General features: G+C 55.1%; 1 protein-coding gene across 1 annotated transcript; it reads right to left on the reverse strand.

Moving 5' to 3' along the window:
- Positions 1-27385: 27385 nt before the first annotated feature.
- On the reverse strand, positions 27386-57519 carry VIPR2 (vasoactive intestinal peptide receptor 2; the record flags this gene model as incomplete). Its single annotated transcript, XM_079785364.1, has 13 exons — positions 57423-57519; positions 55222-55321; positions 46874-46990; positions 46013-46110; positions 39025-39122; positions 32447-32588; positions 31844-31994; positions 31192-31252; positions 30776-30845; positions 30241-30332; positions 28964-29093; positions 28845-28886; positions 27386-27559 (listed from the first exon to the last, which is right to left on the reverse strand). Exons 1-13 carry the CDS (start codon positions 57483-57485, stop codon positions 27386-27388), a joined length of 1338 nt encoding a protein of 445 aa, XP_079641490.1. The 5' UTR covers positions 57486-57519.
- Positions 57520-70754: the final 13235 nt, after the last annotated feature.

The raw sequence follows: 70754 nt of genomic DNA on the forward strand, positions 1-70754 counted from the left end.
CTGTGGGTGCCTCCTCCGTGGGCACCTCCCCTGTGGGCACCTCCTCTGTGGGCGCCTCCTCTGTGGGCACCTCCTCTGTGGGCGCCTCCTCTGTGGGCACCTCCTCTGTGGGCACCTCCTCCGTGGGTGCCTCCTCTGTGGGCACCTCCCCTGTGGGCACCTCCTCCGTGGGCACCTCCTCCATGGGCACCTCCCCTGTGGGCACCTCCTCTGTGGGTGCCTCCTCTGTGGGCACCTCCCCATGGGCACCTCCTCCGTGGGCACCTCCTCCGTGGGCACCTCGCCAGTGGGCACCTCCTCTGTGGGCGCCTCCTCCGTGGGCACCTCCTCCGTGGGCACCTCCTCCGTGGGCACCTCCTCCATGGGCATCTCCTCCGTGGACACCTCCTCTGTGGGCACCTCAGTCCCCGGGACCTGCTCTGTGGTCTCCGACCAAACCACAGAACACTGATAATTGGCCTGAGTATCTGACCCTCTTACTGCGTTTCCCAGGAGACACTGCAGAGGTTGACGCAGATTCACGTGGAAACCATGGTGAGTGTTTTGTCAAGAGCTTCCTTCCGGAGCCGTCATCCCAGTTGTAAGAGAAAGCAGGAGCCTGGGGAAGGGCGGCGAAGGGAACTCCCTGAGCCCCGAGAGGGAGCACTTGCGAACGGCCCCCTGAGCTTGCAGCCCAGGTTTGGCCTGGCACAGGGGTCAGGCCTGGCCCCATCGGTGCTGAGAAGTGAGCCTGGGGTGCAGAGCAGGAGTGGGGGGTGTTTCGGGCCTTGAAGGAAGGAGCTGCTCAGTGTTTGCACAACTCAGTGCCTTCCTGGTGTGCCTGAGCACCTCTGGCTCCCCAGCCAGTCTAGACCTGAAGGGAGAGCCGTCTGTTCCGGTGACGCACACTAGGTGCTGTGGGTGACCATTACTAGGTGCTCTGGGTGACGCACACTAGGTGCTCCGGGTGACGCACACTAGGTGCTGTGGGTGACCATTACTAGGTGCTCTGGGTGACGCACACTAGGTGCTCCGGGTGACGCACACTAGGTGCTCTGGGTGAGCACACTAGGTGCTGTGGGTGACGCACACTAGGTGCTGTGGGTGACGCACACTAGGTGCTCCGGGTGACGCACACTAGGTGCTCCGGGTGACACACACTAGGTGCTCTGGGTGACCCTCACTAGATGTTCCGGGTGACGCACACTAGGAGCTGTGGGTGACCCTCACTAGATGCTCCGGGTGATGCACACTAGGTGCTGTGGGTGACGCACACTAGGTGCTCCGGGTGACGCACACTAGGTGCTCTGGGTGACGCACACTAGGTGCTCCGGGTGACGCACACTAGGTGCTGTGGGTGACGCACAGTAGGTGCTCCGGGTGACGCACACTAGGTGCTGTGGGTGACCCTCACTAGATGCTCCGGGTGACGCACACTAGGTGCTGTGGGTGACGCACACTAGGTGCTCTGGGTGACGCACACTAGGTGCTCCGGGTGACGCACACTAGGTGCTCCGGGTGACCCACACTAGGTGCTGTGGGTGACCCTCACTAGATGCTCCGGGTGACGCACACTAGGTGCTGTGGGTGACCCTCACTAGATGCTCCGGGTGACGCACACTAGGTGCTCCGGGTGACGCACACTAGGTGCTCTGGGTGACGCACACTAGGTGCTCCGGGTGACGCACACTAGGTGCTGTGGGTGACCCTCACTAGATGCTCCGGGTGACATACACTAGGTGCTCTGGGTGACGCACACTAGGTGCTGTGGGTGACCCTCACTAGATGCTCCGGGTGACGCACACTAGGTGCTCTGGGTGACGCACACTAGGTGCTGTGGGTGACGCACACAAGGTGCTGTGGGTGACGCACACTAGGTGCTCCGGGTGACCCTCACCAGGTGCTCCGGGTGATGCACACTAGGTGCTCTGGGTGACGCACACTAGGTGCTGTGGGTGACCCTCACTAGATGCTCCGGGTGACGCACACTAGGTGCTCCGGGTGACGCACACTAGGTGCTGTGGGTGACCCTCACTAGATGCTCCGGGTGACGCACACTAGGTGCTGTGGGTGACGCACACAAGGTGCTGTGGGTGACGCACACTAGGTGCTCCGGGTGACCCTCACCAGGTGCTCCGGGTGATGCACACTAGGTGCTCTGGGTGACGCACACTAGGTGCTGTGGGTGACCCTCACTAGATGCTCCGGGTGACACACACTAGGTGCTCCGGGTGACGCACACTAGGTGCTGTGGGTGACCCTCACTAGGTGCTCCGGGTGACGCACACTAGGTGCTGTGGGTGACGCACACTAGGTGCTGTGGGTGACGCACACTAGGTGCTCCGGGTGACGCACACTAGGTGCTGTGGGTGACGCACACTAGGTGCTCTGGGTGACCCTCACTAGGTGCTGTGGGTGACGCACACTAGGTGCTCCGGGTGACGCACACTAGGTGCTCCGGGTGACCCTCAGTAGGTGCTGTGGGTGACCCTCACTAGATGCTCCGGGTGACGCACACTAGGTGCTGTGGGTGACCCTCACTAGATGCTCCGGGTGACGCACACTAGGTGCTGTGGGTGACCCTCACTAGATGCTCCGGGTGACACACACTAGGTGCTCTGGGTGACGCACACTAGGTGCTCCGGGTGACCCTCAGTAGGTGCTGTGGGTGACCCTCACTAGGTGCTCCGGGTGACGCACACTAGGTGCTCCGGGTGACCCTCAGTAGGTGCTGTGGGTGACCCTCACTAGATGCTCCGGGTGACGCACACTAGGTGCTGTGGGTGACCCTCACTAGATGCTCCGGGTGATGCACACTAGGTGCTGTGGGTGACCCTCACTAGATGCTCCGGGTGACACACACTAGGTGCTCTGGGTGACGCACACTAGGTGCTCCGGGTGACGCACACTAGGTGCTGTGGGTGACCCTCACTAGATGCTCCGGGTGACGCACACTAGGTGCTGTGGGTGACCCTCACCAGATGCTCCGGGTGACGCACACTAGGTGCTCCGGGTGACGCACACTAGGTGCTGTGGGTGACCCTCACTAGATGCTCCGGGTGACACACACTAGGTGCTCTGGGTGACGCACACTAGGTGCTCCGGGTGACGCACACTAGGTGCTGTGGGTGACCCTCACTAGATGCTCCGGGTGACGCACACTAGGTGCTCCGGGTGACGCACACTAGGTGCTCCGGGTGACGCACACTAGGTGCTGTGGGTGACCCTCACTAGATGCTCCGGGTGACGCACACTAGGTGCTCCGGGTGACGCACACTAGGTGCTCTGGGTGACGCACACTAGGTGCTGTGGGTGACGCACACAAGGTGCTGTGTGTGACGCACACTAGGTGCTCTGGGTGACCCTCACCAGGTGCTCCGGGTGACGCACACCAGGTGCTCCGGGTGACGCACACTAGGTGCTCCGGGTGACGCACACTAGGTGCTCTGGGTGACGCACACTAGGTGCTCCGGGTGACGCACACTTGGTGCTGTGGGTGACCCTCACTAGATGCTCCGGGTGATGCACACTAGGTGCTGTGGGTGACCCTCACTAGATGCTCCGGGTGACACACACTAGGTGCTCTGGGTGACGCACACTAGGTGCTCCGGGTGACGCACACTAGATGCTGTGGGTGACCCTCACTAGATGCTCCGGGTGACGCACACTAGGTGCTGTGGGTGACCCTCACCAGATGCTCCGGGTGACGCACACTAGGTGCTCCGGGTGACGCACACTAGGTGCTCCGGGTGACGCACACTAGGTGCTCCGGGTGACGCACACTAGGTGCTGTGGGTGACCCTCACTAGATGCTCCGGGTGACACACACTAGGTGCTCTGGGTGACGCACACTAGGTGCTCCGGGTGACGCACACTAGGTGCTGTGGGTGACCCTCACTAGATGCTCCGGGTGACGCACACTAGGTGCTCCGGGTGACGCACACTAGGTGCTCCGGGTGACGCACACTAGGTGCTGTGGGTGACCCTCACTAGATGCTCCGAGTGACGCACACTAGGTGCTCCGGGTGACGCACACTAGGTGCTCTGGGTGACGCACACTAGGTGCTGTGGGTGACGCACACTAGGTGCTGTGGGTGACCCTCACTAGATGCTCCGGGTGACGCATACTAGGTGCTCCGGGTGACGCACACTAGGTGCTCTGGGTGACCCTCACCAGGTGCTCCGGGTGACGCACACTAGATGCTGTGGGTGACGCACACAAGGTGCTGTGGGTGACCCTCACTAGGTGCTCCGGGTGACGCACACTAGGTGCTGTGGGTGACCCTCACTAGATGCTCCGGGTGACGCACACTAGGTGCTGTGGGTGACGCACACTAGGTGCTCTGGGTGACCCTCACTAGGTGCTCCAGGTGGCCACCTGGCTCCAGGCTTCCTACCAGGAAGGGTTCTGGGAGTGGGGCAGAGCTGAGTCTGGGGAGCCCGTTTGCTGACACCCATGTGGCACCCCCACCCATTCATGGTGGTGGCAGAGGCCCTGCAGAGCGTGGTGCGCACAATCCTCTGGGGAAGGACATCAGAGGTTGGGTTAACTTGTTGTCTTCCCAGGAGACATGGGGCGGGCTGTGGGACCCTGGTTGACAGGCCCCTCAGCGTGGGACCGCCGAGCGCTGGCCCTCCACAACTGCCGGTCGTGGGCTGCATGCTGACTGGCCCCAAAGCCCCACAGCAAAGAGTGGTGGCTTCTTTGTTTACGTTAAAGAAAACCCAGGAGGAATCCCAGGGCCCAGGCGAAGGAGAGCATCCCTCCGAGAGGGAAGAGGCGGACACTAAGTAGACACGAGCTCTTCAGGGACAGAGGTCCTTTGTCTGTCTGTCTGTCTCTTTGTCAACACATCCTGGGGCCCACAGGGCCTGGATGCTGGGAGAAAACTCAGGGGGCATGTCCTTAAGGACCCACGTTTGACGTGGCAAAAACAAACAGTGGACATGGCATGCACAGAATGCCCCCATCATGCACCTGGGTGGCACAGCCTCACTCCCAAACCATCCCACTGCCCTCCAGGCAGGACCGAGAGGATGGAAGGGAGGGAGGGCGTCCTCGGAGGCCGATGTCCCCTGAGGGACATCACTCAGTGTCCTCACTCGGTGTCCCCGGGCCAGCCCAGGCCACACACCTGCCCCTGTAGGGGCCGGGGCGTCGGGGCTGAAGTGGGTGCAAAGGGGGCCGGAAACACCCCATATTTGGGAGACAAAGAGGGTAAAAAGGTATAAATACAGGAAACTTCCTGTGTGACGGGGCCAGAATTTGAGAGACATTTTTCTCTGGGCCCATGCATAATAATAATAATAATAATAATAATAATAATAATAATAAATGTAACTCCATCTCTCTAAGCATTGCTTGGTTCTTCTCCGGTTTTCTGTAACATTAATGGTTCCCTGAAACATCGAGAAATAACCATGCTTTGCCTTTTGGCCTCCGGTGAGTGGGTCAGATTTGGGGCCTGGGGGAGCCGGATAGGCCTCCAGAAGGCGCCACTCTGCTGATTTAGCAGAATTGAACCCCGGGACTCCGGGCGCTCCCGGACCTCAGCCCAGGACCCGGCTGGCATCTGGAGAGAGTGGATGGACACTTCTCGACCTGTCGACAGAATCGGTAAGGTAGGGGCCTCAGTCAGTCAGGCCCACCCAAGTGAGTGGAAGGGGGAGTTTGATCACCTCCCCGGAAGTCAAGGACTTCCTCAGGCAAGTTAATCAGGAATCAGGTGGACTGTTTAAACTCTGGGTAAATATCTGGTAGAAGTAAAAAACTCGGACTGTCTGGTGTATAAATGTGGGACTCTGGAGATGAGTGAATTCAGATTCAATTAAGGAATTATTAGTTCACTCTGCTGTTTGTTTGTGTGGGACTAGCCAATTTGTTACCGAGAGGGGGGACTGGACGCAGTCTTAACTCCCCCGGTAGGTTCTCACCAAGACGTTGGTTGAGAATTCTGTTCTGGGGCATGGGTGCCGGGAGTGCCCCCACGCCCATCTGGGGAGCTCCCGTCTTATCTGCTCAGCTCCAGTCTGGGCTAGTCTACTGAGAGAGTGTGAGTACAGATGTTTGTCTGTCTTGGCATAATTATCTGCTCATTAACTGGTCTGTGTGAAGCAAAAGCTACTTTGTGCCTCCTGGCTGTACACATGAGCGTATTTGTTATCTCTTTCTACTGTTTAATTTGTTTAAAGATAGGGAGGACCCGCTGTGACGAAATGCAAGTCTCCAGCAGCTTCGAGATTTATTTTTTTGGATAAATTTTTATTTTTATTATTTTTTTCCTTTTTCTAAGTTTTTTAAAATTTATTTATTTAATTATTTTTTTATTGTTTAAAGGATTACATATAGTAGTACATATATCTCTTTTTTTTCCCATTGACCTTCCCCCAGCCTCCCCTACCCCCTGTCACATGCCCTTATCCCACCCCCCACCCCGTCTTGTGTCCATTGGTGTGCTTATATGCATGCATACAAGTCCTTTGGTTGATCTCTTTTCTTCCCCATCCTCCCCAACACTCCCCAGCCTTCCCACTGTAATTTGACAGTCTGTTTGGTGCTTTACTGCCTCTGTATCTATCTTTTTGTTCATCAGGTTGTAATGTTCTTTATTATCCATGAATGAGTGAGATCATGTGGTATTTTTCTTTCATTGCCTGGCTTATTTCACTTAACATAATGCTCTCCAGGTCCATCCATGCTGCGGCAAATGGTAAAAGTTCCTTCTTTTTATAGCAGCATAGTATTCCATTGTGTAGATGTACCATAGTTTTCTAATCCACTCATCTGCTGATGGGCATTTAGGCTGTTTCCAAATCTTAGCTATGGTGAATTGTGCTGCTATGAACATAGGGGTGCATATATCCTTTCTGATTGGTGTTTCTAGTTTCTTGGGATATATTCCTAGAAGGGGATCACTGGGTCAAATGGGAGTTCCATTTTTAGTTTTTTGAGGAAACTCCATACTGTTCTCCACAGTGGCTGCACCAGTCTGCATTCCCACCAGCTGTGCACGAGGGTTCCTTTTTCTCCGAATCCTCGCCAGCACTTGTCATTTGTAGATTTGTTGATGATTGCCATTCTGACAGGTGTGAGATGGTACTGCATTGTCGTTTTGATTTGCATCTCTCAGATAATTAGTGACTTTGAGCAGGTTTTCATATGTCTCTTGGCCTTCCTTCTGTCTTCTTTCGAAAAGATTCTATTTAGGTCCGTTGCCCCCTTTTTTTTTATTGGATCATTATCTTCCTTTTATTTAGTTGTATGAGTTCCCTGTAGATATTGGAGATTAAACCTTTATCAGTGATAACATTTGCAAATATGTTCTCCCATACAGTGGGCTCTTGTTGTTTTGTTGATGGTTTCTTTTGCTGTGCAGAAGCTTTTTATTTTGATGTAGTCCCATTTGTTTATTTTCTCTTTAGCTTCCATTGCCCTAGAAGTGGTATCAGTGAAGAAATTGCTTCGGCATATGTCTGAGATTTCTCTGCCTATGGATTCCTCTAGTATTTTTATGGTTTCCCTTCTTATGTTTAAGTCTGTTACCCATTTTGAGTTTATTTTTATGTATGTTGTAAGTTGGTGGTCTAGTTTCATTTTTTGCATGTATCTGTCCAGTTTTCCCAACACCATTTATTGAAGAGACTGTCTTGACTCCATTGTATGTTCATGCCTCCTTTGTCATATATTAATTGAGCATAGTGGTTTGGGTTGATATCTGGGTTCTCTATTCTATTCCATTGATCTATATGACTGTTCTTGTGCCAGTACCAGGCTCTTTAGAGAAGAGTGGCTTTGTAATACAGCTTGAAATCTGGTATTTAGATCCTACCTACTTTGTTCTTCTTTCTCAGGATTGCTGTGGCTATTTGGGGTCTTTTTTTTATTTTATTATTCCAGATGAATTTTTGGAGAGTTCTTTCTAGGTCTGTGAAATATGCCGTTGGTATTTTAATGGGGAGTGCATTGAATCTTTGGGTAGTATGGACATTTCAATAATGTTGATTCTACCAATCCATGAACATGGTATGTTCTTCCATCTGTTTACGTCTTCCTCTATTTCTTTTTTCAGTGTCCTGTAGTTTTCCGCATATAGGTCTTTTACCTCCTTAGTTAAGTTTATTCCTAGGTATCTTAATTTTTTTGGTGCGATGGTAAATGGGATTGCTTTTTTAGTCTGTTTTTCTGTAAGTTCACTATTGGTATATAGAAATGCCATAGATTTCTTGGCATTAATTTTGTATCCTGCTACATTGCCGAATTCATTTATTAAGTCTAATAGTTTTTTGATGGAGTTTTTAGGGTTTTTTTATGTACAATATCATGTCATCTGCAAATAAGGACAGCTTTACTTCTTCTTTTCCAATTCGGATGCCTTTTATTTCTTCTTCTTGTCTGATCGCAATGGCTAGTACTTCCAGTACTATGTCGAACAGGAATGGTGAGAGTGGGCATCCCTGTCTTGTTCCCGTTCTTAGGGGGGAAATGGTTTCAGTGTTTGTCCATTGACTATGATGTTGGCTGTGGGTTTGTCATATATGGCTTTTATTATGTTGAGGTATGATCCTTCTATTCCCACCTTGCTGAGAGTTTTTAATCAAGAAAGGGTGTTGGATTTTGTCAAATGCTTTTTCTGCAGCACTTGATATAACTATGTGTTTTTTATCTCTCAATTTGTTTATGTGATGTATCACGTTTATTGATTTGCAGATATTGTACCACCCTTGCATCCCTGGGATAAATCCTACTTGGTCATGGTGTATGATATTTCCGATATACTGCTGGATCGATTTGCTAGAATTTTGTTGAGGATTTTGGCATCTATGTTCATGAGGGATATTGGTCTGTAATTCTCTTTCATTGTGTTGTCTTTATCTGGTTTTGGTATTAGAGTGATGCTGGCTTCATAGAAGGAGCCTGGAAGTGTTCCTTCCTCTTGAATTGTTTGCAATAGTCTGAGGAGGATAGGTTTTAGTTCTTCCTTGAATGTTTGGTAAAACTCTCCTGGGAAGCCATCTGGCCCCGGGCTTTTGTTTGCTGGAAGCTTTTTGATGACTGCTTCAATTTCTTCCATAGTTATTGGCCTATTGAGCTGTTTAGATTCTTCCTGATTGAGTTTTGGGAGGTTGTATTTTTCTAGGAATATGTCCATTTCCTGCAGGTTGTTGGAATAGAGTTGTTCATAGTATTTTTAAACAATCCTTTGTATTTCGGTGGGGTCTGTTGTTATTTCTCCTCTTTCATTTCTGATTTTGTTTATTTGGGTTCTCTCTCTTTGCTTCTTGGTGAGCCTGGCTAGAGGTTCATCAATCTTCTTTATCCTTTCAAAGAACCAGCTCTTGGTTTTGTTGATCTTTTGTATTGTTTCTTTGGTCTCTATGTTGTTTATATCCGCTCTGATCTTTATTATTTCCTTCCTTCTGCTTACACCGGGCTTTTCTTGTTGCTCTCTTTCTAACTCTTTGAGTTGTAGGGGTAGGTAATTTATTACCATTGTTTCTTGTTTTTTGCAGTAGGCTTGTAGAGCTATGAACTTCCCTCTCAAGACTGCTTTCACTGTGTCCCATAGATTTTGGATTGTTGTGTTTTCATTGTCATTTGTTGACATGATGTTTTTTATTTCTTCTTTGATCTCTCTGGTAACCCAGTCATTGTTTAATAGCATGCTATTTAGTCTCCATGTGTTTGATTTCTTTGGATTGTTTTTATTGTAGTTGATTTCCAGTTTTATGCCACTGTCATCTGAGAAGATGCTTAATATGATTTCCATCTTCTTGAATTTGAAGAGAATTTGCCTATGACACAATATATGGTCTATCTTTGAAAACAACCCATGTGCACTTGAGAAGAATGTGTATTCTGTGGCTTTGGGGTGAAATGTTCTGAAGATGTCAATTAATTCCATCTGATCTAGTGAGTCATTTAGGATTGAAGTTTCTTTGCTGATTTTTTGTTGAGAGGATTTGTCCAGTAGTGATAGTGGGGTATTAAAGTCTCCTATTATAATTGTATTGCTGTCAATCTCTCCCTTGATATCCTCCAGGAGTTTTTTTTATGTATTTGGGTGCTCCTGTATTGGGTGCGTATATGTTTACCAGAGTTATTTCTTCTTCTTGGATTGCTCCCTTTAATATTATGAAATGGCCTTCCTTATCTCTTGTTATGTCCTTCACTTTGAGATCTAATTTGTCAGATATAAGTATTGCTACCCCAGCTTTTTTAAAAATTTCCATTCGCCTGAAAAACCTTTGTCCATCCCTTCACCCTCAGTCTCTGTGTGTCTTTTTTTCTGAGTTGGGTTTCTTGTAGACAGCAGATATATGGGTCATGTTTTCTTATCCAATCCATTACTCTATGTCTTTTGATTATGGCATTTAATCCATTTACATTTAAAGTTATTATTGATAGGTACTTGTTTGTCGCCATTTTTATTGTTTACCCCTGTGTTCTGTTTTTTTGTTTGTTTGTTTGTTTGTCTTTTTACAGCAGACCCTTTAGCATTTCTTGCATTGCTGGTTTGGTGGTAATAAACTCCCTTAGTCCTTTTTTCTCTGTGAAGCTCCGGATTTCACCTTCAATTTTGATTGATAGCCTTGCTGGGTACAGTATTCTTGGATTCAGACCCTTCCTTTGCATGACTTTGTATATTTCATTCCATTCCCTTCTGGCCTGATGAGTTTCTGTTGAGAAATCAGTTGCTAGTCTGATGGGGGTTCCTTTGTATGTAACTTCCTGTCTCTCTCTGGCCTCTTTAAGATTCTTACTTTGTCGTTGGTAAGTCGTTTGCCAATTTAATTATAATGTGCTTTGGTGTTGGTCTTTTGGGGTTCATTTTGCTTGGGACTCTGTGAGCTTCTTGGATTTGTGTGGGTTTTTTCTTCCCTATATCAGGGAAGTTTTCTGTCATTATTTCTCCAAATAGGTTTTCTATTCCTTGCTCAGTTTTCTCTCCTTCTGGAACCCCTATTATGTGGATGTTGTTTTGTTTCGTGTTGTCCCAAAGTTCTCTTAGGCTCTCCTTCTGCTTTTTAATTTTTTTTCTAGAAGCTGCTCTATTTGGGTATTTTTTCCTACCCTGTCTTCTATCTCACTGATGCGGTCCTCTGCTTCTCCTATTCTACTCTTGATGCTTTCTATTGAATTCTTTACAGCCACGATGTCATTTTTCATTTCTTCTTGGTTCTTCTTCATTTCCTCTTGGTTCTTACACATATTGTCGAATTTGTCTTCCATTCTTTTCAGCCACATTATGACCATTCCTCTGAATTTTTTCTCTTACAGGTTGCTTGCCTCCATTTCATTTACTTCCTTTTCTGGTGATGCCTGCTTTTCTTTCATATGCAGGCTGTTTATTTGTCTCCCCATGGTCTCTCTCCTCTGGATGTCTGGTTATGTAGCTCTCTCTCTCCTTCGTTGACTTAAAGGCACAAAATACAGCACAACAAGGTACAATGCACAAGGCACTGAACACAAATGTATTTGCAATATTAATAACCTCAAATAAAGGTGACCACCAGAGAAAGGCGAATTAGAGGACAGGAGAGAAAGAAGAAGAGAAAAAAAATAAAAAAAATAGAAGTGCAAAAATGAAATTGGGAAAAGAGAAAAAAAAAGTAAGATAGAAAAGAGAGATAATAAGAAAGAAGAGGCAGGAAAACTATATATATGGGAAGAAAATCCAATAGAACAGCCACTAATCCCAACAAATGCCAGCAACAAGTACCTGGAGGTGAATGCAAACTATAAACAAGAACTAATATCAAGCAAGGCAAGGGAAAACAGAAGCAAAAATCAAACAAAAACAAAACAAAAAACAAAAAGGAAAAGCAAAACAATCTCACAAGTAAGCATAAAAATATCGATATAATCAACAATCAAGCAAACAACAACAAAAGGACAGAGAGAAAAAAATTATTTTGGATAGTGAAGAAAGAGAAGAGAGAGGTGTGTATGGACTTGGAGCAGGGGATTGGAAATTAGATATATAAGTAGGGTGAAATTTTAACGGGAGGTAAAAAGAAGGAATAAGGAAAATCTAAAGCAGGAAAAGGGTAAGAGAAACAGGACAACAAAAGGGGAAAAGTTAGGAAAAGAGTGTTGGCATAAAGGTAGAGTTGAGATAGAGTAGAATGATGCTAAAGGAAAGATGAAAATAGAATGTAGAGCACTAATCCCAAAGTAAAATCAAGAGAAAATAAAATGACACTTAAAAAAAAAAGTAAAATAGTAGTAGTAATAATACTGATTGAAAATAAAAATGCAATAATTAAAAAGGTAAAATCAAGTGAGGAAAAAAGAAAAAAAATTAGTTTCTTAAGTAAAAGATGAAAAAAATAAAAATAAAAATGTTTAGTAATGAAGGTCATTCACTTCCTCTATTGTTCTGTTTGGCACGCCTGTTTCTTAGGACAATATTGAAGTTCCCTGCGTTCCACTGCTCCTCAGTGTTGTAAGCCAGTCCTGATTTTTAAGCAGGCAGTTTATTTGTGTTTACACAAGAGTCAATTTGTGATTCAACCCCTGGGTGGCAGTGTTTCTGGATTGACCTCCGGGTCTATAGGTCCTCTCTAGCTAGTGTTTATATTTTGTTTTCCCTGTGGCACTCAGTACCGGTTTGTGGGAGTGGGTTGCCCCAGAGCTGGTTCTCTGATGGTTATTCCCCGCTCTGATCCCCAGGTTCCAGAAAAACAACTTTCCCCTGCAGTCTCTTAGAGCGACCCCAATTGGGTGATCCTATGTCTGGGCTTAGTAATCAGAAGCAAGGATTTAAAGAGGAAAAAGAAAAAAGAAAAAAAGAGCCAGCGTAAGTGTGCGAACTCGGGGGCTGCGCGCACGTCTGTGCAGTCTTTTTCCCCCTTGGGTCTAAGCAGCCGGCACACTTTTAAAATTTTTAGGCTGTCCTTTTACGTCAGATCAAAATGGGTTGCTTTTTAGAGACCCCTTCTGTTAGCAGCTCTGCGGACCCCCTTCCACATGCACGGATCGTGCCAGCCCCAACAGCCAGGGGTTATTCTAGGCGCAGACTTCCCCGGTCCTCCAGCCCCCGCAGTGCGCACACATTTCTCTCCTGCCGGGACCAGAGACCTCACCTCATCCCAGGCGAAATCTGACCGCTCCGTGGTGGAGGGCAGAGCTCCTCTGAAGCCGCGTGTTTGCGCCACTCGGGACCGGTGCTCTGGGGTCCGCAGCTGTTCGGTGGGTGCCGCAGTTGTAGACTTTCAGGCTTCCGATAACATCCACTTTCCCCTTCAAGATGGCGCGGGCTCCGCGTCCGAGCCGGTCGCTCCGGGAGGGGACCCAGCAGCAGTGGGGGCTGCCCGGTCAGGGAGCCCCATCCAGCCCCATCCCCACCGTCTCCTGTAGCACAGCTGTCCCTCAACTCACCAACAAACACTCCCCGTGCCACCACACGCTCCCTTTGTTTGCTCACTCACACACTATCTTGCAGTCTCCTTCCTCCTCCACACTGGAATCTTTTTAACCCCACCTATTACATCCAAAAAGGATGGAACTCCCTCACCTCTACTTGGCAAACAGCTAAAACCATTTTATTTCTCTTAGCCATTATCTACCTCCTCTCCCTCTTCATTAGACTCTTATGCTGCAGAAATAATAAAGAAATTAAATTTTGGCCCCCTCGGATCCCCCTCCCTATATGTCCCTCAGGGACCACCGGGTGGAATGTTATGTTATGGTCATAAGGAAACCCCTCTAATGTGTGAAATGATTATTGTGTGAAATGTTTGCTGTTTGAGACCCCAATACTCTGTAACTTCCAAATTGGTGAACGCCCCACTATCTTGATGTGAACGCCCTGCTCCTAGCATAAGGCACACCGTCTGGCCCACACTGACAGACAAACGTTGTTACTACCGGCTGTACAAGCACCGGACCTTCTTCAGTCCACGTCGCCTGCCTGGTAGAGGAGGACTCCACGTCGCTCCGTGAGACAAGCCCCTGACTGCTCTGCTGTGTGAGCTTGAACCACTGCGGCTGCCTGTCTGTCTCCGTCTTCGTCGTCCGTCCTTCAGTGTGCATCGCCGGGTGGCCTTTGCCGGAGCCCAGGACCCACTAGGAACAGGTGAATAACCCTGTGTGTGCACACTCATTCTGTCTGTGTCCTGTGTTCCGGTTCGGCTCCACCGTCTAGACATTGAAGCACCAGGGGATGGGCCGTTACTGCTGACTCCTGGTCACCGGCGTTTGTCCCACTGAGTCTGGGCAGATAATCAATTAATTGGGGCCTAATTGGGACACGTTGTCAGGATAGTTCAGGAAAGGAAATATTTGTTAGAATTTTGCCAAAAGAACTAGGCGCCATTTTCATCCACCCGACGGGCAGGACGCAGGACTCCGACGTGGGAAGCGCTCTGAGGAACAAGCCTCCCCGCCCACGGTTGGGGAGAAATCATTTCTCCTGCCTCCCCGTGGGCAGCTCCTGCCCAGGCTGCCACTCGCCTCCGGAAACGCCCCTTTGCTTGCTCTAAAGCCGGGTGAGGGCCAGACCTGAAAGGAGCCGGACGGGTGAGATGTCACGGGCTCCGAGGCCGCTGAAACGCCAGTGGGACGGCAGGCGCAGGAAGAGCCAGAAAGAGGGGCAGACCCACCTGCGCAGGAGCCACAGGGCCCACAGCCCTCATGGCCACGAAACCAGCCCACGTTCGCTCAGTGTCTCTGACGGACAGGCCACGCTGGCTCAGGACCTCAGTTTCCTTCATGAAGAATCTTCCTCGTAAACTCTCCATTTCCGATTTCTTCCCCGAAGAAGGTGTGTGGGTGGGACGTCACAGCCGCCCGCTGCCTGGGGCTGTGGCTCCGAGGAAGACGACGTGTTGGGGGCGGGAGGGGGAGCCTGCAGAGCGGGGTGTCAGATGTAGACCTTCCCTTGGAGTGTCCGCTCGGAGGGACGGTGAGCCAGCGGCCTCACATGAGGTCATCACGGCAGGGCCACGGCGCCAGCTCTGGTGGCCAAGCTTCCCACCCAAACGAGGGCCCCATGGCCTCCAAGAAACGCCTTTTCCTGTTGTTCCCTTGTTGCAAAGCTCGCTGTGCTTACCAACTCACCTCACTGTTACGCACCGATGAGCCACCTTCATGAAAGCGGTCCGGCTTTTTTCTGTCCCACTTGGGAGTCTGCAAAGTGTGAGATTTTGGCCAGTTTCCTGTGGGAGGGGCAGCCCGGTGTCCAGGGGACCGGGAAGGCAGGTGCCAAACTTGAACATCCTGTGGAGACAGAGAGGAGTTGGAACCTCCCTTCCTCTCTGCCGCCCGTGGGCGCACAGAGGACGTATTTCATCACTAACTGGCGGCAGAGCGACTTGCACGTTTGCATGTTTCCTGGGCGCTTTGACAGGGGGTTCTCTTAGTCTGCTCCTCCGTGAGCCTGACTCCCCTTGACTCAGCCCTGCTCGTGGGGGTGAGTCCCCAGAAGGCGCGTGTGACCTCCAGGCAGCGGGGGAGTCATGGCTTATCTGAGCCTTCCCGTGATCTCTCAGAGGCCCACCCCCCCCTTTTTAAAAATATATTCTTATTGATTTCAGAGAGGAAGGGTGAGGGACAAGAGAGAGAAACATGAGTGAAGAGAGAGAATCATCGATCGGCTGCCTCCTGCACGCCCCCTACTGGGGATCGAGCCCATAACCCAGGCATGTGCCCTGACCGGGAATCAAACCCTGACCCCCTGGTTCATAGGTCAACACTCAACCGCTGAGCCCCGCCGGCCGGCGGAGGGCCACAGCACCCTGCAGGGTGAGCAGAGAAAGCAGCCGGGACAGCTGTCTGCACGCAGGGCTCTGCTCCAAGCTGCTCGTTCCTCCCTCAGGCCCGCAGCCGCTGGCACATCTCGGGGTGGTTTTGGTTTTATTTGAAATGATGTTTTAGTTCCAAGTTGCTGAGTAGAGAATTGCCTTTTTGGTTAAATTACAGATGGCTTCTTAGAAAATTGGGGACATCATTCGTCCCCCGCGGTCATGCTGGTGAGACCCCTGCAGAGGGCTGCCCGAGCGAGCAGGCAGGAGCTGAGGAAGGACACAGATCAGAGCCCCTGGTGGCCCCACACATCCCGGAGGGAAGCCCAGGTGCTTCTCGCTCTGATGAGAAGACTCCTGCCCCTCCAGGTTGGGTGCCCAAAGCCTGAGGAGCTGGGGGCCATTTGTTAGAAGTCGCAACCCTGGGCCCCGACGGCGCGGGTGCCAGGGGAGAGACAGGCAGGTGGTCACTGTCGCTCTCGCCAGGAGTGTGTGCTGGGCTGAGCCACTCCCGGGGACTGGATGGGGTGTCCCCGGCAGCCCAGAAATGTGGCGAAGAGCGACGTCCACATTTAACATGTCACCGTTGTGAAATGGGCCGTCTTACCAAAGCCTTTGCTCCCTGCAACGGGCGTCCCGACCTCAAAGCAAAGCCTTTGTCCCAGTACCTGCGTCTCTGCGAGATGCACCCTCTCCGCCTCGGGACACGCTGTGGTCCAGCTCCCCGCTGAAGCGCATGCTGGGCGCTCCCAGGCGGGCTGCCTGCCCTCTCTGAGCCTTGGTTTCTTCGTCCGTGAAATGGGGTTAATGACACACCTTCTGTCCAGGCTGTGGGGTGACTGGAGGAGGGCGGCATTAATGCGTTTCCTGTGTGTGGCCACCTCAGCGAGTGTGACCCGCTGCACTGACGCTTGTTCCTGTGGGACGCTGGGTGCCGGCTCCCGTGGGCACCAGCCTGCGCCCCTCGGGCATCGCTGTGCAGGGCCGGCTGCATCTGCCCCATCAGCTGCTCGCCATCCGGACGGGGGCCTGCGGTTTGCCAGGCTTCCAAGAGGGACGGCCCAGGGGACTTGCGGGACCGGCCGCTCGGGCAGCTGCTTTGTCCACAAATTCAGTGAGTCCCCGGGGGCTCCGGAATTCAGAGAAAACAAATGCATTCGGGGCCACGCCCTGTTTCTCTGCGCAGCTCACGGTTTCCCCTGCAAGATTCGGCATTTCTTTATTTTTTTCTATTTTTTAAATGTTCTGTTTTATTGTTGCTAGTATTACAGATACTCCCACTCCCCCCGCCCCTCTCCTTCCAGCCCCTCCCCACCTCCAGGTCTTCACCCAGCCCATGTCCATGGACTATGCTTATAAGTATACTAGAGGCCTGAAGCACGGGTTCGTGCACCCGTGGGTCCCGCGGCATGGCCTGCAGGCGGCCGGGGAGGAGCCCGAGCCGGGCCTGGTGCTGCGCAGCTCCTGCTCGTCCCGGCCCCCTGCGCCTGCCGCAGGCTCGCACCCAGTCAGTCCCAATCGGGAGAGGCTCGAGCCGCCCCAGGGGCGCTCGCCAGCAGTGAGCCCTGTGTCTGGCGCCTGTCGGTCAGCTGAGCGGCGCTCCTGCTGTGGGAGCGCACTGACCACCAGGGGGCAGCTCCTGCGTTGAGCGTCTGCCACCTGGTGGTCAGCGCACATCATAGTGACCGGTCATTTGGTCACCTAGGCTTTTATATATATAGACTAGAGGCCTGGTGCACGATTCATGCTGGGGGGGGGGGGGTCGGTATCCCTCAACCTGGCCTGTACCCTCTCGCAATCCGGGACCCGTCGGGGGATATCCGACTGCAGGTTTAAGCCTGATCCTCACAGGCCAGACCAGGCAGCTCCTGTGTTGAGCATCTGCCCCCCTGGTGGTCAGTGTGCGTCATAGCGACCGGTCGTTCGGTCAGCCGGTCGTTGGGTCGTGTGTCGCTTAGGCCTTTATATGTATGGACAGTTCTTTCGTTTATCTCTTCTCCCCCACCCCACACCGAGGCGTGGAGGCGGAGGCTGTCCCAGCCTCTCTGCTTTTGGTTCGGGCATTTCTTTACACGGCCACAGCCCGTGCTCTCTCTGTGAGAGCCCAGCACAAGGCGCCTCCTCTGTGTGACTGCGGGGTCGGGCCCCACAGTACACGGGCCCCACTTTAGGAGCCAGCTGGGCTCTGCTCACCAGCCCAGCCCTGGTTCCTGGCCACCTCCCCCCCCCCGGCCTCTCTCTGACCAGGGGACATGCAGAGACCATTGTGGACAATGAGGCAGTGGGTGGACGGAGCCAGAAGACGCACCAGGAAGGGAGCCTGGGCGGCGGTGCAGCCCAGCCACGTGGTCCTGAGAGCCGCTCGCCGCTGGTGGACCGGGCGCCACCTGGGCCCGCACCGACAGGCCTGGGCGGCGGTCTGGCCAGCTGATGTCAGCGACCTCAGACACGGAGGGCCTTTCCGTGGGCCTCCACGTGCTTCCTGCTGTGCTTCTCGCGCCCGGTCCCCGGGGGCTGCGCTCAGGGCGAGCGGGGTCAGAGACCGGCTCCGGCCCGTGTGCGGCAGAACCCGGGCTTTCCCGGGGAACACTCCCCTGGGAAGGCGAAATTGCAAGTAACTGCACTGTTTGCTTCAAACACCTGAAAACCCATTTATCTGAACAATAGTTTGCTCAGCTGACCGTTAAAGTAAACACACCTCTCAGATAAGAGCGGGTCGGGAGACCAGGGCCTCGGGAGGTCTCGCCGGCTACGGTCACCCGCCTGACCCCCACCAAATACCCGCTGAAGCCAGACCCCCCCAGCAGCCGAGGTCGCCCTCGCTCCCGAGACACCCTTCCTGGCCTTCCTCCAGGCGGCCCTGCGCAGAAGCCGGCAGCCGCTGCCGGGCGGGTGTGCGCAGGGAGCGGTCCAGCCTGCGGCTCGTCCTCTGGCCTCCGGCCCCGTCCTCAGTGGTGGGAGGACGTGGGGACCCGGGACCCGCCCAGCAGAGCAGTGGCCACGCCGAGTGCTGGTCCCGACGGTCTCGGCCTGGCTGCGCCGGGTGCTGAGGGGCCGCAGGGGGTCAGCAGGTGAAACCGTGGGGCCAGCAGCTCCCCCTGGTCCTCTCAGAAATACACGGTGCGTGTACGGGGGCGCCAGACATTGTTGTAAGAGGGAACCCCCACCCCGCCCCGTGTCCACCCTCCTCATTCCGAGTCCACCCTGGAAGTACCTCTCATTGCATGTGCCTGCAGTCTGCCGATATATCAACACAGAAGTGTTTTCATGCTATTTATTTTAGGTGTGACTTTAAAAAATCGGACCTAGTTGGATTTTGTCTTATATGCAATCTGAAATTTATTCCTCAACAGGGAAACTGACCTGTCAGTGATTTAAAGCTGCCGCTCTAAGGGTTCCTTCCCCGTGAACCCAGGCTGCAGGCGGCTCCCGGTGTGGACTGACTGTCTTCTCCTGCCTGTGGCTCTCCTGTGTCTACATGCGACATTTACTGCGATCACACCTGGCAGGGTGGCTTCTTAGTGCTAAGGCGTCCGTACGTCTGTGCTTCCCGTGACAGGGTCCGCGGTGAAGGGCTCCCCGCCCGCGGCCGAGGCGCGGTTCTCACGGGCTCCCGGCCCCGCTCCCGGCCCAGCGCGTGTGGACTAGCTGCTGTTTAAATGGTCACGGTTGTTATTTTATAGAATCTAATGTAATTCAACATTGAGGCCTTTTTCACGTTTACATTTAATGTAACAGCACAGTTTAATCATTCAGGTCTTCTCTATTTGAGCTGAGCTGGTGCTGGCAGGGTTTTCCAATGCCATTACTTTCTGGAAATTTCCATTCCCTGCATTTGTCAAGCGGCTGCATGTATCTTCATTTAAAAAATAAACTGGAGTCTCAGGGCATCTGAGTTTATATTTTCTGAATATGTATATCGTCTCTGCCTTTACACAGGAAAAAGAATTTGGCTGGGTATAAATCTGGATATAGTTTAGCAGAGAAATTTGAGGATAGCTTGATTCTTGGCCTTTAAATGTAATTTGTTTTAATGCTTTTAGAAGTATTTTAATTTAAAAAAAGTCAAGATATAATTTAGAGGAAAGACTTAAAGTTTAATGACTACGGCCAGGTATACTTCCCACAAAATTTTTATCTGAATTGTCACAAAATCCAGTGGCTGGCAACCTGAATGAAATGAAGGAGATTCAACTGTGAGAAAATACGTAGGTCACTATTGCCAAAATTACTGCTCGTCCACGCTCCTTCGGAACAAAAGTTCTCCTCTCCCTAAGCCAGGGCATGAAGTATCACATGCATGGAATGTGAGGAAAGAACGAAGGCAACCACATACTTTATTTATTCCTGAAGTTACCAAGAGCTGGCCCTTCCCCCCCCCCCCCACCCTCACCGCTCCCTTCAGGCCAGAGCGCAGCCTTGGTCTACGTGGGGGTGCGTGGAGGGGCAGATCCCACAGGCTCGGGGCGGACCGTGAATGAAGCCAGTGCTGGGATTAGCTCCTGGTGGATCACTTCATGAGAGGCCAATCCTGTTGATCAAAATGATATGCTATCCTTTCCACTTACACCACACGGAGGGCCCGGCCTCTGTGCACGTCTGGTGTCTGCGCTGAGTGCTTGCTGTTCCTCTCACTGTCACAGCCCCGTGGGCACAGCCCCCTGGGCACAGCCCCCCCCCCGGGCACAGCCCCCCCTGGGCACAGCCCCCTGGGCACAGCCACTTCTGGACACAGCCCCCTGGGCATAGCCCCCCAGGCACAGCCCCCGGGCACAGCCCCCCAGGCACAGCCCCCCTGGGCACAGCTCCCCGGGCACAGCCACTTCTGGACACAGCCCCCTGGGCATAGCCCCCCAGGCACAGCCCCCCAGGCACAGCCCCCGGACACAGCCCCCCGGGCACAGCCCCCCAGGCACAGCCCCCCGGGCACAGCCCCCCTGGGCACAGCTCCCCGGGCACAGCCACTTCTGGACACAGCCCCCTGGGCACAGCCCCCTGGGCACAGTCCCTGGGCACAGACCCCCGGGGCACAGCCTCCCTGGGCACAGCCTCCCCGGGCACAGCCACTTCTGGACACAGCCCCCTGGGCACAGCCCCCTGGGCACAGTCCCTGGGCACAGACCCCCGGGGCACAGCCTCCCTGGGCACAGCCCCCCGGGCACAGCCTCCCCGGGCACAGCCCCCCCAGGCACAGCCCCCCCGGGCAAGCCTCCCTGGACACAGCCCCCTGGGCACAGCCCCCGGGCACAGACCCCCTGGGCATAGCCCCCCCGGGCACAGCCCCCTGGGCACAGCCCCCCCCCCCGGGCACAGCCTCCCCGGGCACAGCCTCCCTGAGCACAGCCCCCTGGGCACAGCCTCCCCGGGCACAGGCCCCCCCCGGGCACAGCCCCCTGGGCACAGCCCCCTGGGCACAGCCCCCCAGGCACAGCCACTTCTGGACATAGCCTCCCGGGGCACAGCCCCCTGGGCACACCCCCCCCCCCCCCCCCCCCGCGCACAGCCTCCCTGAGCACAGCCCCCTGGGCACAGCGCCCCCCCCCCCCGGCACAGCCTCCCCGGGCACAGCCTCCCTGAGCACAGCCCCCTGGGCACAGCCCCCCTGGGCACAGCCCCCCTGGGCACAGCCTCCCTGGGCACAGCCCCCCTGGGCACAGCCCCCCCCCCCCCCCGGGCACAGCTACACCAGGCAGGGTGCTGTGGTCTTGAGGAGCTGAGATTTGCAGCAACACCCTGCAGCTCACGTGAGTTTTCATTTCCGGAATGCTCACTGTGTTCTTTGATGAAAAGACCAGGCTGGGCCTCACCCTCCTGGCCTCTGGCGGCACAGGAGCGTGCCCGGCACCGTGCTCTCCCACACGCGGGCTCTGGGTTTTGTCCACTTCTCTGCTCCCAGAGCCCAAGGACCTTGCCTCTTCCATGGAAGGCACTTGCATTTTAATTTTCATTCTTTAAAATATATCTTTGTTGATTTCAGAGAGGAAGGTAAAGGGAGAGAGATAGGAACATCAATGATGAGAGAATCGCTGATCAGTTGCCTCCTACATGCCTCCTACTGGGACCTGGGCATGTGCCCTGACCGCAATTACACGGTAACCTCCTGGTTCAACTGCTGAGCACATGGGTCTGGCACTGACATCTTAGTTGAAAGAGAGCGAGCATCATGGGAAGGAATAATTCCCCTCCCCAGGGAGAATCCCTTTAACTGTTTGTGTATTGGTTTTTGGTATTTGTAATGCATTTTGTATGAACCAAGGGGTCTAGATACAATGTGAGTGCTTTTAAAAACTTAATCTCCTAAATATTATCTTTTATCATAAAAGTTCACAAATGTCCTTGGTCAAGCTGCACCCCGGGAGGTGGGCGTGCCGGGTGGAGGTGAGTCGGGGCTCAGGCCGCGCTGCCTCCTGGGACAGAGCAGCGGCTCCGCGCGTCCGCCCAGGCCCAGCACTTGCCGTCGTGGCTGTGCTCCCTGAGCTGCTCTCTGAAATTCTGGACCAGCTTCACACTGTCACTGGGGTGGCCACTGCCTGCCTGGGACACGAACCAGAACCCCGGTCACGTACTGGGTTTTACAAAGTGCTGGGTGCGTGCTGGCGGCGTGGCTTTCCGTTAAGTTGCTCCTTCCCGGGAGCCGGGCGTTTCCTCGCTGACGGGGCCTCGGGAACAGGAACTCCGTCCTTAGAGCCGCCGGTATTCCCGCCTTTGCTCAGTCCGTGGCCTCAGCGTTGGGAGGCCGTTCCCATTCAGGACGGAAGCTTCTCCTCTGTCCGCAGGCCGCCCCTCCGAATGCCTTTGGTTTGGAGTCTTAGTGTATTTTAACTCTAATCCCTCCGCGATTTATATTTATCTACGATGTGAAGTGGTAGCAGATGCTCATTCTTTTTTCTTTTTTGGTTTTAAGGATGCATTTTTATCATGTTCCCTCCCCACTCCAAGGGGCCTCCAGGCCCTGCTGGCCATGCAGCACCGTTAGCCCCGGAGGGCGGGGCCTCGCGGGCTCGGGAGGCGCCTGGCTTCAGGCAGCACTGCCCTCCGCACAGCGGCCCGGGATGCTGGCGGGGCCTGGAGCTGGTCTGTGGCCATGAGCCTGAGGGAAGAGACGTCTGGCCTGGGCCGCGGACCCCAGCCAGGCCCGCACCTCACCCTCCTGTGGCTGAGGGACCCTGGGGTGGCGTGGGGGCTGGGAAGGTGCTTCCTTTGATGCCAGCGGCGCCGAGAACAGAATCAGCCATGAACGGACCCGTCGGAACAAGAGCAGAGATTCCGAGGGAGAACGCGGGCGCCAGGCTGGTTGCTATGGCAACCACACCTCTGCGGGGAGCCCAGGCCACCTGCTGGACCAATAGGAGCCTCTTCATTTTTAATTAGTTTTTTTCTCTCATGGAATTAAATGCTTTCAAATGTATTTTCAAGAAATAAGCCCAAAGCCTCCTCGCTCGAGCGCGCAGCCCTCAGGCCCGCAGTGTGGCCCGGCCCGTGGGCAGCCAGCCCGCGGCCTCCACGCGTGAGCAATGCCGGCCACGCCTGTCCCGCGGCTGCGGCTGCTCCCCAGGAGGGACGGCTCTGAGCCGACGCCCTGCCGGCTCCCCGGCTCCCCGGCTCCCCGTGCTGGGGCCGCCCCAGGGCCCCAGCCGCCAGGACCTGTGGCCCTCAGCCCGACCTCCGCCTGGAAGCCCTTCCTTCCTGGCTGACCAGGCCTGTCCCCTGCACGGCCAGGTGCCGCCCCAGGTGAGCCGGACACACGGGCGGGCGAGGAGACACACAGCGAGCCCCCTGTGCCCGTCGGTCCAGGACCCACCGCTGGGGAGCCAGGCAGTGTGCCCTGTGACCCGCAGAGCATCATGGGCACACGTCACTCAAGTCCTTCCCTCGTGTTTTCTACTCGCACGAGGCCACCGTCGGCGGGAGACTCGCTGTCCCTGTGCCATCTGCTAACCGTCCATCTCCCGCCGCCCCCCGCCCCGGGCGGCCCCCGTCCCCTCCTCCTGCCGGGCCTCCCCGCAAGCCTGGAGTGACCGGCGGGCTCTGGAGGAGGGGAGGACGGCGGGACAGCGCCCCCTGAGGAGGTGGGCAGCCTGAGCGCCCGGGAGCGCCAGCCACGCCTCCTGTGTGTTCGGACACACGTGCAGAGACGGCGCCAGGCATGTCACGGCCTCTGCAGAGCTGAGAACAGGTGGACCCAGGGTTTCCGCTGCAGGTTGGCTCCCGGGGAACCTGCTCTGAAAACCCGCAGCTGTCCTGGCCGGGCCCAGTGGTTAGCGCGCCGGCCGCACACTCAAGGCTCACAGGTTTCATTTCCCGTCAAGGGCACCACCTGGGCTGCCGGCTGATCGTCTGGGTTGTGGTGTGGGCAATGTGTCTCTCGCTCGCTGTTTCACTTTCTCTCTCTCTTCCTCTCTCCCTCCCTCCACACTTTCTAAAAGTCAATGGAAGCCCAGCCAGTGTGGCTCAGTGGTTGAGCATTGACCTATGAACCAGGAAGTCACGGTTTGATTCCTGGTCAGGGCACCTGTAGAGGTTTCAGGCTCTATCTCCAGTGGGGGGCGTGCAGGAGGCAGCTGATCATGATTCTCTCTCATCATTGATGTTTCTCTCTCCCTCTCCCTTCCTCTCCGAAATCAATAAAAATATACTTCAAAAAAAGTCAATAGAAAAAAATATCCTTGGGTGAGGATTAACCACAACAAAACCCCTGCAGAATTGTGAGCCGCTGTAAGGGGACTCCTGTGTGTTGTGTTTTCTACTAGTATATCTGAGAGGATTGTAATTATGTTATTTGAAAATCACTAACTTTGCATATTTTAGATACATAATTGTAACGATTTAAACCACGAAGCCTGAGTTTTTGTGCTATTTCTCAGATTCAATCAGCACAAGATGTGAGCAACCCTCATCTCAAAGGAGAGATCGGCCTGGTCGGTCTCCACGGCTCTGACCGCGTCACCATCGTTTGTTTCCTTGTTGTTTCTCCGTTCCAGGGGTTGGACGTCAGCTCCGAAAGGATCCCAGCAGTGGTTCGGTGCTCCTGCCGGGCCGCTGTGTGAGCGGCGGCTGTTTCCATGCGCGAGGTGCCCTCCCCCCACTGTCCTTGCTGAACCTTCCGAGAAGATAAAGGAAGCGAGAGTCCTTTTCTTTCCATCTTTCAAAGGACACGTCTATATAAAAGGCGGCCTCAATCCTTTGTACTGTCCACAGCAGGCGTGCCTCCCGGGGCGGCGAGGACGCAGTCGCAGCCTCTCTGCGCCGTGTCCCCGTTTCCCAGGGAGAGAAGTCCATTTGTGAAGTCGCACGCAGGTGGGGCTCAGCTTAGGCCAGAGCTGGAGAGAGGCCTCTGGGGAAGCTGTCCCTCAGGGTTGCAGGTGGCAGCCGTGCGGGCACAGGGCGCGGTGTCAGAGCGAGGAGCCACCCAGCCTGGGGCGGGGCACCCGCCCAGAGCCCAACCTTAGGCCCAGTGCGGGTCCACTTCCCTGGGTTTGCTCTGTGGGAACAGGTGGGCCAACGCAAAGCACCGGTAAACCAGCTCAGAGGCTCAGAGGGGCGCTCCGGGCGGCGGGTGAGTCCCTGAGGAACATTGCGCTTCCTTACAGGCAGCGCGGGACCTCTCCATGAAGAAAAAGGATAAAGAGCGGGGCGGAGGGAGAGGTTTGCAGGGACGCCACGCCTAGGGCCGCCCTGGGCACATGGCGGTCGCTCAGCACTTACCTGCAGAGGGAGGCGGCGGCAGGGCGGACGCAGCGTCTCACTTTCTCGGGAATAACTGAGGCGTGAGACTCTGCGGTGTGTTCCAGAACGTGGAGACAAAGCCACAACCACCTGCCACCCTGATGAGCAGGGGCGCCAGGCTGCCCCCCTCTGCCCGCCACCAGGTGCTTCCTGCTCACTCCGCGCTGATCCGAGGGGCGGAGCGGGCCGCACCCGCCTCCTCTCCTTATCCCCACCTGCTTGGCTCTTAGGAAAAGCACAGCGGCTGGTCTGTCCGCTCACCCTCTCCTCTGGACAATTTAAGTTGGAGCAGCGGGCACTCTTCATTTTGAAATGAAGCAGTTTGGTTGGGCATGGAGTTTATCAGAAATAGATTTTTTTCTGCTTCTGGCAGAAATGAGGTTAGGGGTTATCCAAGGCATGCACACACACGGATGTGCATACAGACATGCCCACACATGGGTGTGCACACCCAGATGTGCACACACGGACACGCACACACAGACGTGCACACATGGACACGCGCACACACATGTTCACCTGCGTCCACTCAGCAGGCTCGGCTTCTGTGGAGGGGTGACTACACGCAGACCCGCCCTAGGACGACGGGGAGCCCGCGGGCCAGTGCCGAGCCGCCGCTCAGCAGGACGCCCTGTCAGGTGCACCAGCACGGGGCGGCGGTGGCTGTTCAACGGCCACGCAGGGCGCATGCCCACCCGACCTCTCCCTCCTCGTCCAAGCGCTGCCTCAGACGGGGGGTAGTCCCTCCTCAGTGTGAGGCCCCAGGGCTCCGAGTGGCTTCCGACACACGGACAGATATGGCGTCAATTTATTGAGCTGTTCACACATTTACATTTTAAAACGATCCACCGGCTGGTCACGCGCTCCTGTCAGCTACCAGTAAAGCACGCTCCCCCTCCCAGGCAAGAGGCCTAGTGCGGCTCTTAGGGCCGCGATGACGCTGAGGGAAACTGTCCGCCCCGCCACCTGTGACACCGGGCGGCTGAGAGGGGCCCGGCTCAGGGGTGTCTGGGTGCAGCCCGGGGCTGGCCCGCATCCCCGCTGGCCTCCCGGCCGCTCCCGCCACCATCCCAGCCGCCGCATGCTCCCAGGTCTGTGATGCACGGGAAGGAGACTCCCCGGCCTCCACGCTAAGGGCCGGGTGGTAAACGGGGTGAGGGCGCAGCAGGCCAGGCGTCGGGCTGGGTGTGGCCGCACAGTCCTCTGCCCTCCGCCTGTGGCCGCTCCCCAGACGCGCCTCCCAGTTCACCAGGTGGGTGGCCGCAGCCAGGGCCGCATGCACGGAGGCGCTCAGGACACTGTCCTTGCAGTAAGAGTCTCCGCTCAGACAGAGAGGGCATCAGGCTCTTTTCCTTAGGAGACTGGGCTTCTCCGTGTGTCTGGTGGCGCCCGATGGCCAGGGGCGGGGGGGTGAGGGCCTGAAGTAACGCCATGGTGTCCCTTTAGTGGCTGAGGCCCTCATAAACAGGACCCCTTGAGGGGCACGCTGCTCCCTGCGGCTGTGGCCTCGAAGCAGGAGAGGGGGCCGCGGGGCCGCCTCGGGGAAGTCCTCGCCGGCTCCTGTGTCCGCAGCCCCGCGCAGCCCCGGGGACCGGGCGGAGCAGGGATGGCCTGGGGGGCCCGGCTCCCGCTGAGGACAGACATCCAGGCTGGGAGCCTTCCGCGGCGGTGGGGCCAGAGCCTCTTGCTCAGGGGTCACTTGGTGCCCCTGTTGTTCTCTTTGGAAATGGGTCCATCCACACAGCCAAGCGTGATGAACAAAGCAGCTACTAGCAAATGCGGAAGCTTAACCACGATGAGATCTCGGTCGCGCTCGGTCGCCGTCGCCGTCGAGTTAGGAGGTGGCCAGTGCCACGTGGGCCAGGCGCTGAGCCGGTGCTGGTTTCCCCGGCGCCCGGGCCCACGTGGCTCCGGCTCACGGCCGGGTTGGCCGGCACTAGATGACCGAGGTCTCCGTCTGCAGGAAGGACGGGGAGTGGGAGCCGCGGTGGGAAGGCAGGGTGCTCTCCGAGCCGTTCCTGGAGATGGACAGGCTGTGCAGCCGGTCGCCCCGTCCCGAGAGCTGGCGCGGGCACAGGCTCTGCCACTTCCTTCTTAGCTCGTTCTGCACCTGGGGGTCAGGGCAAAGCAAGAGGAGCCGGTCAGGGGGTGCTTGGGGTGCGCCCAAGCAGGGGGTGCCCTCTGCAGAGCACACTTCTCCCTCTGCCTCTCCTGGTGCCATCCCTCCGCGCCCCTCAGATGGACACACGGGGCGGGCGCAGGAAGAGGCGGGCACGGAAGGGGATGCCGGCCGGGGTGCCGAGGGGAGTCCTGACTGTGGGAGCCGCTGCTGGGAGCTGGTTTCAGGCACCGTCAGTCCATTGACAGTGGTGGACCCACCGGAGCCCCGACACGCAATCCAGACCTCAGCAAAGGCCCATGGGAGTGTGGGCGGAGCCCCAGTGAGCCTGTGTCAGGGGCGTTGGGAGAAAGAGGACAGGCTGGCGCGGAGGGGAGGGGCGCAGGTGTGAGGATGGAGAGAGCGGTGGCCATGGCTGGGCTCCGGGAGGCGCTGTGCTGGGCCCTCCACACCAGCAGGAGGAAGCTGGAGGCAGGGCTGGGCTGGCCAGGGCCCAGCGCCTGGGGCTGTGTGAGCGCTGCCTGCACCGAGGGGCTCAGTGCCGGGCTCGGCGGCTGCCTGCTCTGCTCTCTGCAGAACTGGTGAGCCCAGAGGGGCCACAGCAGCCGTAAACTGAGGGGGGGGGGGTTCAAGAGCAGGAGTTGGGGGTGGCCTGGCTGAAACTGTCACCCCACTTGCTGCAGCTGGGTGGGGACTCAGGACGTGGGACTTGGCAGAAAGATGGGGAAGCGTGGGTCCTGACAGGAGGAGGGGGGCCACGGGACAGTCTGGGAAGGCGCCCGCAGCTCAGGTGTCATAGGGATCATCGGGAATGATGGACAATCCGGGACAGAGCAGAGGGCGGGCGCTTAGGGAGCAGGTGCCCTTGGTGTGTCCACCCCCTGCCGCTCCGGGCTCACGGCGCTGTCGATGCTCGAGGCTCGGTGTGGAGAGGCCACGGCCAAGCAGGAAGGGCGGAGGGAGGACTCGGCCTTGGCTTCTTGGGCTGGGGGCCACACGCCTGGCGCCGTTGCCGTCGCCGGCAGTGTCCAGGTTGGGGAGACTTTAGGGAACCCCTCACAACCCACGTGTGTGGACTGGCCCCTGAGGAGCTCATGACGCCCACTGTGGTCAGCAAACCTCCCGGCCAACCCCCCCACGCCCCTCCCCGCAGCCGGCCCGCTCCTGATTGGCCTCTCCTACCCCTGTCGAGGGCAGGGTGGCTGCCAGCCCCCCGCGCCCCGCCCCCACCGCGGCCCCTCCCCCAAGCCGGCTTGGCCTCGGGATCAGGACTCACGTCGCTGTTGAGGAAGCAGTAGAGAACCGCCACCACCAGGCCCTGCGGGAGAAAGGTGGTCAGTGCCTCCACGGCGGCGGCTGCAGGACAGATGGGGCGGCCCGCCCGCCCGCACGCACCTGGAAGGATCCCGCGCACAGCTCAAACAGGAGCTGGAATCTGGAGGAGGTGCCCGTGGGCAGCACGGCAAACACCATGTAGTGGATGCCGAACAGCGGGATGAGCAGCAGGGTGGACTTGGCCAGCCTCCTGCAGACAGACGGACGGAGCTGGGCCGGGTGTGACCCTGGCAACGCCCCTTGACCCCTCACTGTCCAACGGGAAAGCCCAGCGCCAGGTGGGCCACAGAGAAGGAGTGCCTCGATTTGTCCACCCGGCACACCCACATGTCTATTCACACCCTGGCAACGCGCCGGCCCTGGAGGACTCTCCAACACTTCGTGACCATTGTCCCACTTCCCGGCCTCCAGCGGTGTGCACCCCTCAGGCTCCGGACCCGGGGCTGGAAGGAGACCAGCGAGGGCCGCCTCGGGCAGCGGTGCCGCAGGGCCCAGCTCTCAGCTGCACTCCCACCCCGGCCTGAGTGGCCCGCACTACACCAGTGAGCACGTCAGGCTCCTTCACACTCTGGTCGGGTTAAAGTATCATCTTCACTGCTAAGTGTGAGGCCCGCACAGACTGTGGTCTGAGGGGGAAGGAAGAGTCTAGATATACCAGCGACCAGAATGCCGTAACCACCAGACCAGTTGCTATGACGCCCACTGTGGCCTGCAAACCTTCCGGCCAACCTCCCGAGGCCCCTCCCCCCAGCCCGCCTGCTCCTGATTGGCCTCTCCTACCCCAATCGAGGGCAGGGTGGCTGGCCAACCCCACCCCACCGCGGCCCCTCCCCCAAGCCAGCTTGGCCTCCTGATAGGCCCCCCCACTCTGATCAGGGGCAGGGCCGGCCAACCACCCATGGCCCCTCCTCCAGGCTGTTGGCCCCCGATTGGCCCCCCCACCCCATTGGGGCCCAGGACCACCAGCCAATCACCTGCGGCCCCTCCCCGCAGCCGGCCTGGCCCTGTTCTACCCAATCTGGGCGGCTGGCCAGACCCCACTCGTGCACGAATTCATGCACTGGGCCTCCACATGGACATAGAACACACATGAAGTGTGAGCACGGAGAAAAGTCAGATGGCAAACAGGCCAGTGGGCAAAACACCTCGGCGCGGCTCTGAGGCCTCCATGCTGAGCCGCCCCACACACGCCCTGTCCGGCCAACCACCGCGGGCCGCCAGACCGAGGCTGCAGTGCTGGGAGCCCATTCTTCTGTCCACACACTGGCATGGCCCCTCCCTCTCGGTGTCCAGGCTGTGAGGCCCTGAGGGCAGCTGGGCCCATGGAAACAACTCACCTATACTGTGGCTGCTCGCTGCCTCTGGCATCTGGGGATGTCAACTTCTGCAGTAAAATCCGTAAGATACTCACAAACAGGATAAAATTGACCTGCACAAAGAGAGACAAACGTCTGTTCTCCATTTCCCGCCCCGGAGGTGGGGCTGGGGCCGGAGCCCGCCCATCCGGAGCTGCCCCACGTCCGGCCGGACACGGTCTGTGGTCTGCAGCACGTATTCGACCCCAGCTGTGGCAAGGCATGCAAATTAGTGTGGAGACACAAACAGGACAAACGGAAACCCAGCTCCTCCCTGACATGTCCTTGGTCAGGCTGGGACCCCCAGAGGCCCCCCATGGGAGGACACAGGAGGCTCTCTGCTCGCCCCGTCTCAGAGGCCTCATGCTGAGGGGTGCTGAGTCCAGGACAGGCGACGGCCCTCCTGTGAGCGGCTCTGGAAGGCCGAGGGGACGGCCGCTTCCATGCAACACAGGACTGGCTGGCCCTGCCCGTGTGGCCACCGAGGGCGGCTGCTGCCTCGTGCGAGGTGACTTACGAGAATTGAGATTAGAATCGGGGTTCGGATCACCCACCAGGGGCCACTGTGCTCATTGGTATCCCAGCAACTGCAGGAAGGAGAGAAGGAAAATGACCTCACCACCGAGTCTGTCCGGGGAACAGCGAGGACACGTGCTGCGGGGACGCCCTCCCTGCAGACATCACCCGTCTGCCCGTCCCTCCTGCTGCCCACAGGCCCGTGCGGAGGCACGACTGTGTGTTAGACTCGGCGTGACCTCAGGGGCTTATTTTTTTCCACGCGACAGTCTGCCTATGGGGAGGTGACACCAAAGGTCACGCCGGAGCCTGAGGGGCAGGTCAAGTCCCACGAGACCCCATGAGTGAGGGTCGAAGGCGGGGTCAGTGAGGAACAGCCGACGGTGGCGCGTGGCGAACCGTGGGGCCCACACTCACCCCGTGTCTTCCAAGCAGAGCCTGGCCACGGCCCACGCCGCTGTGCATCCGGCGGGGATGCCTGCAGAGACACGCCTGTTACCCACAGCCCCCTCATCAGCCCGGCCGCCAGGACCAGGGCTTTCTGAAGGAAATGAGGCAGAAACTCCTAATGAGCCCGGTCGGGTTTATGTGTGTTCCTTGCTACGCACTGGCGGTAACGCGGTACATGTCTGAAAGCTGACCCTGCACGGCCTGACCCATGTGACTGTGCCTGGCGAGTGTGGTGACCGAGCTGTGGACGGAGACGTGCCCACAGGCGGGCGGGGCGTGCCCCTCTCTGTGGGTGTCCCCCGGCGGGACCCCTTCCTGAGCCCGGCTGGGGCAGGCTTGCTAACAGGCGTGCCGCCGGGACTCCTGCCTCCCCTCGGGGCCCTGTCTGGCTCCCACATCGGGGTCGCTCAGCAGTGGGGTGTCCTGACCCGGCCCCGGTTCCCTGGGGAAGCGTTGGCTGCAGGGACCTCACTGTCCTGGCAGAGCTCTTCCTCAGGTGGCCTGAAGGGCACCTCCTGGGGCAGCACAGTGTCTCCCGAGGGGACAGGAGCAGGGACCTGTGGGCTCGTGGGCGGCTGAGGGGGCGCTGGGCACGCAGCCTGTGGCGGGGCGGCCTTACCCCACCCGATCAGGAGGTAGGCCTGGAAGCGGTGGCCGCGGGAGAAGCTGGCCGCCAGCAGGGTGTGCAGGTACAGCCCCTCCACCAGCAGCCAGGAGAAGTTGGCCATGATGCAGTACTGGAAGAGCACCAGGCTCAGCTTGCAGCCCACCTGGAACGTCAGAGCAGGAGAGCGCATCTCGTTCAGAGAAACACCCTCAGGCGGGTGCAGGGCCCCGGGAACGCGCACCCCCCCCCCCCCCCCCCCGCCTTTGTGTAAGGAAGCAGGACACCCAGCAGAGGCGCGGGCAGCAGGTGCATTTCACAGAGAGGCCCTCGCCTCCCGGCCCGGCGCACAGAGCTCGCTGGAGTGACACACTACGTGGCAGGTGTCATGCGGCCCAGCGACAGCAGCCTGGACCCTGAGCTGCGGGCACGTTGGCCCTAGCTCCTCGCCTGCCTTCTGCCTCCTCTACCTCGTCCCGTTCTCGGCCTCCCTTCTCTCTCTGTTCTTTTCCACTGTCCTCTCTTCACAAGAGACCAACAAGTAACGAGAAACCAGCAAATGAATGGTCCCAAGAGCTGTGAGGGCCACCTTCCCTCTGAGGCCCCCGACGGCCTTACCCAGGAGGCCAGCTGGTCGGGGCAGTGCAGGGTGCTGGAGCCGGAGTACAGCACGCTGTCCTTGACCAGCACCGAGATGGCCCTCAGGATGAACGAGAGGAACAGGTTGAGGTGGATGTAGTTCCGGGTGCAGTGCAGCCGCCTGTGGGGACGGAGGGACAGACACTCAAACACTGATTTTGTGAATTTGCTCCTGAGTGAGTCCAGCAAGGTTGCTGAGCAGGATTAGCATGCAGAAATCAACTCCTTCCCCGAAACAATCAGGAGTGGAATCAGCCCTGGCCGGTGTGCTCAGTGGATAGAGCGTCAGCCTGCTGACAGAGGGTCTTGGGTGCGATCTGGTCAAAGGCATGTAACTCAGTTGCAGGCTTCTCCCTGGCCCGGGCCCTGGTCAGGGCTCATGCAGGAGGCAACCAATCAATATTTCTCTCTGTCTTTCCTTCTCTCTGAAAATATCCTCGGGTGAGGATTAAAAAGAAGAAAAAAAAAGAAATGGAATGGAATGGAATCTAACAAAATATATAAAACAGCATAAACAAATACCTAGAAATGACTATCAGAAGAGAGGCAGACTTTACCCCAAATCACAAAACATTATTGAAAGAAATGAAAGAAAACTAAACAAATAGGAGAATGTATTATTATCACGGATTGAATGACTCAAAATTATAAAGGTACTAACTAGTCTGTCCAAACTGATCTATAAATTCAATGCCATCAAAATGAACCCTGCAGAGGGTTTTTTAAATGGCTACTGACGAGCTGATTTTAAAAAATTCACACATAAGTGCAAATGGCCAAACTCTTGCTAATGAAAAAGAAAGCTGACAGGCTCACACCAGCAGAAGTCAAGATTTAGGATAAAGGTGCAGAAATCACAACATCAAAATGGCAGTGACAGGCAGAGAGACGAACGGAACAGCAGAGCGTCGGGTCCTGCTGGTCCTGCGATGCCGTCACAGCCCGTGTCAGGCCAAGGGTACCGGACGCCCGGACACCCTGACAGGCCTCGGGAAAGACAAGCAGGACCGCCCCCACCTCGTCCACACACTAAACTGAATGGCAGATGGACAACAGCCTGACCAGGAAGGGAGAATAGTAAAACCTCTCTGATAACAAAAGAATACGCCAACGCTGTCCTAAACAGGACTCGGGGCACTGACCTAAAAGCCAACAAAGAATGACGTCATTAAAATCAACCACTTTTCTTCCTCAAAAGACCCAGTAAGAGAGTGTAAAGCCGAACCACAGAACTGGAGATGAAATTTCTAACACCTGCCTCTGACAAGACCCTGCTACAGGACTCCTGGCAGTACATTTATAGAAAGAGACACAACGAAGAGAGAATGAGCAAACACTCAAACAGCACTCATAAAAAAGATTTCCAAACATATGCTCTCATTACCCACCAGGAAAATGCAAATTAAAACACGATTTTATGTTCTGACTAGAGGCCCGGTGCACAAATTCGTGCATAGGGGGAGGGGGGTGTCCCTCAGCCCAACCTGCACCCTCTCCAATCTGGGACCCCTTGAGGGACGTCCGACTGCCTGTTTAGGCCCGATCCTACCGGGATCGGGCCTAAACGGGCAGGCAGACATCCCTCTCACAATCCAAGACTGCTGGTTCCCAATTGCTCACCTGCCTGCCTTCCTGATTGCCCCTAACCATTTCTGCCTGCCAGCCTGATCACCCCATAACCACTCCCCTGCCAGCCTGATTGATGCCTAACTGCCCTTCCCTGCAGGCCTGGTCCTCCCCAACTGCCCTCCCCTGCAGGCCTGGTCACCTCCCAACTCCTCTCCCCTGCAGGTCTGGGTCCCTCCCAACTGCCCTTCCCTGCAGTCCTGGTCACCCCCAACTTCCTTCCTCTGCTGGCCTGGTCACCTCTAACTGCCCTCCCCTGTTGGCCTGATCATCCACAACTGCCCTCCCTTGCAGGCCTGATCCCTCCCAACTGCCCTCCTCTGCTAGCCATCTTGTGTCCACATGGGGGCAGTCATCTTTGACCACATGAGGGCAGTCATCTTGTGTGTTGGAGTGATGGTCAATTTGCATATTATTCTTTTATTAGATAGGATAGAAGCCTGGTGCATGGGTGGGGGGTGGCTGGTTTGCCCTGAAGGGTGTCCCGGATCAGGGTGGGGGTTCCCTTGGGGTGTGGGGCAGCCTGGGCGAGGGGCCTGTGGTGGTTTGCAGGCTGGCCATGCCCCCCGGTGACCCAAGTGGAGGCCCTGGGATCTGGGGTTTATTTATCTTCTACAATTGAAACTTTGTAGCCTGGAGTGAAGCCAAGCCTTCTGCTCGCTCTGTGGTGGCAGCCATTTCTGTTGGGGTTTATGTATCTTCTATAATTGAAACTTTGTAGCCTGGAGTGGAGGGCTGGGCAGGCCAGGGTGTGTGGAAAGCTTGGCTTCCTCCATTGCCGGGGGCAACCCTAGCCTCCTGCTCTTTCCAGCTCTGTGGCTGCCACCATTTCTGTTTGGATTTATGTATCTTCTATCATTGACACTTTGTAGCCTTGAGTGGAGGTCTGGGCTGGCAAGGGCAGGCGGAAAGCTTGGCTTCCTCCATTGCCAGGGAAACCCAAGCCTCCCTCCTGCTCTCCGTGGCCACAGCCATCTTGGTTGGGTTTATTTGCATATTTGCTCCTGATTGACTCGTGGGCATGGCTTGTGGGTGTAACGGAGGTATGGTCAATTTGCATATTACTCTTTTATTAGATAGGATTACACACCCACCTGGATGGCTACAGTTTTAAAACTGATAGGGAGAGATGGTGACAGGATGCAGAGTGGATAGAAGTCTCCCCTCAGCTGGTAGGCACGGCTGAGGCCACCACTTTGGGAAATGAGTGGGCAGGATCTAGGAAGACTGAACCTATGCATAGTCTATGAGCAGTACATGCAGCATACACATGAAGTAAGCATTGCTATAAGTGTGTACACATATAAATGCAACACATATCTTAAGAAGTGTGCACATATGTGCAAGAGATAATACATGAGAACACTCATAGCTCCTGTTACAGCTCCACCCAAAAGATGCCATGTAGCCACGCGCAGCTAGAGACAAACAATGGTGTCATCTCACTCGCACTGAGAAAGCAGGGTACCACACACAACAACATGGATGGGTTTCCTGTAAAATGTGAGTGAGAGAACCCACAGACAGAGGAGTGCCCTTTGACAAAAGCATCACAGGCCCCGACTGAGCTGCTCCGGGCGCTGGCCTGGACCGGCCGCCCAGGACGCTCCTGGCGAGCAGTGTCCGCTCACCCTGGGCGCGCTCACCGACAGCCGCCCTGCCGGAAACACCGCACTCCCTGGTGTTTAAAACTCCGCGGAGCCTTAGTCAGGGAGGACGTTAAGTAAAAGTGAGTTTTCTGGGTGTCTCCAGAGCAACCCGGAGGCTGCCCCCCATGGGGGCAACTGCTGTGGGGCCTGGCTCCCCAAGCTAAGTTCCCACAGCGATGCTGCTCTGTCTCCGTGGCTTCGGGGGGGGGGGGGAACACCCGTCTCTCCAAACTGCCTCTTCTTCCTCTTCTCCTTTCCTCCTTCGCCTTCCCATGCTCTCACCTGCTTCTTCCCACCGAGCGTGCACACACACCCCATTTGCTGAGCTCCGCCCTTGTCACTCATCACTCACTAAGCACGTCACCCTGAGTATGGATCTACGGGGGGACGCCGGCGTGCGCAGCGGTGGAGCGTCTACCTAAGAACCAGGAGGTCACAGTTTGATTCCCAGGCAGGCACATGCCAGGCTTCAGGCTCAGTCCCCAGGGGGGCGTGCAGGAGGCAGCCCATCAGGGATTCTCTCTCATCACTGAGGCTTCTCTCTCTCTGTCATCAATAAAAACATATTAAAAACAGCACACACACAAAAGCCAAGTGTGGCTTCCAGACACGCCAGCTGCGCCGGTCCTCCGTGGCGCGGGCAGTGGACTCGGAGACCACGCCCACCACAGCAGGTGGGCGGCTCTGCGCTCAGGGCTCCGCACGGGCACAGGGCCTCCTCCAACGGGTGCCACGGGGCACGGGGCGACTCGGCTGTGGAGATGCCGTGAGGACTGAATTGCAAACACCTGTAAAGGGCGTGGCCTGACGTATTGGCAGTCACTGCTGTCCTCGTGATGCCTGTGGGGTCAGAGCTGTCATGTCAAAGGCCTGGACCACAGGCCATGCTCGGGCGGCAGCTGCCGTGACCCCGCGAGGGCCGGCCTGTGCTTGCACCCACGCCACAAGGCCCTGGGAAGCGGCCCCCTTTCTCTGCATGAAACAAGGAGACGGCAGGATGTGAGGGCTCTGACAGGAAGTAAAGAGTTCTCCTTCTGGGACTTTGGGATCCCCTCACAGCTGTCCAGGGAAGCGGCTCCGATCCGCCTGACAGAGGGAGACAGGGAGGGAACAGGGTTTCTGTGCCCAGACCAGGGAGAGCCGAGGCCATCGTGGCCCTGCCAGCAGCGGAGGCTCCGCGTCAGTGTAACCAAGAAGCCTCACCAGCAGGGGCTGACGATGGCCGTGTGCAGAGGGCTGTGCTTCCTATCATAAAATCACTTACAGCCTCTTAAAGAATCACGTCCGTGTTCCCGATAATTCCCAAACACTGCGAGTCTGGCTAGTAAACACGTCGCACAGGGCCAATCTGAATGCAACCACAGACGACAAAAACATGGGGTTGTTCAGCTCTTGGAAAATAAGGGGAGCCCTAACCGGTTTGGCTCAGTGGATACAGCATCGGCCTGGGGACTGAAGAGTCCCAGGTTCAATTCCGGTCAAGGGCACGTACCTTGGTTGCGGGCACATCCCCAGTGGGGGGTTTATAGGAGGCACCTGATCAATGTTTCTCATTGATGTTTCTAACTCTCTATCCCTCTCCCTTCCTCTCTTTAAAAAATCAATAAAATATATTTTTTTAAAAAAGAAAGAAAATAAGGGGAAACATTTCCTTCTAGTTTGTTACCCTGAGTCAGCTTCCCTTCCTAAATGTTCCCTTTCTTTTTTATGCTGAAAAATTTGAAGATATGCACCCCATGTTCATAGCAGCACCACTTACAATCCCTAAGGTCCGGAAGCAGCCCACGTGCCCGTCAGCAGACCAGTGGATAAAAAGCTGTGGGACAGCTACACACGGAGTACTACTCGGCTGTGAAAAAGAAAGCACTCTTACCCTTTGGGACAGCATGGAGGGACCTGGAGAGCATTGTGCTAAGTCAGAGAAAGACAAGTATCACATGATCTCACTCCTATGTGGAATCTAATGAACAAGATAAACTGATGAACAAAAATGGACCCAGAGACACGGAAGCATGAACAGACTGCTGAACCTCAGAGGGAAGGCGGGGCAGGGTAGGTGGGAAGAAATTAACCAATGAGCTTGTATGCATGTATACATAACCTATGGACACAGACAATGGGGTGCTGAGGGCCTGTGGGGAGCAGGCTGGAAGAGGTCAATGGGGGAAAAGGGGGGATGTATGTAATACTTTCAACAATAAAGATTTTAAAAATGTATACATATATGTAGTAAAACATGGAACATAGTACACAAAGGTTCATGTGGTACCAGCCTTTTTTATAAAAGGAACTAGAATATGATCGATGTTGTTCACATTTCTCGAAGTACGTGTTTTTCCTGAGAACCACCAGCCCCCTGATATAGGTGAGAGGCCTGAAAAACGGCAAGGACCATTTAATTCCATTTGCTGGAGGTCTCAGCTCTATTCGTCACTCGTTTATTTAACTGGCAAGCATAGAGCTGCTAAAGTGTGTTAGGTTCTACAGACGTTCCACCTGTTATATCATGTATTTCATCTCAATATGTGAACTATATCTCAGCAAAAAGTCATCAGATATGTAGAGATCGAAACCCTGTTAAAATAAGCTCAATATCATTCCTTTTACTTCGTGCCAGTGATGCCTGACATGGGTTTAACCCTACACACACTTAGTAGCGTTTTCTGAACAGAAGCACCTGTTGTAGGACCGAAGCCTCGGCCCTCCACCCTCACAAACAACATGTCCATTCGCTGCTAAAGAGGCTGCAGAGGGTTAGGGGCCGCGGGGACTCGCCTCACTACATGGAAAACAGGCCAAATGCAGAGCCTGCCACATGCCCTGTGGGCTCCACTGGGTCCACACCTGACAGATGCACAGAGAGGTTGAGTAATGTGTCCAAGGTCACACAGCTGCTAGGAGACGAACCCAGGCAATCTGGATCCCACCTTTTTATTCTTAAACACATTAGATTGTCTGTCAGTGGAGCACTAATAGCCCAATGGCAAGTGTTGTTTCTGTGTTCTTACAGTATTTGCATAATGGCTGTATTTGGTAAATAATGCTGGAGCTGAATTCTTGCCCACGGTCAGGATTATGTCCTTATAGAAGGAGTGCAGAATAGTTGAACAAAAATGTGAATGCTGGCATCGCATTTCACGGCACCCCGAGGGCGCTGCATAGACTCAGCGCAGAGATTGCTCAAGGCCGTGATTGTCTCTCCTCCTCAGACTGGCTCCGGTGTCATAAACGGGCACCCCCCATCTCATATTCCTTCCAGAATTGCTCATTTGTGCTACTTACCTGAAGAGGCAAAGAATGACGCTTCCTGTTGTAAGGGAAGCCAGAGAGACGCTGTAGCCCAGGGTGTAGGTGGCCTTCACCAGAACATAGAACGTGATCTACAAAGACAGACAAGCCGTCTGAGTGGCGGCCAGCGCGGGGCCGAGGGCAGTCCCAGGCCAAGGATGCTGTTTGCTCAGGATCTGCTCTCGGCTGCCGACGGCCTGGAACCCGAGGCAGGCCCTTTCCGCCACCTCCATCCCAACCTCAAGGTTACATCTCCTCTTCAAACACCGCCTTTCCCTTAAGTTCCCTGTGGGTGACTGTGGAAGGTTCTGTAAAGCAGGTCTATCGGAAGGAACAGCGGGGGTGAGCAGGGCATCCAGGAGACCCCAGGCTGGGACCAGCGGCCGACCCCTGTCCCCACAGGGTCTGGACTCCAGAGTAACACCTGCTGTGCTTTCAATGTTTCTTTCAACAAGAACATGCTCAGCTTCAAGTGGACATTTTAATTTCAGGAATGTGCAAGCGCTCCGATGACCACAGGGTTCTGAAAATGCCCTGGTTCATACCAAAGAAAGAGAGGAAAATCCAGTAGTAAAAAGGGGCGGGGGGGAGGGACATGGCTGAACCCCATATTCTTCCCCAAACCCACCGCCTGACAGCAGTGACCTATTTCAAATCTCCAATTAGAAACCAGGGAGGAAGAAAATGTCCCCACTTCTGTGTTCCGTAGTGTGTGTGTGAGAGTGTGTGAGCGTGTGATTGTGTGAGCATGTGAGTGTGTGTGTGAGTGTGTTTGTGTTAGCATGTGGGTGAGTGTGTGTGTGCACGTGACTATGTGTGCGCATGTGAGTGTGACTGTGGTGTGTGAGCATGTGAAGGTGAGTGTGTGACTGTGAATGTGAGTGCAATTGTGTGTGTGAGCGAGTGAGTATATGTGGGTGAATGTGCATGATTGTGTGTATGTGTATGTGTGAGTTTGTGAGTATGACTGTGTGTGTGAGTATGTAACTGTGTGTGAGTGTGACTGTGTGGGTGAGTCTGTGCGTGTGTGTGTGACCGTGGGTGTGAGTGTGTAACTGTGTGGGTGCGTGTATGTGAGTGTGACTGTGTGTAATTGTGTGTGAGTGTGTAACTGTGTGAGTGTGACTGTGTGGGTGTGACTGTGTGTGTGTAACTGTGTGGGTAGGTGTGAGTTTGGCTGTGTGTATGAGTGTGTGAGTGTGGGTGAGTGTATGTGTGAGTGTGTGTGGGTGAGTGTGACTGTGTGTGTGAGTGTATGTGGGTGAATGTGCATGTGATTGAGTGTATGTATGTGTGTGTGAGTTTGTGAGTGTGACTGTGTGTGTGAATGTGTAATTGTGTGTGTGACTGTGTGTGTGAGTGTGTAACTGTGGGTGAATGTATGTGAGTGTGACTGTAACTGTGTGTGTGTGAGTGTATAACTGTGTGTGTGTAACTGTGTGTGACTGTGTGTGAGTGTGTATGAGTGTGATTGTGTGAGTGTGACTGGGTGAGTGTGCGGGTGAGTGTGTGTGTACCTGTGGGTGAGTGTGTGTGAGTGTGACTGTGTGTGAGTGTGACTGTGTGTGTGAGCATGTGTGCGAGCGTGTGGGTGCGTGTGAACATATGTGTGCTCTCCTCTCCCTCTCTCTTCCCGGGATTGGCCCCGCGGAGAGGAGGGGCTGCGGGCCCCGGGGCCTCCCTCCCGGTGACAGGTGGGGCGCTGCGTGCTTCCCAGCTGCGTCTCAGGAGAAAAGCAGACGACAGGTGAGGGTTTGGAAAATGTCCTTACATTCTAATTTAGGTTTTCGTCATTTTCCCTTTTACTTTCTGACTGAGGGGTTGTGACTAGCAGTTGCTTTCCAGCACTTTATCTGTGATACGAGTTCAGGGAAATAAAGTCTTTCAATCCTTTCAAAAGCGTAGACAACCAAGTGCGGACGGACGTGGCTCCCGCCAACAGCCCCGCCGCACAGGCCCCGCGCTCTGTCCGCTGCATCTTGGCGGAGCTCGCTCTGCCTCCCTCGGCCCCGCGTGTTCAAACGGCGCCCCAGTTCTGCAAACGCTGGGAAGCAGGGAGGCCGGTGCGAGCCGTGGCCCAAGGGAGGGGACCCTCGGGCCTTCCGGTGCGCCTTCCCGGTGCCTGACGGGGCCACCCTGAGGCCGGGATCCGGTCCCTTGGCCAAGAGAAAAGCCTCGGACCCAGGAAGCCAACGAGCGTGGGCCGGCCTCGGCCTCGGCTGCTCACGGGGCTCCGCCGGGGACAGCGCGCCCTTCGGGCTCGGGCTCCTCCCGCGCACCGGGCGGCCCTGCTCTCCGCAGACCGGACGGCGGCTCCCAGGACGCGGCCTCGGAGCTCCGGGCTCTGTCGCCCCAGCAGTGACCGCAGGGCGCCCCGGCCTCGCACGCCCAGCTCTGTGCTTTCCTCCGCCCGCAGACCTGCAGCACCAATTCCGGCCCAAATCCGCCGCCAGATCCGAACACGCCGGAGCAGGAGGCGCCGGTTCCGCCGGCGACACGCGCTGGGGAGTGCGACGGCTGCGGGCTCTCGACCAGGGGTCTTGGGTTCGACGCCCCATAACCTGTGACTTCATTTGCCGCCCTGAGCAAACATTTGCTTTGATGCCTAATTTTGTGTTTTTAATGTGTTCTTCCCAGAGCCACGCCTCACTTTAAGCTCCGGCCGCGGACCCGTGCGGCTCCGGGAGGGCGGGGCGGCCGCCTGCTCAGAGCCGCAGTTGGGCCTTGATTCCATGCATGTCCCCAGGGCCGCCTCCTTCCTCAGCCCCCAGGCCCGGGGGCGCCTGCGATAGTCCCCTCACACTGCCGGCCCCACGCTGAGCCCGCCCCGTCCCATCGGCCCCCCGAACCTGGGTCCTGCCCGGAGCGCCCTCCCCGGGGCTCAGAGCGCAGCGCCAGGCTCCCCAGCGGGGCTGCCTGGAGGACTGTCAGCCCTCCTCCCCTGAAGGCCCCTTTGCCTCCGTCCGGTCTGCACCTCCAGGGCCCAGCGGGAGGCCCTGTCCCAGCGGCACAAACTGCCAGAGGCCCGAGCCCAGCCCCGGACGCCGCCCCAAAAGTGTGGGGCTCCCCCAGAGCTGGGCTCCATCGCCTCCAGCCAAGGAGGGGAGCCTGGCACCTCCGGGCGCTCTTGGGCTGAGCCCCAGCCCGGCTCCTTCCTGCGAGGCCCCCCTTCACAGCGGCTGAGCCCCTGGGCCCCCCTGGCTCGGCTGAGCTCTTTCCGCCTCCACCTCCCTCCTGGGCGAGCACCTTCCGCGGGACACCTGCCCGCCCGCCCGGGGCAGCGAGCCTCTCCGCTGCCGGAGACCCCTCCTCCGTGGCATCTTTGTTCCGAAAGCGGATCAGAGTGGCCAGCGGTGGCTCTCGTGAACCTTCGGAGCCGTGCCTCTCGCGTGGTGGTCAGGTCTGCCTGGGCCTGGGTGGCTGTTTGCCGTGCGCCAGGCTGTGCGGCCGCGTGAACGCTGGCTCCGTGCAGCCCGCCCTCCGCGGATGCCGCCTCCATCCATCCGAGCTGCCTGCCTGGCCTTGTCCTGTCGGCCCCACGTCCCTGCTCCCGGGCCACCCGGTCGCTGATGAGCCACGCGTGAGGACGATGCTCACGTGGCCCTCCACACCGCGGCCGGCCATCCTCTGCCTTCAACGTGAAGCGAAGCAGAGACACCGCCGTGAGCCACGCTGCGTTAGCTGGCAGCCGCGAGCAGCCGCCGCGGTCCGAGGACACCCCAGTCAGCCCTGTCCTGCCTCCCGCGGGCAGGCGGCTGGGCATGGGCGCGTCCCGAAGGGCCGTGTGGGGACACAGAGCACAGGGTGAGGGTGGGGTGCTCCGGGCCAGGGAGGGGGCCTTGTGGAGGGGACCGTCGCGGTGAGCGGGAGTCACTGCAGTGTCTGGAAGCGAGGGGAGGGAGCGGACGTATTTTTAGGATTATGGCATAACATGGAAGAAATGTGTCCGCCTGATGCATGGGTCGGCTGAAATGCCAGACAGCTCTCGGCTAAATTTAGCAGAAGTGTTCTTCAGTCAAGAGCCTGGCAGCTCGTGTACACGGAGGCCTCCGGAGCGCCGCTGGCACGTCATGGTGCCCGCGCGGCCTGCTGTCCCGGGGCCTCAGGGGAAGCTGTTTGGTTTTCCTTGAACTTAACTGATTTAGAAACCAACAAAGACTGCACCCGGAACACCCAGGGCAGAGCTTGGCGGTGTGAGCAGGAACCCTAATTAAAATCCTGGGTCTGGGAAGAAGTGAGGGGTGAGGAGAGGGGGACTGAGACCCGGGGCACTGGGCAGGCCCCCCTCGCCCTGGACCGGCCAGTCCCAGGGCGAACACACCTCACAGATTTCACATTGGAAATAATTCCCTAAACAGCCACATATTTAAAGTATTCGCAGAAGCTGCATCAGGAAGAAAAATCATCGTTTGGGTTTTGTGCCGTCGTTTTCTCCACTTTCAGACGTGAAACTTGTGACTTTCTAATCCGTTAGGGACGTGCGCTTATGAATGTGCGGAATCTACGAAATGCGTAAGAAGAAACCACTCTTCAAACTGCATGCAAATGCATCAGCTGGACGCTCTGGCTTCACCAGGCAGGCCTCAGGACCCCTGTTGTTGTACAGACCGTCTTGCTGGGGCACCCCCACTGTGGGTTCTGGGGGAGACCGAGACGTAAGGGCCGCTCACTCTGGAGGGGCCGGCATTGCCGAAGGAAGCCACCGTACACGCCGGTGCTGGTGCGAGGAGGTCGGCAGACGGGCAGGAGGAGCAGACGCCACAGTAACCGCAGGAAGGCTACTGTGCTCCCCTCCTGGCCCCCGGACCTGTGCCCTGGGCTCCCCTCCTGGCCTCCTGACCTGTGCCCTGGGCTCCCCTCCTGGCCTCCTGACCTGTGCCCTGGGCTCCCCTCCTGGCCCCTGGACCTGTGCCATGGGCTCCCCTCCTGACCTCCTGACCTGTGCCCTGGGCTCCCCTCCTGGCCCCGGACCTGTGCCCTGGGCTCCCCTCCTGACCTCCTGACCTGTGCCCTGGGCTCCCCTCCTGACCTCCCTGACCTGTGCCCTGGGCTCCCCTCCTGGCCTCCTGACCTGTGCCCTGGGCTCCCCTCCTGACCTGTGCCCTGGGCTCCCCTCCTGGTCCCCGGACCTGTGCCCTGGGCTCCCCTCCTGGCCCCTGGACCTGTGCCCTGGGCTCCCCTCCTGGCCCCGGACCTGTGCCCTGGGCTCCCCTCCTGACCTGTGCCCTGGGCTCCCCTCCTGGCCCCGGACCTGTGCCCTGGGTCCCCTCCTGACCTGTGCCCTGGGCTCCCCTCCTGGCCTCCTGACCTGTGCCCTGGGCTCCCCTCCTGGCCTCCTGACCTGTGCCCTGGGCTCCCCTCCTGGCCTGTGCCCTGGGCTCCCCTCCTGGCCCCGGACCTGTGCCCTGGGCTCCCCTCCTGACCTCCTGACCTGTGCCCTGGGCTCCCCTCCTGACCTCCCTGACCTGTGCCCTGGGCTCCCCTCCTGGCCTCCTGACCTGTGCCCTGGGCTCCCCTCCTGACCTCCTGACCTGTGCCCTGGGCTCCCCTCCTGGCCTCCTGACCTGTGCCCTGGGCTCCCCTCCTGACCTGTGCCCTGGGCTCCCCTCCTGGCCCCGGACCTGTGCCCTGGGCTCCCCTCCTGACCTGTGCCCTGGGCTCCCCTCCTGACCTGTGCCCTGGGCTCCCCTCCTGACCTGTGCCCTGGGCTCCCCTCCTGGCTCCCTGACCTGTGCCCTGGGCTCCCTCCTGACCTCCCTGACCTGTGCCCTGGGCTCCCCTCCTGGCCCCGGACCTGTGCCCTGGGCTCCCCTCCTGGCCCCGGACCTGTGCCCTGGGCTCCCCTCCTGGCCCCGGACCTGTGCCCTGGGCTCCCCTCCTGGCCCCGGACCTGTGCCCTGGGCTCCCCTCCTGGCCTCCTGACCTGTGCCCTGGGCTCCCCTCCTGACCTCCCTGACCTGTGCCCTGGGCTCCCCTCCTGGCCTCCTGACCTGTGCCCTGGGCTCCCCTCCTGGCCTCCTGACCTGTGCCCTGGGCTCCCCTCCTGACCTCCCTGACCTGTGCCCTGGGCTCCCCTCCTGGCCTCCTGACCTGTGCCCTGGGCTCCCCTCCTGGCCTCCTGACCTGTGCCCTGGGCTCCCCTCCTGGCCCCGGACCTGTGCCCTGGATCCCCTCCTGACCTCCTGACCTGTGCCCTGGGCTCCCCTCCTGACCTCCTGACCTGTGCCCTGGGCTCCCCTCCTGACCTCCCTGACCTGTGCCCTGGGCTCCCCTCCTGGCCTCCTGACCTGTGCCCTGGGCTCCCCTCCTGACCTCCCTGACCTGTGCCCTGGGCTCCCCTCCTGGCCCCGGACCTGTGCCCTGGGCTCCCCTCCTGACCTCCCTGACCTGTGCCCTGGGCTCCCCTCCTGACCTCCCTGACCTGTGCCCTGGGCTCCCCTCCTGGCTCCCGGACCTGTGCCCTGGGCTCCCCTCCTGACCTCCCTGACCTGTGCCCTGGGCTTCCCTCCTGGCCTCCTGACCTGTGCCCTGGGCTGCCCTCCTGGCCCCCGGACCTGTGCCCTGGGCTGCCCTCCTGGCCCCCGGACCTGTGCCCTGGGCTCCCCTCCTGGCCCCCGGACCTGTGCAGCCCCATGGTGCCTGCAGAGGGGACGTGCCAGGATGCAGCCGCCAAGCGGACGGCAGGCTCTGCCTCTCAGGCTACAGAGATGCTGCGGTGGGTCTGTCTCCGTGCTGCTCAGGCCTCAGCCGACGGCGGCTCCAGCGCCCACACCAGGAAGGTCAGCCGGGACGGAGACGCCCAGAGGCAGGGAGGACGCTCCTGGGGCTGGTTCAGGCAGGAGCCTCCCAGCACGGCTGCCAGCGGAGAGACCTGCCTCTCCTGCCCCCACCACCCACCGCGGGCGACCTGGCGACCGGCCCAGGACAGGCAGCGCTGCTGGGCGCGGAGGGGCCCCTCAGAGACCGGGGCCTCGGGCCTCACCTGGCTCCTGTCCTCGGGGTCACGGTAGCCGCACGCGTCCATGAAGTCCGGAAAGGTCTGCGACCACCCGTCGCTCGTGCAGTTCTTGCTGATGTTCCCTGGAAGGTAGAGTGCCGGCATCCGAACGGAACATCGTTCTTTCCTGCACGCCCCCCCCCCCCCCCCCCACGTACAGGCGTCAGCCCGTCTGTTCTCCGAGTCTACCCTGAACACCCGCCCAGGACGAGAGCAGGGTCCCACAGCCTCCCGCCTCCAGGCTTAAATCTGGGCCCTTCAGACGAGGCCGAACCAGCCCCTCCGGGGAGCAGCCAGAGGCCCTGCAGCCAGGGAGCCTGGGAGGCGCCTTCCCAGGTTCTGGAAACTCAGAGGGAAGCAGGCGCTGGAGTCTCAGAGCCCGTTCAGGGCAGAGGCCGCAGCCGCCTCAGCCTCACACCTGACACCTCCCTCCCTCCCTCTCTCTTTCCCACCCTCCCTCCCTTCCTCCCTCCCTTCCTCCCTCCCTCCTTCCCTTCCTCCCTCCCTCCCTCCCGCCCTCCCTCCCTCCTTCCCGCCCTCCCTCCCGGAGGTCAGGGCCATGTGTACTGCGGGCCCCTGCCTGCCCCACGCCCGCTCCGGTGCTCTGGTCTGCGGGTCTGGCGCACACGGGGTCCTGCCTGTCAGCCTCTCCCTAAGGCTGCTCTGAGGGGGACCCAACCGGAAGCGCGCGTCCTTCTGTGCCTGAACCCCGGGCCGGGCCGCAGGCGCAGGGCTCCCCAACTCGCGCAGTGAAGGAAGGATGCCCGCTCTGGCCGCCTCGAAGGAGAAGCGGACCCCCAGGCGCCCTCAGAAACGCACGGACGGATGGACGGACGGACGGAGTACCTGGTTTGCTGTGAAGGCTGCTGAACACCTTGAACACCGGGGGGCAGGGCACCGTGACGGTCTCGCCGATGTCCGCGGGGCGCCAGCACGTGAGGTTGTCCCAGGCTCCGCTGCAGGCTGCGGGCGGGGAGGGCAGGGGCACAGGTGCCCCAGAGGGGCGGCGGGTCAGCAGGGTGGGTGTGTGTAAATGCTCGGCAAACAGACAGCCGGTTCATTAGATGCTTACCTTGCAAATTACTTTTCTGTGAAATAAACATGCACCAATGGGTTACTGAGAACAGCCGTAGCGTGTGCTCCTCAGCTGCGCCACCCCGGGTCTGTGGTAGGGAACCCTGAGCCAGCTGCACAGCCCTGAGCGTCACCGGCTCAGTAAGTGTTCCCGCTGACGTGATCCAATGGGCAACTCTGTGTCTCAGGTCCCCTGGGCCCGCTTCTGTCACCAAGATGTCAGGCCGCTTTTGAGAGCAAATGTCCCCAGTACCCCTCCACTCAAAGCTGAGCCACAAGCAGAGTTTGGGGGCGGGGGCAGAGGTGCCACGAGCCTCGTCACTACAGCGCCCCTCCCGGCCCCGCCTGAAACAGCAGGGCTGAGGAGGAGCTCCCTCCTGTGCAGGCCTTGTGCCGGGCCGGCCCGCTGCGGGCACTTACTAGCAAACACCCGCCCCCCAGCACTTCCGTCCGTACCACGGCCCGGCCCCTGACCAAAGCCAGGGGTGCAGTCCCAGGAGGAGCCCAGTGCTGAGCTGTGACAAAGCACAGGCAGCACTGCAGACCCGCTCCCCACGGGGAGGCCACTGGGGAAGTGGGCGTGGCTCGCCCCGGGGCAGGGCGCCTGGTCCCAGTTCGGGGGGACCTGCCTTTGGATCGTAATGACGTCCTATGACATGTAATGTGCCGTGTACACATCCAAGTTTTTACAAAAACGGGTCATTGTCTGTACCAGCCTCTCCCTCGCTCCTGCTTCGCAATGTCCCAGTTTTTCATGCTGTGCACCCTCATGTGTAAAGGCTTCCTGATGTTCCGTGGTGCGGATGCAGCACAACCACCCCCGTTTCTGTGACACAGGCAGACAGTGGGGGAGCTCCTTGGAAGTGTAGTCATTCGGGACTTAACAGGAGCCCCAGAGCGTGGGCTCCGTCCTGTCCTTGTCCCGCGGCGAGGGAAGGCCCCTCGCCATGAATGCTGGCTGACGGTGTGTGACGGGGAGTCATGAAGTAAACCCAGGCCTGACTTGCCAAGAGAAAAGCGTGAACTAGAATCGAACAGTGATGGCAGCGCCCGGCTCCCGCCGACGGCGAAGGGAAAAGAGAGCTTTACAGTCAGCATTCCGGGGAGAAACAGCTCCCGGACCATCGGTGATGTGGCGGGAGCGACATGAGGACTCCTCCCTAAGGAGTCACTTCCAAATCGCAGAGCGGTGGCCCGAGAGTCCCCTGAGGGAGGCCTGTCTGGCCACGGAGGCCAAGAGCGAAGGGCCCGGAAGGAACGAGGCGGCTCTGGAAGGCGCGTGAGGCTGGGCTGCGGGGCCCCGCGCAGCGGTGCAAGGCCTCCGGCCGCCCCTCTGCCTCCTGGTCTCAGTCGCCTCAGTCCTTTAACCGGAACCAGATAAAACCGGCAGCAAAGTGAGCAGATGTTCCCACACGCTTTCTGCCATGGGGCGGGTCTGGACCGCGGGGGTCCTGTCCCTTCGTGGATGGAATTAGAGGGGTCTCCTCTCCGCTCACCAGGGGCCGAACAAGGAGATGCCCAAGGTCCTCCGACCTGACACTCTTTAGAAAGATGAATGACCTCCAGGTTGGGTCAGCGCCTCTGGCCTGCTTCCTGTCCCAGAACCCAGCCCGTCACCAACCTAAGGCCTCAGAACCAAGTGGAGGGACTTGCCAATGGGATTGCAAGTTCCTTTTTAAAAGCGGCTTCATCCTTCCCCGTGAGCCTGGCCATTGCTGGGACCTGACCCCCCGCCAAGCAGACTCCCCGAGGAGGTGCTGTCTGCTGCCCTGTCCCGTCAGGGAGGCACCCAGAGCAGTAAACCGTCCTGTCCTCCGGCCCGGGGCTGGGAAGACGGGCAGGATGCAGCCCTCACAGCAGATGCTCCAGGTTAGTGGGCACCGAGCGTCCAAAGACCACAGACAGGGTGCCCTGCCCTCTGACCTCTCCCTGCGCCCTGCGCAGCCATCTCCCTCAGGGCCTTGGGCTCTATAGCCCAAGCATGTCACACTCGTGGCCCATAGGCCTCATGCAGCCCACAATGCATATTTTTGCTGCAAAGCAGTAAATGTTTTAATACAAATTTCATAACTTAATTTTTACAATATCTCGTTATACATAATCTATCTATAATAATAAAAGCGTAACATGCTAATTAGACTGGACAACCTTCCGAATGAAGCCAGGGCTGAGAGGGAAGCCTGGGCCCCGGGTGCCAGAGGGAAGCCAGTGCCGGCAGCCAGGGGAAGGAAGGCCTCCTCTTGCATGAATTTCATGCACCGGGCCTCTAGTCTATATATATAAACAGGTAACATGTAAATTAGCTGGGCATCACAACCGGCTCAGGAGGAGGCTGCATCATGACCGCTCAGAAGGAGCTACGTGCAGATGGGCGGGAGGGGACTGCATGCCGCCTCCAGCCCCAGTGGACACATAGCAGGGGTGGGGGCATGCTCCGAGTGGCCACGTGGTGTTGTTCGGAGCACGCCCCTGGTGGGTGGCAGCAGCAGCCGGAGCGAAGCGGCCCAGGTCCTGGGTGCCGGAGGGAAGCCGGTGCCGGCAGCCAGGGGAAGGAAGGCCTATTCTTGCACGAATTTCATGCACCAGGCCTCTAGTAATATATAAAAAGCTAATATGCTAAGTGTCTGACCGTCTGGTCGCTATGACGTGCAATGACCACCAGGGGGCAGATGCTCCATGCAGGAGCTGCTGTGACACACGCAGAGAAGTGGTGCCACAGACCTAGTGCCCACAAAGCAACACTCACTTCCCCCAAGTGGGACACAGGCCCCACCACCACCCCAGAGCAACAGCCCACCAAATCACAGCCAACGCTGCCCAGACCCCATGGCGCAAAATGCAGCCCACAGCCCGGAAACGGTGGCTGTGGGCGCTGGGTAATGATGTCACATAGCAATGCCCGGCTTCCTCTCCCCAGCGACTAGCCTCCTTGGAGTTTCTTTATTCCAGGAACACAGGTGCAAACATTTTACACTGTAACCAAATGTCTGTGAAGCGCTTTCCCGTGCCTCATCTCATTGATCCTCACAGAAGTCCTGGAGTAGGTAGACAGGAGACTCAGTAGAATCCTATTTTCTTTCATTAGCCGGAAAATGGAGATTTAGAAAGCTTAGAAACTTGACCTGACTGAAAAGAAGAAAGAAATGGTGGACCTTGAAAATGACTTCAAGTTTTCTCACTGCGCAGAATATAGTCAAACACTGCTGCAGTTAAATATTTCACCCTTTGTTCTCCCTGCGTGATCTACAATAATAATCTGCTTCATGTTAATACTTACTGCTGTGTTGCTGACAATTACCTGGAAGAGAAGTCGGGGTGCTTCACTGGGCTGGAGAAAGTGTAGCTACAGTAGAAAGCAGGAATTAAGCAAGTTTATTCTATATCTATAAAAGGCTAAGTTGATTCGCGCATGAGTGATACATATAAAGCTCTCACTGGCGCCAATTGCACACGTGTTTCCATCTGTCATTGTCAGTCGTGAATTTGGTTGACACTTCTATTATAGAGAAAGGGCGAATAGCAATATTAAAGTATTTCTTCTGATTAATTTATATTGCAAATAACAATATTAAAGTATTTATTCTGATTAATTTGTGCACCAGGCCACTAGTTATTAACAACAAACTACAGCCCTAACCGGTTTGGCTCAGTGGATAGAGTGTCGGCCAGTGGACTCAAAGGTCCCAGGTTCGATTCCGGTCAAGGTTATGTACCTTGGTTGTGGGCACATCCCCAGTGGGGGTGAGGGGGGGGAGTGTGCAGGAGGCAGCTGATCGATGTTTCTCTCTCATCGATGTTTCTATCGCTCTCCCTTCCTCTCTGTTAAAAATCAACCAACTATATTAAAAAAAAACCTACAATGTTCGCTAATGACTGATTACTATAATCATGTTGCATTTATTTCCCTTACGCGCAGGCACACCATTTCTCTCCACTAATACTGGCAGTGAATACTTTAGCAGCTGATCTATTGCCACATCATTAGTCTTGTACTGACTTGTTTGGTTTGCACAACAGGAAATAGTTTACTTTTGGAGAACAAGAAAAATAGTTTTATTTGCATTATGCTTATTAATTTGTGCAGTTATTTAGTGTCTGGTAAGTTAATGTTCAAGAAAAAATATTAATTTTTATGAAAATATTCTATTATTTTATGTTAACCATTACTCATTTATTTCAGCCCTTTGTATTCAGCATGTCTCTATCGAAATAAACCTACGTTTCTGTGAAAATTGAAGCTTCTGTTTTTATGTGGCCCACATAAACTTAATCCTTGTTTATCTGGCCCGTGTTAGCCTTTGAGTTTGACACGCTTGCTATAGACCCATCCCGTGTCCTCCTGTGGTTCCCGCCTCAGACCCAGCTCTGCTCTGGGCCTGCGCAGGGCAGTGCACACACTGGCTTGCTTGACTCTCTGCTTAGACCCCTCAACACATGACCATTCCTGGACCCCCAGGCGGCCAGATCCCAGGAGAGGTCGGGCCCGTTCCCCTGGGCGCTACAAAGAGCGGCCGGCGTGACCACCTCAGGACTCGAATCTGCAGGCGCAAGGCTTTATTGTGGGGTGACGCTCGGGCGGATTGCATAAGTGGGGAGCACGTTCGGGACTGGAACTGACATTTAAGCTGCTCCCTGAGCCAAGGGTTTCATAGAAATGGAGGAACCCAGTTTGAACCTGTCTGTTTGAAAAACACCCTGAATGCAAGGAACCCCTAACGTCAAAACGTGCTGAGGAGCTGTGCCCAGCAGACACGCCGCCTGTGGTGGGGGCCCGGCCAGGCCTGCGGACAGCAGCCCCCGCCTGCAGGGCCTCACCCATGCCTCTCCCACCACGGCAGCCGGGCGCAACTGCCTGTTCGGGAGACTGAGCAGGTGCGAGCTGCTTCCGGACGCGCTGTGTCACCTTCCTACGTCACCGCTTCCTGATAACACCGTGGAGAGACCCAATACCATCCCTCCAACGGACATGCGACTTGGGGCTCGGTGGTGCCACAGGAACTCTGGTGGGCGGCGCTGGGGACCCTTCGCGGAGGCCTGGTGGGGGCGGGCGGGCCCCCTGTGCTCCCGGATCATCTCCCGTACATTTGTCAGGACATCCGTCCAGCAGTGCTATGACGGGCGTGACGCACGCCGCTCCCGGCTGCCTCCTGGTCTCCCGGGCCTCCATTCTGGTCAGCACTATCAGTCCCTGGCACCGGATTACCGCCCAGAGCCGTCGCCTAGGAAAACGTCCAAGGACTGGCCGGTCACAGAGAAGACGGAGGAGCAGTGCGGACAGGGGAGGCGGAGCCCACGCAGGCTGGCCCTGCGCCAGGGAGGCGGCCCGCAGAGCTGGTTAAGTCTCGCTTGCACACGTTTAAGGGCCTGGAATACTTTACGTAAAGTTTGCATTTCTAATGTTTTCTGAAAGCGGAAGCTGGGCGCAGTTTGGTGCCTGCGTTTCCTCAGAGTAATGAACGCAGGCTGAGGAGCACCCGTCCGACCTGCACCCCATCCTTCCCCTCGCCCCCCCCCCCCGTGGCTCCCCCGCCCACCCGCACAGAGCCACCGCACCTCCTCTCCTGGGCCAGCAGCCCTCGCCTGGCCCTGCGCCCACAGCCCCCACTCCTGAGCCGCTGGCCACAGCCCCGGGCTCACGGCTGTGCCTCCCCACAGAGAACAGCCTAGCGGCATGCCACGCCCTCTACACGTGCCAACCGGAAACCAAGGCAGCCGGAACTCAAGGGTCTCTTGCATGACATAGAGATGGTGGGTCAGAACATCCCATCGCGGGCGGCAGGGACTCCACGCCCTGAACCGGCCGTGTCTCCCCGCAGCACCTGCCGGGTCACTGGCACGGACTTTTGCCCCCAGTCCGTCACCCTGACCCCCTGAGAGGGGTCCTCGGGGACTGTCCGGGCATCGCTCTGCCGCCCACGGGGACACGCGCTGCTGCTGACCAGACGTGCCTGCTGAAGGCGGGGATGAGAGAAGCAGGAAGGAACACGGAGGCTCTCCCAGCAGCCCCGACGCCCAGCTCCGAGGGCTCCGAGGGCTCGGCTGTGCCCAGAATTCCCCAACCATGAAGCTGACTCCCGCGGGGCTGCGATGTCAGGCGACACCCCCTCCCGCCCGCTCCGGAGTGTCTGTGTCCAGCTGGACGGCCGCCCCGAGGGAAGCACCTGCCCGAGGAGAGGGCAGAGCCTGCGAAGGGCTTTCTCTGACGGCTGCGCCGGGCCGTCCGTGCTGCGTGTGGGCGGTTCCCAGCCCTCTGTCCACAGCTCAGCTGCTGTCGGGGCGCCCCACCCCCCGAGGCTTCACAAAGGGCCTGGCTCACCTACCGGAAGGAGGGTTCCGAGGGACCCTCAACTGCCACCGGCACTGGGGTGTGTGGAGAGGAGGTGGGGTCCCTGGCCACGAGCTAGATGATTCTAACTGCCCTCCTCGGCCTCCTCTCCGTCTCTCCTCTTCCTACATCTCCTGCATTCCCGAGGGAGCGCACCCAGTGGCCATGGTGACTGCTTTGTCACGAGGCCCCGGTTGGCGGGACGGTCAGCCTGTGGCCTTGCCCAGGACAGAAGGCCCTGTCTGCGGTGAGCTGAGCCACTCCATCAGCCTTTCTCTGGACACAGTTACTGAGACCCGCGAGGTGTGGCCGCCGCACCGCGTGATGCGGACACCGCTCCTGAGGCGGGAGGAGCCGGCAGCGAGGCCAGCGCCAGGGCGCGCGGCAGGTCCAAACGTGAACAAAAGAAAATGTAAAAATTCTCCTTAACATTTTCTATTCATTAGCAGTTTAAATGATAACAATTCAGATATATTTGGACACATAAAATGTTTGTTAAACTAACCTCACGTGTTTCTTCTTACTTGTTTTAATGTGGCTCCTAGAAAGTCCAACGCTGCCCAACTGCTCCTCTCCTGTTCCTACTGGGCAGCGCCATCAGCACGGAGCCCGGTCTGCATGGAGCCGGGCGTGCACGGAGCCGGGTGTGCACGGAGCCGGGTGTGCACGGAGCCGGGCGTGCACGGAGCCCGGTGTGCACAGAGCCCGGGTGTGCACGGAGCCGGGTGTGCACGGAGCCTGGTGTGCAAGGAGCCGGGTGTGCACGGAACTGGGTGTGCACGGAGCCCGGTGTGCAAAGAGCTGGGTGTGCACGGAGCTCGGTGTGCACAGAGCCCGGGTGTGCACGGAGCCGGGTGTGCACGGAGCCCGGTGTGCAAGGAGCCGGGTGTGCACGGAACTGGGTGTGCACGGAGCCGGGTGTACACGGAGCCCGGTGTGCAAAGAGCTGGGTGTGCACGGAGCCCGGGTGTGCACGGAGCCGGGTGTGCACGGAGCCCGGTGTGCACGGAGCCCGGGTGTGCACGGAGCCGGGTGTGCACGGAGCCCGGTGTGCAAGGAGCCGGGTGTGCACAGAACTGGGTGTGCACGGAGCCGGGTGTGCACGGAGCCCGGTGTGCAAGGAGCCGGGTGTGCACGGAACCGGGTGTGCACGGAGCCCTTGCTGCAACGGCCTGTGCTGCTCTCAGCGCACCGGCTGTTTTAACACATCGCCTTACTTTGACTTTAATTTTTCCTTGAAGAGGATAAACTAATGACACAGACCAGAGAGAAGGAAAGCTGAGGGAGGAAGGGCTTGCTATTGTTTGTAACCTGTGTGCCACGCCAGACCTCCTGAGGCTACACAGTGAGCCTGAGCCCCAGCAGCTCTGTCTGACCGGAAGGCACTGACACTAGGCCTGTCTTCAGGGGAACAAACATCTCATTTTCCCGCTTGAGTTCTGATAAGTTTCCATTGTTCTTACCTGGACCAAAGCTATCTGTGATGTCACTAAGAATTTAAAATACAAGGAATCAGATAAACACTCCTGGAAAACGGAGTTGCTTTTGCCAAGCAGAGAACATCCATGAAATCATTTTAGTAGCAGCTGCTGTTGTCTCAAACATGGAGACAGTGTCTGTGAAGGACCTTCCCCTCCATGTGAGTTTTACCGGAAGTTTACTAAAAAGCGTGAAAACAGATCTTTTTTTCTTTTTGAAGATACAGGTGACCTGAAACACCTGTTTGCAGAGTGGGGGTGAGCTGTTTGCCTGCAGGGTGCCCATCGCGGCACCTCACTCACCAAGCCCGCCTTACCTTTGTGCGTCCCTGGCTGAGCCATGAGAAGGTCTGCACATTTGGCTTCCTCCTCCTGCATTTCCAGGTGAACTTGGCATTCGGGGTGAACGCTGCTCACCTGGTCAAGGTTTAAAAAAACAGAAATGAGTAAAAATTCTACCCTAAGCAGACACTCAAGCAAATGTTCAACAAAACCCCCAAATTGAAGAGTTTTAAGCTGCTTCCAAACTAACACTCATTTGAAAGCGATCACCTTCATGTTTCTGGCAGGGTTATCTTAAAAAGCTACACGGTTTCCTTTGTGAAGGAATCATAAAAGAGATATAAAACCCACCGGCATGTCTTCTGAGCAGGAAAGCAAACTTACAGAGTACATGGCGTGTTGTTAGTGTACAACTTGGCGGCAATAGAGCTCTTTAACCCAATAACTTTCAATATTCGAGTCCCCCATGTCATAGCCCTGATTTATGACAGTGAATCCGTGTTCACTGGTGAGACCACCCGAGGACGCTGCCCAGAAGCCAGCAGCCTTGGATAAGGGCCGCCTCCCACCCACGCAAGAGCCCCTTGGGATAACCTTATCCGCCGAGGCTGCAGGTCACGTTAGGAACCCCACCTCAGGATTTGGGGTGAAGGAGCTTTTCAAAAAGCTGAGCGGGGAGGTGGGAATGTGGGACAGTCACACACTGCCGCTAAACAGGACCTTCAGGGAGCTGTTCACGGCGCCAGAGACACAGCCACAGGCCGCTGCCTGAGACGCACCCGCGCTGTTTGTGCAGAGGCCAGCAGCGCCCTTTATCATCTCCCCACACCCCCAGTGCTCAAGTGTAGGCTGGGGCCGGGCACCCCTCCCACGTCCGAACAAAATTCTGCTTTTACTAAAGAAAGTCATGCACGTGGGCACGTTCTAGCCACTTGTTCCATTATCCCACTGCTGATAATACCATGGAAAGGAGTCAGTTAAGCGTCTCGCCAGAAATGATGTTTCCCAAGAGAAGCGGACAGGAAACTGAATGCTGATGCTTTCAGTACGTCCATCCTCATCTTTTAAAAAAGACCCGGAGCTTGTTTCCCCAGGATCACCACTGGGCAGCCACCAGCCGGACAAAGGCCTGGCCTCCCGTCGGCCGCGCTCTTCCTATGTGAACAGTGGTGGGTTTAAATTTCAGGACTAGAGACATTCTATTGACTTAAAAAAGAAAAACAAATTTTTGTTAAGGCATTAAAATACATAATGCCTGACATTCTTGGAATACGCACAGCGATCACTTATTCTGGGGCATCTTAGAAGTTAAAGCAACATTAGCCATAATTCTGGGTACTTTTAACCAACTAGCTCCCCCTTTTTATTGAATTTATTGGGGTGCCAGTTAACAACATTATATGGTTTCGGGCGCACAGTTCTACAGCGCTGTGCTGGGCTGCGCTCCCCACCCAGCAGGACCTTTTCCAAAGCGCTGACCTGGACAGGGGTCCTCTGTGCAGGGCCCAGCCTCTCTTTTACCCGCCCCCCCCCACAGTGTTGGCTGGGGCTGGGCACCCCTCCCATGTCTAAACAAAATTCTGCTTTTACTGTTGGCCCAGCTCCAGCCAACACTGTGAGTATTGGGGGGGGGGGTGCCCTTATAGCACAGTGGGTGTAGGTTCACCCCTAAACCCGAAATGCCTGGCAATGCCAGCTTCCCCTGCGGCCTTGACCTCGCAGCCCTAAGAAGGTGCGCGAATCCCTGGAGACCACCCGGCGGCGACACGCGTTTTAAAAGGTCTTCAAAGAAAAGGAGGAATTCCTGAGAAGCAATCCAATGCACAGATTTAACATTTCAGTCCAGTGTGTCATTTCCTGCTCTTATATAACAATACACAAAGCCAAAGCAGAATGTTTCCAGCAAGAAAGTTTCCTGGGCCCATCGCGTCTCGCTGAGACCAAAACAGCAGAACCAGCAGCAGGTACCGCAGGAGGCGTCGTTAGACAAACTCCGGTCCGTTCCCTCTGAAACGCGCGCCGGCGCGGCGGCAGCCCCGTCCCCCGCACGGCCCCAGGGGGTCCCGGTCCGCTGGTCCAGGAGGGCGGCAGGGAGGAGGCGAACGCCGCTTCCGGCCCGGCCCCTGTCCCGCTCCTCGCGGCGCCGAGGGTCCTGCTGCCCGGACCCGGGAGGGCGCGGCGAAGGGGTGAGTGGGGTGGGTTCCGGGAGCGGGCGGTGGTCGGGGCGGGCACTCACCGGGGCGAGCAGCCAGCCGCAGCAGGTCAGCAGCGCGGGCGGCAGCAGCGCCGGCGCCCTCATCTCGGCTCCGCGGCGTCGACATGGGGCGCGCAGCTCGGGGCTCCCTGGACCGCACACCAGGCGAGCGCAGCGCCCCGCAGCTGCCGCCCGCGGCCTGAGCGCCTGGTCCCCGCCCCTCCGCGCCCCGCCCCGCGGCCCCCGCCTCCCCCCCGCGCTCCCCCCTTCCTCCCCGGTCCGCAGCTGGGAGCAGGTGAGGAATGCGCAAAGGTGGCCAAGGGCGCGCATTGCCGCCAAGTCCAAGTGGAGAGGTCGGGAGAGAGGGGCTGGGAGTGAGACCCCCCACCCCCACCCCCAACTTGGGACGGGGAGCCAGCCGGGCCGGAACCGCGAAGGGTGTGTGCCTATTGCACACGGCTCATTAAATTGCCCAGAGCCGCCCCAGAAAGCCGCGGGAAACCCAGTTAGGAGGGGTGGGCCGCCTGCGAAGCCCGTGGGGCTTTCAGTTGGGGCAACTGAAGATTAAGAAAATTGGTTGTGTTTTGGGGGTGGGGTGCTGAGCATGATAGCAGGGAAGGCCTCTCTCCCCCAGACCTGGGCGCAGAGGCGGGGTGGGCCAGGCGGACCTGCCTCCGGGCTCCGGCACAGGCGCACACCAGAGGGTCCCTGTAGCTTTGTCACTAGGTCATTTGTTACCCAGCAAATGACAATCACATAATTTTGTTGTGGTTTTAGTTATTTGGGAACAATTTCAAACTCACACGTCAGCTGGAGCAAGATGAGCGCAAGGGGTCCCTTCGCCTTTGTCCCGGCGGGCTGTTGTGCTCCCCTCATCGCTTAGCACTTCCCCCGAATGCCACCCATCTCTGTCTGTCATCTGTCTACCTGTCTGTCTGTCCATCGAAGTGTCACCTACCTGTCTGTCTGGTGGGAACAGCATTCAGAGCCAAGGTCTGGACTCCAGGTATGCAGCCTGGGGCTCAACGGGACAAACATTTCTTCTACACGCAGTTCCTCCCTGGACAAGCAGTGCCTCTGAGCTGGTTGTCCGTCTGTCCATGCGATCCCCATCCTCCGCCCCCGGGGGCTGAGAGGTCAGGGGGATTGACGGCCTGAGGTCAGGCCCTTCCTGTGGCGTGTGGAGTCCGTGGTCCAGCAGACAGGGCGCCGCCGCCGCCGCCGGGAGAAACGTGTGAAATAACGAGATACAGGCGGGGGTGGAGGAGCAGGGGAGTGAGTGCCTGGAGGGACCACTCACGGAGACCGGGGCTGGCCTGCAGGCGTCCTCGGAGGGAACCCTGGGCAGGAGGGACAGTGGCAGGGCAGTGCTGAGCGCGCTGGGACATGGAGAGTGTGGCCGGGCCTGAGAATGAACGGGAGGTCACCTTGGCCTCGTGGAGGGCACGCCCAGCGCGCGGCGGTTCGCAGGCAGCGCCCGGGTCAGTCCCAGCACAGGCTCTCCAGAGCCTGCCTGCCCACCTTGCCGAGAAGCCCCTGCTGCTGGGATGGGCGGGCTCACATTGGTCATTGAAGGTGACGGTCTCTTTGGGGTGCATGCCCATTCTTCAGGGTTAGGGTTAGGGTTAGGGGCGCCTGTGTCCTCAGGGCTGGGTGCTGGTGGGGCCCTGTCCTCCCTCAGGGCCCCACCAGCTCCCCTCACTCCTCTGACCACAGCTGCACTCAGCCCTGTGGCGTGCGTGAGGCGGGGGGGGGGGGGGGGGTCCCGCAGCACCCTCTCCTGGCACGCCCCCTGGCTGAGCTCAGGGAGGAGCGCATCTCTTGGGGGAAGTAGCCGCTGTCCTGTGCGGCCCTGGACTCTCTGAGGCCCCGCTGGCCCTCTGCCTGACTGGAGGAATAGCTCTGAGACCACATCTGCTTGGATGGAGGGGACGTGCCCACACCCGGGAGGCCATGTAAAACTGGTGCCCGTGAAGGACTCGCCCCCTGCGGGCGCTCTCCTGCGGGTGGCGGTGACAGGCGGATGCAGGGCTCCAAGACAAGCTCTGCTCCCTCCCCACCACGGACAGCCTGGGTGTCGGAGGGCAGTCAGCGCTGGGTCCTTTGCCCACTCACAGCTGTGGCGGGGGAGGGGTGTCAGCAGGTGGTCAAGGGAACACACTTGGAAGCCCCCCCTTCCCCCCTCGGACCTCCTGGCTTCTGGAAGCAATCTCAGAGCCTGTCTTCTGTGCTCCCAGTTCCCTCAGGCGCTCGGCACCCCCACTCCCGCGTGCGCTGTGCAGAGCCAATGGCCAGGCCTGCCTGTCGCCTGGACTGCAATGCCCAGGAGCTCCTGCTGGCAGTGTGACCTGCTGCTCAGCGCGTTCCCGAGACACGCGCTGAGTGCCCGCGGAAAGCCTCTCCAACTCTCCTGTCTACAGAGGAGTGCGGCCTGGGTGCCCCTCTGTGCTGCGCGGCCTCAGCGGGTCAGCCACGACGTCAGGGCTCGTCCGCCCGCCAAGTGGCTTCCTGCCTGTCCTATTTTCAACCGCCGCCCCCCTCCCCGTCCCGAGCCCTTCTCTGGGATGGTCTCTCGTCCAGACCTTAAGCTGCCGGCACCAAGGGACAGCAGAGCCCTCGCTCCTTTTAAACCAAAGCCCTTCCCCAGCCCAGTCCTGTGGGGGCCCTGACCCAGGTTAGGGGCTGACATGGGGTGGCTTAGGGCCCCTGCCTGCTCCACCTGCAGGGCCAGGAGAGGGTCAGGAAGCGCCACTTGCTGGCACAGCCGGGCTGCCTTTGTGGGTTCCGCAGGCCCCTCCCCACCCAGTCCTGCTGGGCACCCTCGTGCAGGGGGCGCCTCTCGGGCGCCTGCAGCTCCCCGGGTTCTCTCCTGTGAGAGCATCTTCCCTGTCCAGATGGGCCGCTTGGGAGAAAGACCTTCAAGCCGAGCCGACATCTGTCATGAGAATGACGCCCACGCGGTGCTTGGCCAAGCAGGCGGCCACCGGGAGCTCAGCTCCTCTCCAGGCCCCGCTGCAGGGTCACCCAGGCCCCAGCAGGAGCTGCAGCCTGTCCCGCCTTCCTAGGAGCGCTCAGGCCAAGCCCCCCAAACCCACCCGGCAGGCGGCCCTGGATTTACAGAGCTGCGCCAGCCTGTGGGCCCAATGCCGACATAGCCACCCAGTGCCTCGGATGTTCTGTTGGGTAAGCTCGCCCCGGCCAGAGGCCTTCAGAAACTGCAGACCCCTGTCCCTCAGGGTCCTCAGAGGAAGACGGTGGTCAGATGCGAGGGAAACCGTGGCTTCGTACCTCGTCTTTATTACAGCAGTTATGTGTTCACCGCCAAACTGAGTGGAAAGTAGAGTTCCTGTACCCCGTCCCCCCAGTGGCCCCTTATTCACACTCCGCATGAAGACACGTGGTTAAAGCGGATGAGCCTGTGCTGTCACTAACTCAGGTCCATGGGGTACTGTCTGCAGTTTGTCTTTTCTACTGTCAGAGCTGGAATCGGCACAGTGAAGTACGTAGCCTTTCCCAACTGGCTTCTGCCACTCAGTCATATGCAGTTAAGGTTCCTCCATGTCTTTTCATGGCTCAATAGTTCATTTGTTTTTAGAGCTGAATACTATTCCATTGTCTGCAGCGACCGCCGTTTCTCCATCACCTGCTGAGGGACATCCTGGCTGCTTCTGAGTCTTACCAATTCTGAGTGAAGCTGCTCTGAACATGCATGAGCCGTTTTTGTGTGGACAGAAGCTTTCAGTTCACGTGGGTAAGTAAAAGAGCGCGATAGCTGGGTCACAGGGCAGGAGCGCACCGTTGTGTGTGTTAAAATGCGGCCTTCACTGCGTGGCACGGGCTGCACCCGGCAGTGGGTGGCGGCTCCTGCTGCTCCCTCCTCACCGCAGCTGGTGTTGTCGGTGTTGGATTTCAGCCAGGGTGACAGGTGTGAGCTGGCATCTCCTGGTCTTAATTTGCATTTCCTTGACTACAGATGGTGGGGAACATGTTGTCATTCTTGTTGGCCATCTGTATTTCTTCTTTACTGAGGAATTTCTTCCGATCATTGACCAATTCTTAAAAATTATATTGTTCATTTTCTTGTTATTGAGTTTTAAGAATTCCTCTTTAAGATTTTGGATTCTAATCCTTTATCAAACCCTGAAAATATTTTGGTCCAGTCAGTGGCTAGTCGTCTTATTTTCCAAACAGTGCCTTTCACAGAGCAGACGTTTTTAATTTTAACTCCCTCTTACCCTGTACCCCCCTTTCTTTGATTGTGTTTTTGGTGTCATATCTAAAAAGTCATCACTAAACCCAAGATCCTCTATATCTTCTATCATGTTATCTTCTAGGAGTTTTATATGTCTGTGTATTCACTGAGCTCGATGATCCATTTTGAGTTAATTTGTGGAAAAGGTGGAAGGTCTGTGTCTGGACTCGCTTTTCCTCTTGTTATTTCAGCAACATTTGCTGAACAGACTCTTCTTTCTTCATGAGTTGCTTTTGCTTTGTGGTCAAAATCAACTGCCTGCATTTGTATGGGTCTGTATCTGGGCACTGTATCCTGTCCCACTGATCTGCGTGTCTGTCTCTCAACAACACCACCTTGATTACGCTCTCTTTATACAGAGTCTACAGCTGACTGGCTCTCCTCCAAGACTGTGTTACCTATCCTGGGTCTTTTGCTTTCATATCAAAGTTAGAAACAGTTTGTGTATATCCATGGGATATTGATGGGATTTTGATTGGATTGCCTTGATTCTATAAATTAATTGAGGAAGAACTGACAGCTTGACAATATTGAGTCTTTCTATTCATGAACATCTCTCCATTTATTTAGTTCTTTGATTTCCTTCATTAGAGTTTTGCAGTTTTCCCCATATAGATCTTGTAAATATTTTGTTTTATTTCTATCTAAGTTTTTCTTTTTCTGTTGGTAATGTAAGTGCTATTTTGTGTTTTTAATTTGAAATTCCCATGATGTAATACTAGTATATAAAAAAGCAATTGACTTTTGTGCCTTAACTTTGTATCCTGTGACTTCACTGTAATCACTTGTTAATTTCAGGTGTTTTTTTTAATTGTTGTTGATTATTTGTGAATTTCTGCAGAGACAATGATGTCATTTGTGAACATCATTTCCAATCTGTATATTTTTTCTGTCCTTTTCTTGTCTTATTGCATTGGCGAGGACTTCCAGCATAATGTTGAATTGAAATCACCAGATGGGGCATCTTGCCTTGTTCCTGATCTCAGCAAGAAAGCATCTAGTTTCTCAGCATTAAGTGTATTTGATAACTATGTAATTGTACCACAGTTCTAGAATATTCTGTTACATATTTTTTATTATTATTTTCTTGTTGTATCTCACATTTGGAACTTTCCACTGATATTTCTTTAAGTTCACTGATTCTTTACTCAGCATGTTTAGTCCCTGAAGGCATTCACTTCTGTTAATAGTGTTTAGCTCCCTAGCAGTCTCTGCTTGCATTACCCATGTATTCTTGCATGTTGTCCAGTTTTAGCGTTAGGGTCCTTAGCATATTAATCATAGTTGTTTTATTTCCAGTCTGATAATTCCCACATCTCTGCTATATCTGAGTCTATTTCTGGTGCTTGCATTGCCTGTGATTTTGTCTTTCAGTGTGCCTTGGAATTTTCTGTTGAAAGTTGGATATGATATTTTGGATAAAAGGGACTGAGATAGATAGGCCTTTATTATTAGTTTTTGTGTTTATCTCACAATATTCACTGTGAGAACCTGGTCCACTTCTAGAGGTAAAACAAAAGTAGGGGTGGAGAAAATGGCGGCAGAATAGACAGACATATTCCGAGCCTTGTCCTGGCGCAGAAAGAAAGAACAGCTGAGGGTCACACTGGGAGTGTTTGTTAGCAAGCTCAGGGACGCTAAACTCCAGGAGAAGGTGGGGGAGTGCTAGGCGGGGTTCCCCTGACCGGGCAGCACCCACAGTGGCTGGGTCCCCTCCTGGAGTAATGGGCTCGGAGGGGGAAACCTCGCCATCTTGAAAGGAAAAGTGGATCTTATTGGAAGCCTGAAAACCCACAGCTGCGGCGACCACCGAACAGCTGCGAGCCCCAGAACACCGGTCCCCAATCGGCGCAGACACGCGGATTCAAAGGAGCTCTTCACTCCACCACGGAAAGGTCAGGTTTCGCTGGGGATAAGGTGAGATCTCTGGTCCAGGCGGGAGAGAGAAACGCAAGAGCTTGTGGGAGCTGGAGGACCAGGGAAGTCTGTGCCTAGAAAAATCCGCGGCTGTTGGGGCTGCCGTGATCCGTGAATGTGGAAGGAGGTCCACAGAGCTGCTAACAGAAGGGTTCTCTAAAAAGCAACCCATTTTGATCTGACACAGAGGGTCAGACTAAGAATTTCAAAGGAGTACAGGCTGCTTAATCTTGCGCGCAGACCCACTGTCCGCACACTTGGGCTTTTTCTGATTCTGATTACTAAGCCCAATACATAGGAAAACCCAGGTGGGGATACCCTGAGAGACTGCAGGGGGAAGTTGTTTTTCTGGAACCTGGGGATCTGAACTGGGAGTGACCATCGGAGAGCCATCTCTGAGGTGCACACCTCCACAAACTGGTATTGAGTGCCACAGGGAAAAAAGGCTAGAGAGGCCTGGAAGTCAATCCAGAAACACTGCCACCCAGGGGCTGAATCACAAATTGTCTCTTGTGTAAACACAAATAAATACAAGAAATTAAGACACTGCCTGCTTAAAAATCAGGACTGGCTTACAACACTGAGGAGCAGTGGAATGCAGGGAACTGCAATACTGTCTGAACTGGGAAACAGGCGTGCCAAACAGAACAGTAGAGAAAGTGAATGACCGTCACTACTGCACATTTTATTTTTCTTATTTTTTATTTTATTTTTTTTAATTTTTAAATTTTTTTAATTTTCTTTTTTTGCATCTTTCACTTAAGAAACTAATTTTTTTCTTTTTTCCTCACTTGATTTTCACCTTTTTAATTATTACATTTTTATTTTCAATCAGCATTATTATTACTACTATTTTACCTTTTTTAAAAAAAGTTCATTTGATTTTCTATTTTACTTTGTGATTAGTGTTCTACATTCTATTTGCATCTTTGCTTTAGCATTGTTTTACCCTATCTCAATGCTACCTTTATGCCATCACTCTCTTTTTAACCTTTCCCCTTTTGGTCTCCTGTTTATCCTATTCTTTCTGTTTACCCTCTGCTAAAATTTCACCCTACTTATATATCTAATTTCCAATCCCCTGCTCCAAGTCCATACACACCTCTCTCTTCGCTATCTTAACTAAAAAAAAAAATTGTTTTTCTCTCTGTCCTTTTGTTGTTGTTTGCTTGAATGTTGATTAGATCGAATTTTTATGCTTTTTGGTGAGATTGTTTTGCTTATTCCTTTTTTTTGTTTGCTTTGTTTTTGTTTGTTTTTTACTTCTGTTTTCCCTTGCCTCGCTTGATATTAGTTGGTGTTGTAGTTTGTATTAATCTCCAGGTACTTGTTGCTGGCATTTGCTGGGATTAGTGGTTGTTCTATTGGAGTTTACTCCCCATATATATAGTTTGTTCCCTTTTTCTCTCTTAGTCTCCTTCTTGTCTCTCTTATTTTTTTCCTTTTCCCAAGTTAATTTTTACACTCCTTTTTTTGTTCTTTATTCCTCTTCCTTTCCTATCCCCTAATTTGTCTTTCTCTGGTGGTCACCTTTATTGGAGGTTATTAATATTGTGAATACACTTCTGTTCAGTGCCTTGTGTGTTGTACCTGGTTGTGTTGTATTTTGTGCCTTTAAATCAATGCAGGAGAGAGAGAACTACATAACCAGACATCCGGAAGAGAGAGTCCATGGGGAGACAAAGAAACAGCCCACATATGAAAGAAAAGCAGGCATCACCAGAAAAGGAAGTAAACAAATTAGAAGCAAGCAACCTATCAGAGAAAGAATTCAGAGAAATGGTCATAAGGTGGCTGAAAAGAATGGAAGACAAATTCGACAATATGAGTAAGAACCAAGAGGAAATGAAGAAGAATCAAGAAGAAATGAAAAATGACATCACTGCTGTAAAGAACTCAATAGGAAGCACCAAGAGTAGACTAGAAGAAGCAGAGGACCGCATCAGTGAGCTAGAAGACAAATGGAAAAAAATACCCAAGTAGAGCAGCTTCTAGAAAAATAAAATTAAAAAGCAGGAAGAGAGCCTAAGGGAACTTTGGGACAACATGAAACAAAACAACATCCACATAATAGGGGTCCGAGAAGGAAAGGAAACTGAGCAAGGAATAGAAAACCTGTTTGAAGAAATAATGACAGAAAACTTCCCTGATATAAGGAAGAAAAACCCCACACAAATCCAAGAAGCTCACAGAGTCCCAAGCAAAATGAACCCCAAAAGACTGACGCCAAGGCACATTATAATTAAATTGGCAAACACCAACGACAAAGTAAGAATCTTAAAAGCGGCCAGAGAGGGACAGAAAGTTACATACAAAGGAACCCCCATCAGACTAGCAACTGATTTCTCAACAGAAACTCATCAGGCCAGAAGGGAATGGAATGAAATATACAAAGTCATGCCAAGGAAGGGTCTGAATCCAAGAATATTGTACCCAGAAAGGCTATCAATCAAAATTGAAGGTGAAATCTGGAGCTTCACAGACAAAAAAGGACTAAGGGAATTTATCACCACCAAACCAGCAATGCAAGAAATGCTAAATGGTCTGCTGTAAAAAAATAATAGGAAGCTAAGAAGGAACACAGGGGTATAGAATAAAAACAGTGACAAATAAGTACCTATCAATAACAACTTTAAATATAAATGGATTGAATGCCCTAATCAAAAGACATAGAGTAACGGATTGGATAAGAAAACAAGACCCATATATCTGCTGTCTACAAGAAACCCACCTTAGAAAAAAAGACGCACACAGACTGAGAGTGAAGGGATGGAAAAAGGTTTTCCAGGCGAATGGAAATGAAAAAAAAGCTGGGGTAGCAATACTTATATCTGACAAATTAGATCTCAAAGTGAAGGACATAACAAGAGATAAGGAAGGCCATTTCATAATACTAAAGGGAGCAATCCAACAAGAAGAAACAACTCTGGTAAACATATACGCACCCAATACAGGAGCACCCAAGTACATAAAAAAACTCCTGGAGGATATCAAGGGAGAGATTGACAGCAATACAATCATAGTAGGAGACTTTAATACCCCACTATCACCACTGGACAAATCCTCTCAACAAAAAATCAGCAAAGAAACTTCAATCCTAAATGACTCACTAGACCAGATGGAATTAATTGACATATTCAGAACATTTCACCCCAAAGCCACAGAATACACATTCTTCTCAAGTGCACATGGGTCATTTTCAAAGATAGACCATATATTGGGACATAGGCAAAGTCTCTTCAAATTCAAGAAGATAGAAATCATATCAAGCATCTTCTCAGATCACAGTGGCATAAAACTGGAAATCAACTACAATAAAAACAATCCAAAGAAATCAAACACATGGAGACTAAACAGCATGCTATTAAACAATGACTGGGTTACCAGAGAGATCAAGAAATAAATAAAAAATATCATGGCAAAAAATGACAATGAAAACACAACAAGCCAAAATCTATGGGACACAGCCAAAGCAGTCTTGAGAGGGAAGTTCATAGCTCTGCAAGCCTACTGCAAAAAAACAAGAAACAATGGTAATAAATTACCTCACCCTACAACTCAAAGAGCTAGAAAGAGAGCAACAAGAAAAGCCCAGTGTAACCAGAAGGAAGGAAATAGCAAAGATCAGAGCGGAGATAAATGACATAGAGACCAAAGAAACAATACAAAAAATCAACAAAACCAAGAGCTGGTTCTTTGAAAGGATAAACAAGATTGATGAACCTCTAGCCAGGCTCACCAAGAAGCAAAGAGAGAGAACCCAAATAAACAAAATCAGAAATGAAAGAGGTGAAATAACAACAGACCCCGCCAAAATACAAAGGATTGTTACAAAATACTATGAACAACTCTATTCCAACAAACTGGACAACCTGGAGGAAATGGACATATTCCTAGAAAAATATAACCTTCCAAAACTCAATCAGGAAGAATCTAAACAGCTCAATAGGCCAGTAACTATGGAAGTAACTGAAGCAGTTATCAAAAAGCTTCTGGCAAACTAAAGCCCGGGGCCAGACAGCTTCACAGGGGAGTTTTACCAAACATTCAAGGAAGAACTAAAACCTATGCTCCTCAGACTATTCCAAACAATTCAAAAGGAAGGAACACTTCCAAGCTCCTTCTATGAAGCCAGCATCACCCTAATACCAAAACTAGATAAAGACAACACAATGAAAGAGAAATAAAGGCCAATATTCCTCATGAACATAGATGCCAAAATTCTCAACAAAATTCTAGCAAATCGGCTCCAGCAGTACATCAGAAAGATCATACACCATGACCAAGTAGGATTTATCCCAGGAATGCAAGGGTGGTACAATATCCGCAAATCAATAAACGTGATACATCACATAAACAAATTGAGAGATAAAAATCACATAGTCATATCAATTGATGCAGAAAAAGCATTTGACAAAATCCAACACCCTTTCTTGATAAAAACTCTCAGCAAGCTGGGAATAGAAGGATCATACCTCAACATAATAAAAGCTATATATGATAAACCCACAGCCAAAACCATACTCAATGGGCAAAAACTAAAACCATTTCCCCTAAGAACAGGAACAAGACAGGGATGCCCACTCTCACCACTCCTGTTTGACATAGTACTGGAAGTATTAGCCATTGCAATTAGACAAGAAGAAGAAATAAAAGGCATCCAAATTGGAAAAGAAGTAAATCTGTCCTTATTTTCAGATGACATGAAAATAAAAACCCCGAAAGACTCCATCAAAAAACCAATAGACTTAATAAATAAATTTGGCAATGTAGCAGGATACAAAATTAACGCCAAGAAATCTATGGCATTTCTATACACCAATAGTGAACTTACAGAAAGAGAGACTAAAAAAGCAATCCCATTTACCATCACACCAAAAATATTAAGATACCTAGGAATAAAGTTAACTAAGGAGGTAAAAGACCTATACACGGAAAAATACAGGACACTGAAAAAAAGAGATAAAGGAAGACATAAACAGATGGAAGAACATACCATGTTCATGGATTGGTAGAATCAACATCATTAAAATGTCCATACTACCCAAAGCAATCTACGGATTCAATGCACTCCCCATTAAAATACCAATGGCATATTTCACAGACCTTGAAAGAACTCTCCAAAAATTCATCTGGAATAAAAAAAGACCCCGAATAGCCACAGCAATCCTGAGAAAGAAGAATAAAGTAGGAGGGATCTCAATACCAGATTTCAAGCTGTATTACAAAGCCACTGTTCTCAAAACAGCATTGTACTGGCACAAGAATAGACATATAGATCAATGGAACAGAATAGAGAATCCAGATATTGACCCAAACCACTATGCTCAATTAATATTTGACAAAGGAGGCATGAACATACAATAGAGTCAAAACAGTCTCTTTAATAAATGGTATTGGGAAAATTGGACAGATACATGCAAAAAAATGAAACTAGATCACCAACTTACACCATACACAAAAATAAACTCAAAGTGGATCAAGGACTTAAACATAAGACAGGAAACCATAAAAATACTAGAGAAATCCACAGGCAGCAAAATCTCAGACATATGACAAAGGAACTTCTTCACTGATACTGCCCCTAAGGCAATGGAAGCTAAAGAGAAAATAAACAAATGGGACTACATCAAAATAAAAAGCTTTTGCACAGCAAAAGAAACCATCAACAAAACAACAAGAAAGCCCACTCTATGGAAGAACATATTTGCCAATGTTATCACTGATAAAGGTTTAATCTCCAACATCTACAGGGAACTCATACAACTTAACAGAAGGAAGATAAACAATCCAATAAAAAAATGAGCAACTGACCTAAATAGACACTTTTTGAAGGAGGACAGAAAGAAGGCTAAGAGACACATGAAAACATGCTCAAAGTCACTAATTATCTGAGAGATGCAAATCAAAATGACAATTCGGTATCATCTCACACCCGTGAGAATGGCTATCATCAACAAATCAATAAACGACAAGTGTTGGCGAGGATGCAGAGAAAAAGGAACTCTTTTGCATTGCTGGTGGGAATGCAGACTGGTGCAGCCACTGTGGAGAACAGTATGGAGTTTCCTCAAAAAACTGAAAATGGAACTCCCATGTGACCCAGTAATCCCACTCCTAGGAATATATCCTAAGAAACCAGAAACACCAATCAGAAAGGATATATGCACCCCTATGTTCATAGCAGCACAATTTACAATAGCTAAGATTTGGAAACAGCCTAGGTGCCCGTCAGCAGATGACTGGATCAGAAAACTGTGGTACATCTACACAATGGAATACTATGCTGCCATAAAAAAGAAGGAATTCTTACCATTTGCAGCAACCTGGATGGAGTTGGAGAACATCATGCTAAGTGAAATAAGCCAGTTAATGAAAGAAAAATACCACATGATCTCACTTATTTATGGATAATAAAGAACATTATAAACTGATGAACAAAAGGATAGATATAGAGACAGTAAAGCATCAAACCGAAGGTCAAATTATAGTGGGAAGTTTAGGGAGAGGTGGGGGAGATAAGAGATCAACCGAAGGACTTGTATGCATGCATATAAGCATAACCAATGGACGCAAAACTCTGGGGTGTGAGGGCATGTGGGAGTGGGGTGGGGGGGGCAATGGTAAGATATGTACACATATAATTCCTTAATAAAAAAAAACAACAAGAAAAAAACCAAACAAACAAAAAACAAAGTAGGAAGCCCCCTAGCGCTGGGTCCCCAGTGAAGTTTTTAACTATCAAATTTGTCCATCACGAGCCCCCATCAGTTAGTCAATTAAAGCGTAGGTTTTCCTACCCCAAGGTGGCAGCTCTTCAGCACTGAGAGCCACCCTGCCTGATGGTGGGGATGAGGAGGGAGTGGGGGAAGGAGAAGCCTCCAGGGCACCTGTTCCCTGTAAGGAATCATGAGTCTGAGAGGCTTTCCCTGCCCCTGGACTCAGCATTCTGGGTAGAAATAGCATTAGATTCTTGCTGGCTGTTGTAGAGTAATACCTGTAGCTCAAGCATCTAAAACACGGAGCACAATCTGTGAGCTTTTTGAAAGAAAAGCTGGGGAAGAGTTGGAGCCCTGGGAGATTCCGGCTCAGTGAGGAGGAAATGGCCTCCTTTCAAAGACACCCTGGGAGCAGGAGCAGGAAAGGGTGAGGTGGATGGGACATGCTGGAGCCCCAGCCTCAGTGCTGGAGACTGAGCAGCTTCT

Source organism: Cnephaeus nilssonii (assembly GCF_951640355.1).
Source record: "Cnephaeus nilssonii genome assembly, chromosome: 12".
NCBI lineage: Eukaryota > Metazoa > Chordata > Mammalia > Chiroptera > Vespertilionidae > Cnephaeus > Cnephaeus nilssonii.